The following is a 72,089-nucleotide window of genomic DNA, read 5'->3' as shown; positions in this document are numbered from 1 at the left end:
AGGCTCTGATAACTCTACAAAATAGAGTTATTTTACCACTTTTTATGTGCTAATTGTTGCTTAATTCTTGAGTTTTTATTTGATTTATTAAGTTTCAAAGTAATTTTGGATTTATTGGGTTTATTTTGATTTTATATGTTTTTGTGTATTTTTATAGTTATTTTGTTGTAAAATGATGTAGTTAATTATTTGAATTATTGTAGTTGAATTTGAGGTAAAAAAAATGTTGTATTATTGAATTTAAATGTTAAATATAAATTAAGTTATAAATAATGTTTTCAAAGAATTAAATTGATTTATTTTATAATTGAAAATATTTTATTATGATTTAGTTTATGTTTATTTTGTAGGGAAGTTGTTGAAATTTTGGGCTTTGAAAAGTAAGGAAAAGAAGGAAGAAAGGTGGCATTTTTGAGAAAAAAGAAATGAAAAGTTGGTATTTTTGAAGACCATTCAGCCAAGGCCCAAGTAGTAAGCCCAAGGCCCAATGCCAATCCTTCCTTCAGCATCCAGCCACTTTCCTCCCAGCCTGGCCTCCCAGCTTCTGCCCACGACAGCATCAATGAAGCTTCTCTCACCCAAGCAGTCGAATCCCCACCTGCCAGCATCAATGAAGCTTCTCTCACCCAACTGCTGCCAAAACAAGACAAAGCCCATTTTTCCCCTTCCCAATCCGTCCCTGCCACCCACGCCCAACACCCAACAGCCACCACAAAGCTGTCTTTTTTTCCTCTTTATTTTTTCTTGAGCCCATAAAATACCACAATGTACTTTTGTTCTCTATATTCAAAAATGTCACTATTTACCCCACTTCTACACATTTTACGACAAAACATCATTATTACACCCTATAATTTACCCATATTTGCCATATTATAATTAATTCAATTAATTTAATCAATTTAATTAATTTGAATTGATTATTTTAATACTATTTTTTTGGCTATAAATAAGGGAGTTTGGTGTCAAATTTTGGAGGAGGTTACCATACCAAAAATTCTACACATTTCAAAACCTCTCTATTCTCTTCATCGTCTTCTTCTTTTCTGTTATTTTCTATGTATTTTTAGAGGAAAATTTTGGGGGTTCATCCTCCAAATTTTCCTATTTATGTTTGTAATTTTTAGTGTGTATTTGCTATTCTAGTTATGAGTTTCTAATCTTTTTAAGATTATTAAGGTGATGATGAAACAATTTGTAACTAGATAGTATTTATTTTGTATGTTGATTTCCCATTTTGTGCAACAAAGTTTATGGAATTTTCTTCTTCAAATATCTTCTTTCATCTTAAATATCATGTATTTAGGATTGTTAGCACATATTTACACTTTGTTCTTCATTAGTGCAAAAACATAATATTCTTTGTGTAAGATGTGTCATTAAATTGTACACATCTATGCTTAGAACAAAAATATTATGTTTTGCCTTATAAATATTGTTCATTGATTTATTTTATTTCATTAGATTGATTTACACTAAATGCTTTGAAAATATAATTTTGAAAAGTGAAGGAAAATCTTATATTTTTATAAGTAAGTTGTGCTTAAAATTATAACTCTATTTGGAAAATGATAGTTTAATTTATTTTAACTATCACTAAAACTTGGGAATCAATTTACTTATAAATATTATTGAACTTATATTTTGTGGATTCTATTATCTTAATAATCATTCTTTTATCATATTGATTTCTATTATTAATTTAGTAATATATATTGTCTTTAATTTCTATATTATTGTCTTTTATTTTTATTTCCATTATTAAAAAATCTCTTCAATCTTTGGAGCTAGGTTATAATTTATTAATTTTGGTTTAAAATAGTTTTATTTTCGATTTTAGACAACTCATTTGGGTTCGATCTCGTGCTTACACGAAAACTATTCTATAAATACGATTCGTGCGCTTGCGAGTATAAATATTTAAAACATACCCGTTTTGGGTCCATCAAGTTTTTGGCGCCGTTGCCGGGGAGTTGCGAGAGAAAAGAAACGAAATTTATCTCAAGGTTAGTGAATTCTTCTACTAGTTATTTTAATTTTTTGCACTTAAAAAAAAACTAAAAAAATATATATCTATAAAAACTAAAAAAAATAAAGATAAAAAGAAAATTTGGAACAGTTTTACCACCCATAAAAAAAAACGTACTTATATAGTTATATTTATTGTTTTTCTTTTATATAGTTGACGACATTTGTGCCTCCTATCTATCCTTTTAATTTTTATAGTCGATGGCACTTGTGCCTCCTAATTTTGTTATAATTTTTTTGTAATTTATCTTGTTGTTATTTTATTTTATTTTATTTTTTGCAAGTTACTAGTTGATGGCAATTTTGCCTCCTAGTCTTTTATTTTATGTTTTAGTTGATGGCACTTGTGCCTCCTAATTTTTACCTTAATTTTGTTATGGTTGATGGCATGCTATGCCTCCCTACTCGTGCCTAATTTTTGATAATCTTATTTAATTTTACCTTATTCTTCGTTGTCGTCTATCATATTATTTGGAAAAAAAATACTTGAAAAAAAAAAAACTTAAATCTTGTCCTAGCTCTTGTTTTCATTTCTTAACATTGTTTTTATTCTCTTAATATTATTTTCTTGTTGTTTTTTCCTTAATTGTCATCTTAAAAAAAAAATTAGTTTGTCATCTAGTTTTTTCCATATGGATCATTTTAATTATAGTTGGAATTCTGAGTACAACTATTATGGGCACTCAAATTTAAATTATGGATAAAAGAATGATATGCATGATTATGGTGAATCCTTTGATATCCCATTTGCCCCCACCTATAATCCAAATTTTTCATTATGTCATACCCAGTTTCCAATAGGGCATGAATTCAACATCCATAATCAAAGTCATGCCCAATCAGACCTATCATATCCCATTCAACAACAAACGAGCTCATCTTTAGAGGATACCCTACAACAGTTCATGCAATCAACCTACCGAACCTTACTAGCCCAGTCTTATTCAATCTCAAAAATTGAAACAATAGTAGGACAACTTGCAACTGTATAGAGTCGGAAAAACAAGTTTACCCCAACAAACCCATTCCCAATCCAAATAGTCAAATTCAAAGTGAAAGTGAAAAAGAGAATGAAGTCGTTGAAGAACTTGTAATATGCATCCGACGCCCTATTGAAACAAAAGAGTTGGATGAAATAATTTTCGAGGCTCATAAAGAAAATGAAAAAGATATAATTACATTTCAAGAGCCCATAATTGAACAAATTTGTATATTTACTCAAAATGAAAATGAGTCTAATATAGATATGCAATTTTCTTATTTTATTGATATTCCATTAAAATTGCATATTTCTAATTTTCTTATAGGTGTGATGTTATCAATTATTATTTATGGCATTTGCATCAAAGTCATAACTCACCTTACTAATGAAATTTTACACCATCGATTTGGTGTAGGTTGAAAAAAAAAAATTATAGTCGAGCTAAAGACTATAAACTAAAGCGCTTTGTGGGAGGCAACCCATACTTTTTATGTTTCATTTTATATTTCACTTTTGTTGTTTGTTTTTGTTTTTCAAAAAGCTTGAAGGAAGCTTCTTGCCCAAAAAGAAAAGAAGATAATAAACCAAAGGAGCCAAATCAAGGAAGCATACCTCAAAGGGAATAGTTCTTAATGTTTTCTATTTTATTAAACATTGAGGACAATGTTTCATTTAAGTTTGGGGGTATTGTATATGTATTTTTCTTGGTGTTTATGTGTTTTTCTTTGTGTTTTTGCATGTTTTTCATTTGTTGTAAAATTAAAAAAAAATTATTTGTTTTTATGCGATTTTCATTTGTTATATAATGTTAAAAAAAAAAAATTCTTTGTTTTGTTTGAAAATTTTTTTTGTGATTTTCATTTTCTAATGATATTGAAATTGTTCTTAGTTCTTAGAAAAATATAAATAAATCTTAAACTTTGTTTTTAATTTTTGAGTTAGTTTTGTTTAATTATAGATATATTTTATTTATATGACACTTTTCTATTCTATTCGAATTTGTGATATTTGGATATAGTTTATTTAAACATAAAATTCTTTAAATCTCAAAAAAAAAATTTGAAAAATCCTAGAATTTGCTCGATTATCTCTTGAGATTTAATTTATTTTTGTTTGCATAAGCTTGTCTAATGTTCACATTATAATTTGATGTTTTTGTGTTAAATATCTATTTTGAAAACAATTTTAACTTTTTAATTAATTACAAAATCTTTACTTTTAATTGTGATTTTCTTTGAACTATTTCCATTATGTAATTTTTGACGAAAATGTTTGACATCACCAATTAAAAAAAAATTGTGTGTGTTTTTAATTTTTCTTTTGCTCGAGGAGTAGCAAAATATTAAGTTTGGGGGTGTGATAACTCTACAAAATAGAGTTATTTTACCACTTTTTATGTGCTAATTATTGCTTAATTCTTGAGTTTTTAATTGATTTATTAAGTTTCAAAGTAATTTTGAATTTATTGGGTTTATTTTGATTTTATATGTTTTTGGGTGTTTTTATTGTTATTTTGTTGTAAAATGATGTAATTAATTATTTGAATTATTGTAGTTGAATTTGAGGTAAAAAAATGTTGTATTATTGAATTTAAATGTTAAATATAAATTAAGTTATAAATAATGTTTTCAAAGAATTAAATTGATTTATTTTATAATTGAAAATATTTTATTATGATTTAGTTTATATTTATTTTGTAGGCAAGTTGTTGCAATTTTGGGCTTTGAAAAGTAAGGAAAAGAAGGAAGAAAGGTGCCATTTTTGAGAAAAAAGAAATGAAAAGTTGGTATTTTTGAAGGCCATTCAGCCAAGGCCCAAGTAGCAAGCCCAAGGACCATTGACAATCCTTCCTTCAGCATCCAGCCACTTTCCTCCCAGCCTGGCCTCCCAGCTTCAGCCCACGGCAGCATCAATGAAGCTTCTCTCACCCAGCTGCTGCCAAAACAAGACAAAGCCCATTTTTCCCCTTCCCAATCTGTCCCTGCCACCCACGCCCAACACCCAACAGCCACCACAAAGCTGTTTTTTTTTTTCCTCTTTATTTTTTCTTGAGCCCATAAAATACCACAATGTACTTTTGTTCTCTATATTCAAAAATGTCATTTTTTACCCCACTTTCTACACATTTTACCACAAAACATCATTATTACACCCTATAATTTACCCCTATTTGCCATATTATAATTAATTCAATTAATTTAATCAATTTAATTAATTTGAATTGATTATTTTAATACTATTTTTTTGGCTATAAATAACGGAGTTTGGTGTCAAATTTTGGGCGAGGTTACCATACCAAAAATTCTACACATTTCAAAACCTCTCTATTCTCTTCATCTTCTTCTTCTTTTTTGTTATTTTCTATGTATTTTTAGAGGAAAAATTTGGGGGTTCATCCTCCAAATTTTCCTATTTATGTTTGTAATTTTTAGTGTGTATTTGCTATTCTAGTTATGAGTTTCTAATCTTTTTAAGATTATTAAGGTGATGATGAAAAAATTTGTAACTAGATAGTATTTATTTTGTATGTTGATTTCCCATTTTGTGCAACAAAGTTTATGGAATTTTCTTCTTCAAATATCTTCTTTCATCTTAAATATCATGTATTTAGGATTGTTAGCACATATTTACACTTTGTTCTTCATTAGTGCAAAAACATAATATTCTTTGTGTAAGATGTGTCATTAAATTGTACACATCCATGCTTAGAACAAAAATATTATGTTTTACCTTATAAATAATGTTCATTGATTTATTTGTTATTTCATTAGATTGATTTACACTAAATGCTTTGAAAATATAATTTTGAAAAGTGAAGGAAAATCTTATATTTTTATAAGTAAGTTGTGCTTAAAATTATAAATCTATTTGGAAAATGATAGTTTAATTTATTTTAACTATCACTAAAACTTGGGAATCAATTTACTTATAAATATTATTGAACTTATATTTTGTGGATTCTATTATCTTAATAATCTTTCTTTTATCATATTGATTTCTATTATTAATTTAGTAATATATATTGTCTTTAATTTCTATATTATTGTCTTTTATTTTTATTTCCATTATTCAAAAATCTCTTCAATCTTTGGAGTTAGGTTATAATTTATTAATTTTGGTTTAAAATAGTTTTATTTTCGATTTTAGACAACTCATTTGGGTTCGATCTCGTGCTTACACGAAAACTATTCTATAAATACGATTCGTGCGCTTGCGAGTATAAATATCTAAAACATACCCATTTTGGGTCCATCAAGTTTTTGGCGCCGTTGCCAGGGAGTTGCGAGAGAAAAGAAACGAAATTTATCTCATGGTTAGTGAATTCTTCTACTAGTTATTTTAATTTTTTGCACTTAAAAAAAACTAAAAAAATATATATCTATTCAAACTAAAAAAAATAAAGATAAAAAGAAAATTTGGGACGGTTTTACCACCCATAAAAAAAAAACGTACTTATATAGTTATATTTATTGTTTTTCTTTTATATAGTTGACGACATTTGTGCCTCCTATCTATCCTTTTAATTTTTATAGTCGATGGCACTTGTGCCTCCTAATTTTGTTATAATTTTTTTGTAATTTATCTTGTTGTTATTTTATTTTATTTTATTTTTTGCAAGTTACTAGTTGATGGCAATTTTGCCTCCTAGTCTTTTATTTTATGTTTTAGTTGATGGCACTTGTGCCTCCTAATTTTTACCTTAATTTTGTTATGGTTGATGGCATGCTATGCCTCCCTACTCGTGCCTAATTTTTGATAATCTTATTTAATTTTACCTTATTCTTCGTTGTCGTTTATCATATTATTGTGAAAAAAAAATTACTTGAAAAAAAAAAAACTTAAATCTTGTCCTAACTCTTGTTTTCATTTCTTAACATTGTTTTTATTCTCTTAATTTTATTTTCTTGTTGTTGTTTCCATAATTGTCATCTTAAAAAAAAAAATTAGTTTGTCATCTAGTTTTTTCCATATGGATCATTTTAATTATAGTTGAAATTCTGAGTATAACTTGTTATCCCAAAAATCAGAAGTGAATGACATGGCGAACATTTTGTACACGTGGCTGACACTTGGCAGAATCTGTGCTCGACTATCGACCAGTAAGACATCTAGTGTCATGCGATCGGTTTTTTCATACCACCAGAGTGGTCATACGCACATGATACGCGGAGGAAATCTTAGGCAGTTATGATGGAATCCGAAATTATCTCCCATGATTTCCTGAGTATCCGATTATTTAGGAAAGAATATCTGTAACAAATCAATGTAAATCTTCCCTGAGCTTATAAATAGAGGAAGAGGGCTCAGGGAAGAGGGCCCTTCTTTTTTCTTGGAGGAAAACACAGATCTTTTGAGATTAGAGAGAGATTACACGAGAATAATTGTATTTTCTTCTTCAGAGGATAGTGAAACTCATTGAACCTTAGTTATTTGATTACCCCTTTGAATCTCATTTCAATAAAAATTCAAGTGGACGTAGGTTATTACCAGATCCTGGGGCCGAACCACTATAAAATCTTGTGTTCTTGTTATTTTCGACATCACATTCTTTTCAACGTATTCATCCACGTCAAGCATATTTTGACTCCGTGTCAATTGGCCAAAATCTGGGTCAACAAAACTATTATGAGCACTCAAATTTAAATTATAGAGAAAAGAATGATATGCATGATTATGGTGAATCCTTTGATATCCCATTTGCCCCCACCTATAATCCAAATTTTTCATTATGTCATACCCAATTTCCAATAGGGCAAGAATTCAACATCCATAATCAAAGTCATGTCCAATCCGACCTATCATATCCCATTCAACAAGAAACGAGCTCATCTTTAGAGGATACCCTACAACAGTTCATGCAATCAACCTACCAAATCTTACTAGCCCAGTCTCAGTCAATCTCAAAAATTGAAACAATAGTAGGACAACTTGCAACTGTTATAGAGTCGGAAAAACAAGTTTACCCCAAGCAACCCATTCCCAATCCAAATAGTCAAATTTAAAGTGAAAAAGAGAATGAAGTAGTTGAAGAACTTGTAATATGCATCCGACCCCCTATTGAAACAAAAGAGTTGGATGAAATAATTTTCGAGGCTCATAAGGAAAATGAAAAAGATATAATTACATTTCAAGAGCTCATAATTGAACAAATTTGTATATTTACTCAAAATGAAAAGGAGTCTAATATAGATATGCAATTTTCTTATTTTATTGATATTCCATTAAAATTACATATTTCTAATTTTCTTATAGGTGTGATGTTATCAATTATTATTTATGGCATTTGCATCAAAGTCATAACTCACCTTACTAATGAAATTTTACACCATCAATTGGGTGTAGGTTGAAAAAAAAAATTATAGTGGAGCTAAAGACTATAAACTAAAGCGCTTTGTGGGAGGCAACCCATACCTTTTATGTTTCATTTTATATTTCACTTTTGTTGTTTCTTTTTGTTTTTCAAAAAGCTTGAAGGAAACTTCTTGCCCAAAAAGAAAAGAAGATAATAAACCAAATGAGCCAAATCAAGGAAGCATACCTCAAAGGGAGTAGTTCTTAATCTTTTCTATTTTATTAAACATTGAGGATAATGTTTCATTTAAGTTTGGGGGTATTGTATATGTATTTTTCTTGATGTTTATGTGTTTTTCTTTGTGTTTTTGCATGTGTTTTCATTTGTTGTCAAATTTAAAAAAAAAATATTTGTTTTTATGCGATTTTCATTTGTTATATAATGTTAAAAAAATATATATATTTTCTTTGTTTTGTTTGAAAAAAAAAATTGGTGATTTTCATTTTCTAATGATATTGAAATTGTTCTTAGTTCTTAGAAAAATATAAATAAATCTTAAACTTTGTTTTTAATTTTTGAGTTAATTTTGTTTAATTATAGATATATTTTATTTATATGACACTTTTCTATTCTATTTGAATTTGTGATATTCGGATATAGTTTATTTAAACATAAAATTATTTAAATCTCAAAAAAAAAAAATTGAAAAATCCTAGAATTTGCTCGATTATCTCTTGAGATTTAATTTATTTTTGTTTGCATAAGCTTGTCTAATGTTCACATTATAATTTGATGTTTTTGTGTTAAATATCTATTTTGAAAACAATTTTAACTTTTTAATTAATTACATAATCTTTACTTTTAATTGTGATTTTCTTTGAACTATTTCCATTATGTAATTTTTGACGAAAATGTTTGACATCACCAATTAAAAAAAATGTGTGTGTGTTTTTAATTTTTCTTTTACTCGAGGACTAGCAAAATATTAAGTTTGGGGGTGTGATAACTCTACAAAATAGAGTTATTTTACCACTTTTTATGTGCTAATTGTTGCTTAATTCTTGAGTTTTTAATTGATTTATTAAGTTTCAAAGTAATTTTGAATTTATTGGGTTTATTTTAATGTTTTTGTGTGTTTTTATAGTTATTTTGTTGTAAAATGATGTAGTTAATTATTTGAATTATTGTAGTTGAATTTGATGTAAAAAAAAGTTGTATTATTGAATTTAAATGTTAAATATAAATTAAGTTATAATTAATGTTTTCAAAGAATTAAATTGATTTATTTTATAATTGAAAATATTTTATTATGATTTAGTTTATGTTTATTTTGTAGGGAAGTTGTTGCAATTTTGGGCTTTGAAAAGTAAGGAAAAGGAGGAAGAAAGGTGGCATTTTTGAGAAAAAAGAAATAAAAAGTTGGTATTTTTGAAGGTCATTCACCCAAGGCCCAAGTAGCAAGCCCAAGGCCCATTTCCAATCCTTCCTTCAGCATCCAGCCACTTTCCTCCCAGCTTCAGCCCACGGCAGCATCAATGAAGCTTCTCTCACCCAAGCAGTCGAATCCCCACCTGCCAGCATCAATGAAGCTTCTCTCACCCAGCTGCTGCCAAAAACAAGACAAAGCCCATTTTTCCCCTTCCCAATCCGTCCCTGCAACCCACGCCCAGCACCCAACAGCCACCACAAAGCTGTTTTTTTTTCCTCTTTATTTTTTCTTGAGCCCATAAAATACCACAATGTACTTTTGTTCTCTATATTCAAAAATGCCACTTTTTACCCTACTTTTTACACATTTTACCCCAAAACATCATTATTACAGCCTATAATTTACCCCTATTTGCCATATTATAATTAATTCAATTAATTTAATCAATTTAATTAATTTGAATTGATTATTTTAATACTATTTTTTTGGCTATAAATAAGGGAGTTTGGTGTCAAATTTTGGAGGAGGTTACTATACCAAAAATTCTACACATTTCAAAACCTCTCTATTCTCTTCATCTTCTTCTTCTTTTCTGTTATTTTCTATGTATTTTTAGAGGAAAAATTTGGGGGTTCATCCTCCAAATTTTCCTATTTTCATCCTCCAAATTTTCCTATTTATGTTTGTAATTTTTAGTGTGTATTTGCTATTCTAGATATGAGTTTCTAATCTTTTTAAGATTATTAAGGTGATGATGAAACAATTTGTAACTAGATAGTATTTATTTTGTATGTTGATTTCTTATTTTGTGCAACAAAGTTTATGGAATTTTCTTCTTCAAATATCTTCTTTCATCTTAAATGTCATGTATTTTGGATTGTTAGCACATATTTACACTTTGTTCTTCATTAGTGCAAAAACATAATATTCTTTGTGTAAGATGTGTCATTAAATTGTACACATCCATGCTTAGAACAAAAATATTATGTTTTGTCTTATAAATAATGTTCATTGATTTATTTGTTATTTCATTAGATTGATTTACACTAAATGCTTTGAAATTATAATTTTGAAAAGTGAAGGAAATTCTTATCTTTTTAGAAGTAATTTGTGCTTAAAATTATAAATCTATTTGGAAAATGATAGTTTAATTTATTTTATTTTAACTATCACTAAAACTTGGGAATCAATTTACTTATAAATATTATTGAACTTATATTTTGTGGTTTCTATTATCTTAATAATCTTTCTTTTACCATATTGATTTCTATTATTAATTTAGTAATATATATTGTCTTTAATTTCTATATTATTGTCTTTTATTTTTATTTCCATTATTCAAAAATCTCTTCAATCTTTGGAGCTACGTTAGAATTTATTAATTTTGGTTTAAAATAGTTTTATTTTCGATTTTAGACAACCCCTTTGGGTTCGATCTCGTGCTTACACGAATACTATTCTATAAATACGATTCGTGCGCTTGCGAGTATAAATATTTATAACATACTCGTTTTGGGTCCATCAGGCTCAAGGAGGGTTACATGGGCCAATGGGCCTTAACTATCCTTAATATCCGTGTATCAAGGCAATAAAGAGGAAATAATCAATGTAGTTATTACAAGATTACAATCTTTTAAGGAAATAAACCGAATCATGCAACCAGCCTGGTCGTATCTATTAGTCAGGCTTGACGAAGCAATGTGTAGGTGGTCGATAATCGAACAACACTGCCTTATTTTGACTCTGTCACGTGTCAACCACATGTGAGAAATCCTTGTGACATCATCAGCAGCCATTTTCGGGTAAACATTTTCCCCCCAAGTTTACTTTACCGCGACCAGCATAAAGTAAACTTAGGAGACTGACCCTTCGCTTACCCCACCAGATCTGTCAGAGCCGCCCATGCCTTCTAAAAAAAAGTAACCAATCATGTCCAATCAAGTTTTTTTGGTTTCCCAAAAAATTGTCTGTCGGCTATTACACTTCCCCATATTTTGAAAAAAGTAATTCATGATTACCTCTTTTATGGTGTCACGATCACTCTAAATAATACCCCAAAATCACATTTTCACTTTTTACTTTTCATCTATCTTCTCTTTTCTTCTTCAAGAACTCTGAAGAACCGAGCCAAACAACCCAGAAGATTTTGCTGCTGATCTAAGGAACTTTCGCTCAGACGCTCAAAACTTTCGTGTTCATACTCCACCTTTCATCCAAGTAAGTTTTTCAAACCTTTCAGTCGTTTGAGTTGCCATGCAAAATCATTTTTTATCTGTTTCGTATCTGAGCTCTTGAATGTTCTTGACCGAAACTGTCTTGGGGTAAACGGGCATATTGATCGATGTTTGATATAGTAGTGAAATAATGTTTCATAGGAGTTAGGAGTCGGTTTGGTAGTCGAGATTGTATATTTAGGGCACAAAATCGAAGTAAAAATTTGATTTTAAAGCTAGTTGAAAAACTGAGTTTTTCCTGCCCTCTCGGAGTCGAAAAAATTTTCTCAGAAAAACTTTTTACTCCCGCTTTTTAATCCATTTCTCAAACTGCTCGTAAGAAACTTAGTATTTTTGCTAGAATGTTGCTGGCCATATAAAAGCTTAACTTCTATACACGAGCAACGTTATTCCCACTTTCAACACAAGTTTTTAGGCTCCAAGTTCTCATCTCCCCTTTTCTATTCGCAGATTTTCATGCAAGAGGTGAGAAACCAATTGACGACGACCTACTCATTAAACTGCTCGTGGACGAAGAACAGCCGTCATTACTCATTCTAGACATCCCTTTTTCTCGAATTCCACCTAACAGACCTCACTCAAACCCTTCAGCCATGGGTAGAGTAAAATCAACTGACCAGAAAAAGAAACCATCAAAACCTTTTGAAAATCAGCCAACCCCTCATGCGGAAATTCCCTCGACCAGCGGTAGAGCTGAGAGTACTCCCGAGCCAGGAATCCAAGCTCAAGCCCAACTTAGAAACGTCATTCGACTAGATGTCGAATGGTACGTCGCCCCTCCTAGTCGAGTAACAATTAGGATGATTTCCAATTAAATCAAGAAGTACGGGCTTCCTGTGGTGACCCTAGTCCAACCCACCAGAGACCAACGGGCGAATCTACCTAGAGGCGCGTATAACGCCTGGTCGAGGTATCACATCGAGGCAGGAGTGATCCTGCCTCTCCATCCTTTCTTCCAAGGAGTGGCCAATTATTTTGGGGTCGCTCCTTTCCAAATAACCACAAATGGGTATAGAATGCTCTCTGCACTCTATATCCTTTATAGTCATAAGAAGTGGTCGGTCCCCACGCCACACGAGGTCAACTACCTGTTCGACATAAAATCCAACCCCAACCAAGAAAAAATGAGGTTCTTCCATTTCTGCCACCAGGAAACGACGCGCACTTTCCTGAGTGATACTACTTTCATATCCAACGTGGGAAGTACCATCTGGAATACTTTCTAACTACCAACATGGTCGCTAACAACCTGGCCTTCACACAAGGAGGTAATATCTTTGCACCCCTGGTCATTTATTATTTTCCTTTGATTCTTCCTGCATTTCCCTTAGAGATTTAGTGCATTTCAGGCCCGTGGCTGTGACCAGCTCCTACTCCTGTCATGGAAGTTCGATCAGCCCTCTTGGCCAGCATGGCTGACATAGAGAAAAGCATCAAACAGTTGGTCACAGAGGCCAATTTGAGGCTAGTCAACCTTCTGGCACCTCACCAAGATGTGAGGGAATCTACCGCGGGGAGTGCCACCGGCACTAAAGTCCCCGAGCAACAACAAGACGTGTCACAACTTCCACCGAGGAGGGCAACAAAGGTGACCATCAACGAACCAACCGGCACCCCGCGACCTGCTGCTGCACTGGCCCCTCCAGGGAAGGGCAAGAAGAAGGCCTCAGAGCCTATTCTTGAGTCGTCGGACAAGAACGGTACTGATTTTTCGCTTTTAGATAGTCTGCCTATTCCCTGTCACCTTTTCGATGGGGATGGAAACTTTAAATACACACCTACTTTAAATTCAGACTTCTTCAGGGCAAAGAATGAGTGTAGCACTAGTAAAGTAAATAGTGTAGCAACCAGTAATTATAGCTTGGGTATTATACTTTTAATTTCTCTGCCCTTGTTTCCTAAACTTAGCAAGCTCTTTTTCTTAGATTGCCTGATTGTTCACTTGTTTCTTCTTTGCATACATGCCTGCTGAACGAGCCTTTGACTTGTACGCTGAATTGGTGAACAAGAAAAAGTCCCACAAGCGCTAGCCTAGGGAGGGCTGCAGCAATCCCCCTGCGAAGAAATCTCGAACAGACGACCCTCCTGCGTCTACTCCCACAAAGGAGACAACTCCTCCACCAGCTCCTGCCAGAGATGCAACTCTGCCACCTCCAGTAAATCCAGATCCCCCGTCTCCGGTCGGACAGACTCCTCCTCCAGCTCCAGCCGACCTTACACCTCCAACGTCCACCGTCCAGCAGTCGGTTGGTCGCCGAGAAGAAGCCTCGGGAGACGACCTCATGAGTGTGGTGCTCAATTCTGCCAAAGATAGGCTGTCCAGAATAATAAAGCACCGCCGCAGCCAGGAGGCGATTTAGAAGACTGGCTCTATGGCAGTTGATCAAGTCTTCAATCGCGCACTAAATGAAGTGCTTGCTGTAAGTTGCTTTCTTTATTGTACTTTATGAATTTTCTCGCCAATTCGCCCCTACTAATAGCTTTATTTCTTTCTGATCACAGGGAGTTCTTACCATGACTTCTGGCTGGCGATGCTCGAGGACGCTGACCGCTCAATTCAAAAAGAGACTTATCGATCAGCTTAGTGCTGCTGAGGCTTGATACGCTGAGCAACTCAAGGCGACTGAAGCTGCTCATGCTGAGCAGCTGAAGGTAGTTGGGGTGAAGCATTCTGAGGCTCTTAAGGAAGCCGAGGCGAAGCACACCGAGGCCCTTAAGGAAGCTGAGGCGAAGCACCTCGAGGCGCTGCAAGTGACCGAGGCCAAACTCGCTTCTCTTGAAGAAGAGTTGAAAAAGAAGGAGGCGAGTATTGCCAAGATCACTGAATCTAAGGAGTTGTACAAGGAGACCTCGCTCATAAATTACCGGGAAGCCCATAAGCTGCAAGCTGAGCTGGAGGTAAGCCGCAAAGCGGTTACTACACTGGAGGAAGAGAATGCCCACAATCTTGAATACTACGAAGGGGCGGCGTTCGAGTGCTTTTACTTGTTGTGGAAAAAACAACCCTAATGCTAATTTCTCCTATCTTCTAGACCATATCAAGGAGGCGGAGCTAGCTAGGTGTGTTTCTTGTCTAGAAGAAGAAACAATTCCAAGATCTCTAGAGATTTCTTTAGCAACCGGTATCGAGGGCGCTCGAGAAGAGGCTGGAGATACAATCGATCAGCAGCAACAGAAATCGCCACAGGACCCCCCGGCTACTTCATAATTTTATCTTTTTATTTTTGAATTGTATGATCTATGGGTCATGATGTAAAAACAATTTTATGTGTAAAAGAATTAATTTTGATATTATAATATTTGCATTTTATCATAACATCTATTCGCATGACCGAACCTAGCATAGTACTTTGGTTTGATTTAACAAAATTTTAAAAAATACTCTAAGTACCCTAGCATGCTTTCACTTATTTTGCTCATGTGTTTACATACCTTTCGATATTCTTTGCTTACTAGATGCCTTATATGCCCCCAAGTGATTGAGGAGATTTAGGTCCTTAGTCACTTGCCTTGACCAAAACCTGTTCGAACATTACTGCTCGGAGCAAAGGAATTAAAACGATAATACAGCAAAACAACACACGTAATGAGCAAATACTTGTAATAAATACAATAATTGGCAAGAATGACTGGCTGCGCACAGTCCCTTATATTTCTCGTAATAAATGGACAAAATGTGTCTGTACGAGTGATCAATAAGATCTTAGGCTTATAAGCGATTAGTCAGATGAAATGACCAACCTTTTTTCACAACTTGTAAAAAGTAAAATTAATACAAGCCAATTCTTTAAGAAGAATTGTTCATTGATAGCACTTGCGCAGGTGTTCTCCATTCCAATAGCGAGGAATGAGATCTCCATTTAAGCGAGCAAGTTTATAGGTGCCTGGATGGAGGACTTCTTCAATCTAGTACGATCCTTCCCAGTTAGGTACTCTAGCAGCCTGTTCGTGGTGTTTAGGAAAACTCTTCGAAGTACTAGATCTCCGACATTGAATTTCCTTTCACGCACTTTAGAATTGAAATACCGAGTGACTTTTTGCTGGTAAGCAGCTACTCGGAGTTGGGCTTGCTCACACTTCTCATCGATTAAGTCCAGGGATTCCATTAATAGTTGGTTGTTAGAGCCTTAATCGTACATTATTCTGCGATGCGAAGGCGGATCTAACTCAACAGGCAACATAGCCTCATACCCATAAGGGGTTTGGCCTGTTGCTATTCGATGGGGAGTTCTGTACGACCAAAGGACTTTAGGGAATTGTTCTAGCCATGCCCCCTTAGCTTCTTCAAGTATTTTCTTCAGAGTATCCTTTAGCGTTTTATTGACTGCTTCGACTTGTCAATTTGCTTGGGGATGAGCGACTGAGGAAAAGCTCTTGATAATCCCATGTCATTCGCAAAAATCCGTGAACAAATCACTATCAAACTGCGTGCCGTTGTTTGAGACAATTTTCCTTGGCAACCCATAGCGACATACGATGTTTTTGACCACAAAATCCAACACTTTCTTGATCATTATGGTTGCGAGTGGCTCGACTTCGGCCCATTTAGTGAAGTAATCGATGGCAACCACAACATACTTGACGCCACCCTTTCTTGTGGGCAGAGATCCGATTAAATCTATACCCCAGACTGCAAACAGCCACAGACTTTGCATCTATTTCAGCTCATTAGGGGCTGCTCATGGGATTTTGGAGAACCTCTGGCACTTGTTGCACCTCCGTACAAAATCCATTGAGTCTTCATTCATTATTGGCTAGAAAATACCCTTGCCTCAGGATCTTTTTTTATAATCTTTGCCCCCCAGCGTGGTCCCCACAAAAGCCTTCGTGTACCTCTTTTATCAATTCCTTAGCTTTCTCTTTCGAAATACATTTGAGGAGTGGCATTGAGTATCCCCTTTGGTACAAGATTCCATCGACCAGGATATACCTAGCGGCCTGCCACTAAAGGGTCATGGCTTTGTTTCTATTCGTTGGAGTATGGTGCCATCCATGTATCTGCCATTTGGATCACCAAAGTAGTCACCTTTGCTTAGATGCTTGGCACAGACATCCGTTCAATTGGCACTATGTTCAGAGTATCAGCATCCTTCGCACTTGCTAACTTGGCCAAAGCATCAGCGTTTGAATTCTGGTAGCGAGGTACTTGCTGAAGGGTGTACTTGTCAAACTGCGCTAATAGATCCTTTGTTTTGTTTAAGTAAGCAACCATCTTTAAACCTCGAGCCTAGTATTCTCCCATGACTTGATTTACCACCAGGTGATAGTCACTATAGATGTCAAGTGCCTTTATGTTCATGTCTCTGGCCAATCGCAACCCAGCGAGCAATGCTTCATATTTGGCTTCGTTGTTAGAAGTAGTAAAGTCAAACCTGATTACGCAGTGAAATCGATGCCCTTCAGGCGTTATCAAAATCACTCCTGCTCCTGCGTGGCACTCGTTAGAAGAACCATCTGTAAATAACTTCCATGAGGGAGCTCGGTTTTGAGGCTCAGGCTCTTCAAGTTCTTCAGGTGTTTCTGACTACTCGTTATCTGGGGGCCCAGTGAACTCAGCAATGAAGTCAGCTAGGGCTTGCCCTTTTATTGCTGCTCGTGGCAAGTAAGAGATATCGAGCTACCCAAGTTCGACTGCCCATTTCAATAATCTTCTTGCGGCTTCAGGCTTTTGAAGAACTTGCCGTAGAGGCTGATCGGTCAGAACCATGATTGGGTGAGCTTGAAAGTAAGGCCACAGCTTCCTAGAGGTTAAAATTAAGCAATAGGCTAACTTTTCAATAGGTGGATACCGCAGCTTCGCTCCAATTAGCCTTTTTCTTACATAATAAACAACCTTCTGCACGCCTTCTTCTTCTCTTACTAAGACAACACTAGCAGCGTATTCTGTGATCGCCAAGTAGACAAACAAAGTTTCCTTATCGACCGGCTTCGACAGAATGGGTGGTTGCACCATCTGAGTCTTCAATGCTTGGAAAGCCTGCTCGCACACCTCCATCCATTCGAAGTTCTTGTTGCCTCTAAGTAGATTAAAAAATGGGACGCATTTGTCCATTGATTTGGAAATAAATATACTCAGAGTAGCAATTCTTCCGGTTAAGCTTTGAACATCCTTGATCATTGCTGGCGATTTCATATCGACCAGGGCTTTGATCTTCTCGGGATTGGCCTCAATTCCTCTCGAGTTTACTATAAATCCCAAGAACTTCCCTAATCCTACCCCGAAGGAGCACTTGAGGGGATTCGGCTTCATCTGATATTTGTTCATGACGCTGAAACACTTTTGCAAATCCTCTATATGCCCTTCTGCCTTCTTCGACTTAACATGCATGTCGTCGACATAGACCTCCATGTTTGTGCCAATCAACCCCCTAAACATGTGGTTGACTAGTCGCTGGTAAGTTGCACCAGCGTTTTTCAAACCGAAGGGCATTTCTTTGTAACAGTAGAGCCCTATATCAGTCTGAAAGCTAGTGTGATCCTCATCAGGAGGATGCATACTAAGCTGATTATACCCGTAGTATGCATCCATAAAATAGAGAATCTCGTGCCCTGCAGTGGCATCTTGAATTTGCTGGGGGTTTTAGCCACAACAATCATTTGCACAAACGGAGTGCCCCTCCTTTGATCGTATTCTATGTGGGACGTTCGACCCCCGACCAGCTGTTGTACTGCCTGGTTCAGAGAATCAATTTGATCTTGAACCGCTTCTGGGACCGCTGGGGCGACCAATGCCGGGGGAGCGTACTCATCGTGCCTCTCATGAAGGTCATTGAGTGCGTCCCTTAAATCATCATCCCTGCATCTCTACTCGCTAACTCTTAGTCAATCAAAGACATTCTGCTGCCTGGGTTGCCCCCCAGCGTTATGGCTAGTTGACCTATTTTCTCTGGGTGGAGGGCCTCTGCCTCCACGCCTTTCCTCATTTCTCCAACCAGCATTCCCTCTACCAGAGTCAGCTTCATTATAATCATAGCTGTCTCTAAACTGGGGCCGACTACAGCGTGACCGACTGTTCACGCTATTTCCTCCTCGGGGTGGAATTTCCCAAGCGTCAGGGGAGGCCTGCGCTGGTCGTTAGGTCCCCATGTATTATTATGCCATGGGGGGGCCCTGACCGCAGAGCCTGACTCGTTGTTCCTTATATTGGCAGAAGGACGTTTTCCCCTGCTTGGTGGATTTGGCTCTTCATCCCCCGGGCGTCTAGGGCTGCGGGGCGGCTGCTCGACCCTATTCTGCCTCTGGCGCTGGGGATTGCCTCGACCAGCTTGAGATGGAGGTTGCTGCTCAGGATCCCGAATTAGGACATCATCCTGAGCCACAGGTGGCTGCTCCGGCCTTTGGGGGCTTTCTGGCTGGAGCAGAGGACTTGGATTGGGAGCCCGCTGCGGCGACGCGCTCGGTGGATGATCTGGCTGAGAGGCCAGCACAGCCTGTCCTCGAGCCAATTGAATGGCTTCTTCGAGAGTGGCCATGGGATCCCTCTGCCGACAGTCCATGTCTGCCTGTCGCTCACTCAGCTCCTGGCGCTGACGTTCAATTTCTCTCTGCTGCAGCGCCATTGTCTCCGCTATGTTCTCCTGATTGGCCCTCAGATTGGCTAACTCATCCTGCAACACCCCTAGTGTTGCCTCAGTGTTTCTGTATCCAACTCCTCCGCTTCAAACTCTAAAAGTGGTTCATTTTCCGCCACATTTGGAGGAGGTTGAGATGATGCAGCGCCAGCGGCCGGTCCAGCTTTCTTAGATGTCTTTGCCATTAGATTTGCTTACAGCTTCTTGAGTTCAACTCTTAATCAAAGCACCAGAATGTTGACCCTCGATTTGGCCAACAATACGGAGTCAAGAATACTACAAGAAATGAGATAATAACCAAGAGTTTAATCTAATGGTAAAGAAGAAACATAGACGATTTATAGTGGTTCGGCCCCAATGAATGGTAATGACCTACGTCCACTTAGTGCTATTATTAATATTGAATTCCAATGTCGTGATCAAAGAACTAGGGTTCTTGAGTTTCACAAACCTTGGGAGAATTACAACAAGACGATGGATAATCGCACTATATGCTCTCTCTCTCAGTATTCAGGAAAAATATTGAAAGGTCAAAAGTCCCCCCCTTGAGCTATTTCATGCATATTTATAGGCTCAAGGCAGGTTACATGGGCCAATGGGCCTTAACTATCCTTAATATCCGTGTATCAAGGCAATAAAGAGGAAATAATCAACATAGTTATTACAAGATTACAATCTTTTAAGGAAATAAACTGAATCATGCGACCAGCCTGGTCATATCTATTATTCAGGCTTGACGAAGCAATGTGTAGCTGGTCGATAATCGAACAACACTGCCTTATTTTGACTCTGCCACGTGTCAACCACGTGTGAGAAATCCTTGCCACGTCATCAGCAGCTGTTTTTGGATAAGCAAAGGTGCATGCCAATTCCTCCTCCAATACAAGATATACATCCCCACATGAACCCGATACGTATTGGGGGATAGTTGGAATGAGGCTGTCCCCACGAACTTCAAAAAGTCCACAAAGTATTGGCGAAGGGGCAAGGTGGCTCCAACCATTAAATGTTCTTGGCTCCAGGCGCCAAGACCATTGACACTACGATGTGCCCTCTCGAAATCTAGATGGAGGCTCACTAACAACTCTCTGCCAATCCTGTAGTGCCTCATGACGTGCTTCAAGGCCTCAGGGTATCGGAGAAAAGTGCGATATTGATCCACCTCAAATCCGTCAGCCTCGTACTGCTGACTGAGGTGGGGAATGAGGGCCCTGTTTACTTCCTCCATGGTCATCCCCCTCTCGACTGGTAGCACTGGACTTTCTGCTATTAGGCCATCCGTGAGAACTACCAGCTCCCTAGTTGGTTCTCGGGCCCTCACTCTTGCGCCTCCTTACTGCTTTCTCTATTCTTGGGCCATCTCGAGTATTTCTTGATCGAAGTCGTAAAACCCTTGCTCGTGAAGGTTATGTAGTTCCTCGGACATCTGAGACACAAAAACCAAGCAGTTAGCATTTTGACTAAAGAAATGAAGGCCAAAACATAGAATACCCTAAGACAACTGCTTGGGAGAAGAAATGAAGAGAATCTCTAAGGAAAAGGGGGCGTTCTCGGGGGCCGACGACAGTTCTAGCAAAGTGTCCCCGGAGTTTGCGAAACTCACCAGATTCTAGAAATTTCCCATAATTCGATGGGACTTTAGAAAGCGACTTTTTTGCAATAAAAGGCCCAGAGAGGCAAGAACAACCTAAAGGCCTGCATGGCTGATGGGAATGTTGGTCCTCGGCCAAGTAAAAAAACCAAAATATGCCTTTATGACTAAATCATACCTGTGTCAAGTGTTGTGCCCAAACTCAAATATTCGCATAAGCGAAAACAGAAAAAGAAGAAGAGACTTACCTGAAATGTAGCTCCATTAAGTGTTGTGTCTTGTGCGAATGCGGAGATACTTTGTGTCATTTGCCTAGAAGTACTATGCTTCTCTCCAACCATCCAGGACAACGAACCCATGAAGGGAAGAGTCATAGAGAGGAATTCTGGGAAGAAAGGTGTTTGGGCACAAGGAAGCTTGGGCTCTGAGTGTTCCAATGAATGCAAATGATTGTGAGGAGTCAGAAATTCAAATTTTATACTCACAGAATTTGTAAGGGAAGTAGTCAATCCCTCGCCATTGAGTAATCCTACGATCATAATTTGTCGAGTCGTTGATCACGGTCAAGAAGGTAGGAGAAAAGGCGCTTCAGGTACAATGTGAAAGGATGCTTCAGGTACATTTTTGATGGATGTGCTAGGTACGGAATAGACGTCTTGGCTGTGGTCGAGACTCTTCATTAATTCGCCCTAATATACAGGCCTAGCAATGGGGAATTGACGTGTGGTGTTGCTTTATTGGTAAAGAGGGAAAGGTCTAGCCCAAGCATTTCACCCCGAGCACTCCCCTGAGACACTCATCTGGTTAAGTCTCCACAGTCCGACGACGAGTATAGACTTTGGGGCCAAATGTTATCCGTGTTTTTTGTCAATTCAACATGTAGCACTCGTTGAGTGTTCATTATACTCAAGAGGTTATTTATCATGTCCTAGCTCTGGAGAAGGCTTCCATAGATCCTGCTAGGTATTCTTTAGCCGCTTAGTTGAAGAATTATAGGATGATGGTTCTCCGGCGCCAGAGAATGATGCCAATTGTCAAGCCAACCATCTGGGGACAACCAACAACTTCCTGACATGCGACACGCCCCGCATGTAGTTGTGTCGTTTCCTTACTCGAGACAAATAGGCACGGGAAGATGTACAGCCACTCTCTACCACTGTTAATGGCGTGCCCTCCCAAAAAATGGTGGGCTGATACCTCGTAAATGGGCCCCGTGAGATCTGTACAGGCCTTCATGTTTATTACCACAAGAATTGTAATAATTGGGGGTAAGATCCCATCATTATGAGGGATAATAATTATTAAAGTCCCTCTTAATTGTTCCCAGTCACTATAAATAAGGCGGGGATACCCTATTGTAAGGGGTTCGACAATTGTGTAATTTGAGCAGCGTATACACTGCCAAAAACCTCCATTGAAGTTTGACCCTCAAGCTTCAAGCATCTCAATATAATAGGCTCGTGGACTAGGGGTATTTTATAACCTGAACCACGTAAGACTTGGTATCATTTTCATTTTTCTTTCGAGTTCTCTTTATTTAAAGTTGATAGTGAAAAAGGCAGTCAACACCAGCTATTCATGATATTAAATCTCCAAACACAAAAGTCATTAGCCTCATTATACTATGAAACCTTAACGAGTGAATCAAAATATCCAATAAACACAACACATGAGTTCATGAATACTCATAATGTAGATTGATCTATTACGATAAGAACTATGATAAGGTTTGTGAATTCGGTAAAGAATTGTGTTTTTGGGCCTGGTTTGGGTTTATTTTGTTTCTATAATGAGTTTGCATGACGAAAAAGAAAAATGGATAGTTATTATATTTTAAATAATATAGTATGAAATATTTTTTTTATTCTTGTACAGAATAAAACCTAAAGACTCAACAAGAAGCAAACAATGAAGCTCGGCGTGAACATGCTCAGATAATTATCAAAAGAAGATTTGAGAGTTCTTACTGATGTTGAGATGGGAATGAGGAATGTATGTAATATGTGCATTTTTAAAAAAAAAATCTCTTTTCACCTTTCATTTGAAATATTACTTTTCAATTGGTTTTTCTTTTTATTTGTGTTACTGATGCTCCTTGTCATTATTTTATTTCAGCATTAAATAATACCTTCTGAGCTCATCCCCCGCATAGCTGCCCTCAAGTATACCTTTCTCATTCTACCATTCTTTGTTTTTTATTTGATCACTAAAATGTGTGCCCTTTTATACTTTTATTTGTTATGTATACATTTTTATGAATTTAAACTATAGGCATGGAGGTACTTATAAAGTTCTGAAGAACTTGCCCAAGCATAATTTGTTGCACCATGATTCTTCAAAATGCCAGTGCTCCTTCCATTATGCACTTGCCAAGTTCTTACTATTAATTATATCTTTTGTTATCTTTTTTATTTATCTTGTGCATATCCAGATGATGGATTTCTCCTCACTTACCTTGGTTATGATTTTCTCGCAATTAAAACATTGGTTTATCGCAGGGTTTTTGTTGTTGTTGGCCGTCAAATTTGAGTCGGAAAAGAGTCTGGTAAATATTTTGGACAAGAATTTTATTATCTTAGATATTTTCAACTGTATTTGTTTAATTTTTAAAATATTAGATTTTCTCTGTCTTCTTTAAGATATATTTGAAGTCTCCATGGAGGATGGTACAGTGCTGGCAATGAAGTTGCATCGACTTGGGAGAGTTTCTTTTAGGGCTGTGAAATCTAAGCGTGGTTATTTGAAACATCGTAGCAATTTTAATTGGCTTTATTTGTCCCAACTTAATGCACTCAAAGAATTTTCTTTTATGAAGGTTGTAAGATGCTATCCTTGTGAAATTATACTGGACAGTTTATAATGTAAGTACCACCTGACACTTGTACTCTGCTTGAATAGGCCTTGGGACAACATGGTTTTGCTATTCCAAATGTTGTGGACTGCAACAGGCATTGCGTGATTATGTCTGTTGTCCAATGTTACCCACTGTAAGTGTTCCTCTTTTCATACAATGAGTAAAGTATTTTATTTATTCTATCAATATAGAGAAAATAATAGAGTAGAGTAAATTGCAAAATACTAGCACTCTACAATATCCACACACTACGTGAGAACTTTGATAGCTAAAACAATAAATAATTTGCTGAATTCTGGTTTAGATATCTGTATTTGAAAATCAGAGACAATCTATAATTGATTCGAAGCAATTAAGAGGCTTGGAACTCTCCCCAAAAAGTAGTTTTACTGTCCCACAATGACAAAATTTTCCCGATATTCAAAATGAAATTCCATCTGGTATTTATGACCACAGGCCCTCTTCCATCTGGTATTTTCCCGGTATTTAGGATTCTTTGATCACAGTAACAAATTCTTATTGTCAAGAATTATAACAAAACACACCCACCAGTAGAGAACTTTAGACATACTAAATTGAAATCAAACTGAGATAGACTTTAATGATATGTAGAGAAAAACAATTACACGGTATATTGTCTATGAAAGACTGTTATTTTCAGAATGAGGATTAGCTCTTTTTTATATTACGAAGAAGTATATGCTAGAGCCTTTCAAATTAGTACACATGTCTTAGCTGAATTACTGACCATAACTAACAATTCTCCACCTTGGTTGGTAATTCTGTAAGATGTGTTCCATGAATAATCTCAAGCTACTAATCAGACCTCTATAATACTAAGTAGCTTAAGACAGTGTTTCAATTTTGATATTGGAAGAGGCTTGGTTAGCATATCTGAGGCATTTTCTTCAGTTGAGACATTTTCCAGCTTTACCTTCCCCTTTGCTATTATGAAGTGTAACCTGACATCAATATGTTTGGTGCGCTCGTGATAAATCTGATTCTTGCTGAGGTGTAGAGCACTTTGGCTGTCAATATAAATAGTGATATGCTTTTGTGTTAATCACTATTCTCTTGTGATACCCTTGAGCCACAGTGCCTCCTTCACTGCTTCAGTATAGGCAATATACTCTGCCTTTGTGGTGGACAGTGCCACAATAGACTGAAGGTTGGCCTTCCAGCTAACAGTGCATTCACCCATTTTGAAAATCCATCAAGATTGTGATCTCCTTGTGTCAATATCACCAGCAAAATCAGAGTCCACATACCCCATCACCTCTGCTTCTTGTGAACTAGGCTTGTATTCTAGTCCTAAATTTGATGTCCCTTGCAAATACCTCATCACCCATTTAACAGCCTTCCAATGTTCAATGCATGGGTTCCCCATGTACCGGTTGACTACACTGATAGCCTGGCATAAATCTAGTCGTGTACATACCATAATGTACATGATGCTGCCAACCAAATTAATGTAAGGTATCTTCCTCATGTAGTTTATATCTTCATTTGTAGTTGGGATTTGCAAGTGAGTCAACTTGAAGTGTTGTGCAATTGGTGTCATTATTGGCTTTACTTCTGAAAAACCAAACTGCTTCAACACCTTTGAGTTATAGCCTTTTTGGGATAACTTCAGACTCCTTGTTTCACTATTCCTCTGAATCTCAATTCCTAGAATTTTCTTGGCACTTCCCAGGTCCATCTCAAACTCACTACTTAGCAACTTCTTTACATGATTAATCTCACCGTTCTACTTGCTAGCTATGAGCATGTCATCGACATATAGGAGTAGATACACAACTATCATAAGCACTCCTCTTGAATCCACACTTTGTGACAAACTCATCTAATCTTTTATGCCACTGCCATGGTGATTGTTTAAGGCCATACAATTACTTTCTTAGCAAGCATACATGATTTTCCATTCCCTTGACTTCAAACCCTTCACGTTGCCTCATTAGAATCTTTTCATCCAGCTCACCATGCAAAAAGGTTGTTTTCACATCCATTTGTTCAAGTTTAAGATCATGTATTGTTTTCAAAGCTAGTAGCATCCTAATCGAGGTGTGCTTCACCATTGGAGAGAAGATCTCTTTGTAGTCAACCCCCTCTCTTTGTGTATAACCTCTAGCCACCAATCTTGCCTTTTCAACCCCTAGGATTTCCTCCTTGAACTTAAAGATCCATTTGCAACTTATTACTTTCTTCCTAGTTTTTTTTTCTGAGTTCCAAGGTATGATTCTTGTTGGGTGACTTGATTTCTTCCTTCATGGTAGACTCCCATTTCACCTTGTCAACTGAATTTTTTGCTTCTTTGTAAGTCCTAGGCTCATTATTACATTGCTCTATATTCAGAGCATAATGAATGATGTCTACAAACCCGAACCTTTCAAGAGCTTTGGTAGTCCTTATTTCTCGATCTCTGGTCAGTTGATACTCATGTATATCTGCCATTTTCTCTCCTTCTTCATCAATTATGTCTTGTTGTTCATCCAAAATTTCTTCTTCTGCTTCCGATAGTACTTCAGTATGTTCCATGGTGTTTTTGTTGGTCTCCAACTTGATAGACTTTTCTTAGTAGAGAACAATCTATCAGTAGTTAAACCCAGAATGAATGAATAAACCTCTGAAATCTTTATTGAATGATGAAAATTACACAGAACTTGCTAGCATTCGAGAGGCTAGACTCTCCAAGGTACAACCAGTTCGAGAGGGATGTTCTCTCCTTAGTTCCTCACAGACAACTTTCTAATCTCCCCCTTACCAAGAGACAAACCCCCTCTATATATACAAGTTAAGTGATAATGCCACCTAGGACAAAAATAAAATATAAACTAAACTAAACTAAACTAAACAGCCACTAAACCCAGAAAAACAACAAAATGAAAATACATCAAATTAAATACATAACCATACTAACTAAGTGTATTGTGGTCTCCTCTTGTATACAAACTGGACTGGGGGTTTATCACAACTCAAGTTGTTCCTTGGTTGTACTGTCCTCCTTTAGCTGTGATCCTTCAGTATCTTTATAGACTTTATCTTCTTCAAACACTACATCCCTACTGACAAAGTACTTTTGGTGGTTTCCTGAATCGATACTCCACAATTTGTAGCCTTTGACCCCCTCAGGATAGCCTATAAAGATGCATTTTCTAGCCCTTGCTTCTAGTTCATCCTGCCTTATGTGAGCATAAGCTACACATGTGAATGTCCTTAATACTTCATAATTGGCTGGCCTTCCTGTCCATTTTTCAATAGGTGTCTTAAATTCAATAGATGAAGATGTACACATATTAATAAGGTGGCAGGAAGTCAAACCACCTTCTGCCCAAAAATTCTTAGGTAGCCTAGAAAAAAACAACATACATCTTACTCTTTCCATGATCGTCCTATTCATACGTTCTGCCAGCCCATTTTGTTGAGGAGTTCTAGGCACTGTGAGATGCCTAGCAATTTCATTCTTTTGGAAAACCACCCAAATTCATATGAGCAGTACTCCAATCCATTATTTGTCCTCGGCTTTTTCAATTTTTTGCCAATTTGAGTTTCCAGCAATGATCTCCATTCCTTGAACCGTTCAAACACCTCATTTTTATGCTTTAATATGTATACCCAGACATATCTTGTTTGGTCGTTCCATAATGGTCAGAAAGTACCTAGCTCCACCTTGAGATACAGTCCTTGATGGCCCCCATAAGTCTGAATGTACATAGTCAAGAATGCCTTTTGCATTGTGTGTCCCAGCACAAAACTTTATTCTAGTTGACTTCCCTAACACACACTGCTCACAAAAATTCAAGTCCTGGATCACTTCTTTACCCAACAGTCCCTTCTTGTTCAGAATCTCAATGCATTTCAAACATGCATGGCCTAATCTTCTGTGCCATAAAGTTAACGAGTTTTCCATAGCCTTTGAAGCCACTGTCACGAAATTCTTTGGTGTGTTGCCTTGCAATACATATACTCCATTAATCATTGAACCTTTTATTATCACCATGGAACCCTTTACCACTTTGAGAACTCCACCTTCAACCTTGACTGTACACCCCTCCTTATCCAACATTGCACTGAAATTAGATTCCTTTTTATCCCAGGCACATGCCTCATATGGTGCAATTCTCTCATTGCTCCTCCAACTAGTTGGAGCTTGATTGATCCAATCCCTACAATATTACATACCCTATTGTCTCCTAGTCTCACTGTTCCTTCATTAACCTCCTTATATTCATTAAATTGACTTCTGTCACGACACACATGAAAGGAACATCCTGAATCAATCACCCAATCTAGTCCAGAGTATTCTTTTGTCACCACCATTATTTCTGTACTCTCATAGCCATCACTATCATTTTCTGAGTAGTTAGCTACCATATCTGCATTCCCATTTCTCATGCTATCCACATTTCTTTTCAATTCAGGGCTCTCCCTTTTCAGGTGTGTTGTCTTATGGCATATGTAGCACTTTCTTTTAATTCTTGGATTAGACCTTTCTCTTTTTTGATTAACATATCCTTTGTTTTCTTTCTTATACGATTTTCCTCTCACCAGCAATCCTTCTCCAAAGCTCTCTTCCTTCTACTCCAATTTCCTCTTCAATTCCTTAGACGTCAATGCACTTTGCACTTCTTCCTGAGTTAAAGAATCCTTCCCATACATCATTGTATCAACGAAGTGTTCATACGTATCAGATGGAAGGGAGTTAAGGAAAATAATCGCCTAGTCTTCATCTCCAATCTTGATGTTGATATTCTCAAGATCAAGAACGATCTTGTTGAAGTCGTCGAGATGATCTTCAACACTCTTGCTTGGTGCCATTTTGAATGAATACAACTTCTACTTCAAGAACAACCTATTCGCCAGTGACTTTTTCATATAAAGAGTTTCCAGTTTCTTCCATATCCTAATAGATGTCGTCTCCTTCGATACTTCTCTCGAGACCTTATCCCAGAGACACAAGATGAATGCACTATGTGCCTTCTCGATCATCTCTGTCTTTTATTTATTAGTCTTGTCCTTGATATTACTTTCCTCAAGTAAAGCATCTTGGATTCCCTGTTGTACAAGAACTGCCTTCATCTTCATTTTCCAAAGTCCAAAGTTGTTCTTCCTTGTAAACTTCTCCAAATCAAACATAGCATTCCCCATCTCCTAGAATGTTCTTCACGCTGTAAAACGTTGCTTTCGTTGAACCAAAGCTCAAGAAACCAATCTGGATCTCTGATACCACAATGTTAGGATTCTTCGATCATAGTAACTAATTCTTGTCGTCAAGAATTATAAACAAACACACCCACTAGTACAGAACTTTAGACATACCAAATTGAAATCAAACTGAGATGGACTTTATTGATATGTAGAGAAAAACAATTACAGAGTATATTGTCTATGAAAGAATGTTATTTTCAGAATGAGCATTAGCTCTTATTTATATTACAAAGAAGTATAGGCTAGAGCCTATCAAAATAGTACATGTGTCATAGTTGAATTGTTGACCATGACTAACAAATACTATGCTACTCCAATGAGCTCGAAATGATTTAATCATTGGTCATTGTTGTCTGATGAAGTGTCCAGGTGAAGCAATTACAAAATCCAAAGCCAATTTTTGAGACAATCATTGGCCTTATTGTTCGATTGGCTGAACATGGTCTCATCCATTATGATTTCAATGAATTCAACTTAATATGGTACATGGCTCCTGGTATTTTGTGGTGCATTACTTTTGATGTTGTATTTGTTGGAAAATGTTGTTATCTTGTAGTTGCTTCTATTTTTCTTACTCAGTAGCATTTTCTCATGTAGATTTAAGCCCATTCTTTAGTGAATATGAATTTTTTCATTATTAGATTATACATGATGGTCTCCTTATTTAATCTTACTGGTATTCTTTTTGGTACCTTTTCTTTCTAGATTGACGACGATGAGAAAATGGTGTCTGTATCTCATCGTAATGTCCAGATGTAAGGAACTCTTTTGATATATACGAATGTGATTGGGAGTTAGTTAATTATAGTACGTGATAGTTATTTCATATTTCATTCTCATAAATCCTCATTTTCAGGTATTTTTACCGTGATGTTGAATGTGTGTTCAGGGGTTCTGGCTAAACATTTAATAATAATATAAAAAATATAATAAACTATTGATGATCATATGCTTAGAACAAATAAATAAAATAAAACGACACAAATTTACGTGGTTCAACAATATATGTACGACTATTGCCTACATCCACGGTTGTAAGAATTGTCTTTTTTCTTATTAATAGAAGATTACAAAAAAGGAAGCATAGCCCATCATCTTTATCGCATAAAGAGCTTAGAGAGATTTGTGGTATAAATTGCTTTTTGTATCTTAGGATGTTTATTATTGCTGAATATATAGTAATTTTGTAGCAAGCTAGATTATGCAAGGTTGGAAACAAATATGAATTTGTAGCAAGCTAGATTATGCAAGGATGGAAATATATTTGTATATAATTTTGTGGTAGCTAGATTATGCAAGGTTGGAAATATATATGATTTTGTAGTAAGTTAGATTGTGCAAGGTTGGAAATATATCTATATGTAATTTTGTGGTAGCTAGATTATGCACCATTAGAAATGTATCGATTATAGAGTTTGTAGCCAGGCTCATGCAAGGTTTGAAATATATCTATATATGTTAGGGTGAGAATGTGTGATGTAGGTTATGATGATCAACCTAGTTTATTTGAGAAAAGTTGGCTTAGGATAAGAGGAGCTAGTTTACGAAGAGGCACACTAATGATAATTGTAGATCTTATCTTCCTTCTTTTTCTGTCCTCCCTTGCTTCCGTTGGCCCTCCTTTGATAGGCAGGGGCTACTTGCTAGAGAAGCTAAAATGAAACACGTAACTTGCAAGAAAAGGATAGAATGCAACACGTAGCTTGCAGGAGAAGGCTAAATGCCACATGTGTTATCTGCTTGAGCTTGTTCATTTTTTGTAAGTTTCCTTCAAGGAATTTTTGTAATAAAAGCTATGTATCATGGGCATTCTCATTGTTGCACAATTCCCTTTAACCTTATCTATTATTTTACGCTTTAACATTAGCCCCCTTGCTTGTGTAAAAATGCCCGTAGAATTTTTTACACATGCAAAGACTCTTCTTGATAGCTCTTGTTACTGAGTGTCTCACCACATTATACCTTGCTAGATGTCCTTATAAAAAATATTATCTATAAATAGGACCTTGTATTAGTCTTGAATAGTTCGGTCTTCATTTGCATCTTTCAAGCATTTCCCAACTCTTGTTGTGGTCATGTGTTTGGGAAGTAGTCCTTCTCAACCTTCAAACCTTGAATGCATTCATGACTTAAAGGATCTTCCTTCTAATGCCTTGTCTTATATCAATGATTTGCGTAGGCGAGTCCATTCCTTAGTACGTTCCCTAGAAAATACCAATGATGCTAATCGTGCTAGGGAGTCTGAATGTCGTAACTATTGTCACCAGCTTGATGATTTCAATGATCGCTTCGAAGAAATGTCCTTTCGAACAGTTTCTCTGAAAACTGAGCTTCTCCAAGCTTATGCTACACTCTATAGGAAAGATTCTGAACTAAGATGCATCCACGCAGAACGTGATACGGAGATAGAGCTTCTTCGCTCTCAATTCGATAAGGATGTAGAATTTTTGAACAATGAGATTCAAGTATGGTTCCGTCATTACCTTGATGTGAAGCATCTTGTCTCACTCGTGACTCCTAGTCCTGTTCAGTATTCTCCTATTAACAACATGTTTGAAGTCCCCATGTCGGGAGTAGATTTTCCTTTATCTTCTCAGGGTCCTGGCCCTCCTCGCCCTTGGAGGTTTTGTTATGCTTGGAGGCACATATGGCTACGTAGCTTATAACCCATGCATGAGTACTATGTTTATGAGGAGCATCTGACGAGCTTTTAGCAAGCTCCTTTGTAATGAGCATATGCTCTTTTAATAGTTATGAATAAAAATAATGATGTGTGCCTCCTAGATTTCGTTCACATATATATATATATATTTTAGAAAAACAAACTAGTACTCCAAGCATGCTCCACCTATTTTCTTAGGTTGTTCACCTCTGTTATAGATTTGTAATCATAACTTAGCAGCCATGCACACTCTTACCACACTTTAAATATCTATGTATAGTAGTGTGCTAAGAATAGTACCCTTGTATTTTGTTTGTTCCCACAACAGTGCTCTTCATTTTCATTCCCTTTTTCCTCTTTTTTTTTTTTTGTTACGTCTTATTCTTCCTCTCCAGAGAAAAATCAACCAACTAATGAGGCCATTATTCTCATTCCTCCAAAGAAAAGACGTACATACCATGATCCTAATATGAAATCTCAGAATGAGATGCAAGCTGAACTTTTGAAGACCAAGGAGCTGGCTATTTTTAAAGGTCACGTGGAGTACTTGTGTTCCTTGGTTACCATCTATCAGAGTGATCTTGCTAACTGGTACAACAGATTTGTAGATGTAGAGAACTGGAGAAGCACTCGTATTTCTGAAGACCTCCAAGATATTCTCTCCAAGCATGCTGGAGAGAGTTATAGAACCTAGCTTTTTTCTTAGCTCTGTTTGTTTTCCTATTTCCCCTTTTTTTTTTTTGAAGATCGATCAAACCCACTCCTACTTACTACCATATTTTGAAGCAGACTGGGTATATTTGGTTTTAAAGAATGGAATTTGTGTTTTGGCAAAATGATGGTGTTTAGTTACTTGTAACAAGGACTGTAGTTCCTTTTTTCTTCTTCAAATAATATAACTATGTTGTTATGATTTTCATTAGTTCACTTTTTCAATTAACAATAATTTAAAATACTATAGTAATCGATACTATCAATATGCATAGACAAGCATACAACCAATACATTTGGCTGGCTATGTTGTTTTATTTTTAACGTGAATATATAAGCAACGTACTTCCCATTTAGGAATGTATTTAGTAGGTTGCCTTTTATTTATTTTTGAGAGATATACGATATATATATAATATGTAAGCAAGGTGCCCTTTTTTTTCATACATTGGTTGGGTGAGTATATGCATGTATGTAAGCATGTTATATGTATATATATATATATGTTTATTAGTATACACTTATATACATTACGTGGACCATATAAATATGAATTATCTTCAAAATATTAGTATTTGAATACTTTTTAAATTTAAACATATGATGTAGAATAATCTTCAAAATGTGAGTATTTGAATACTTTTTAAATTCATATATATGATACTAACATAGAAATATTTTCCAAATATGACTTTTATTATATATATATATATATTAAATAAATAAAAAGAAGTTACGTAGCTAAAAAAAATCTATGCAAGCTATATATAAATAATATATATGTATATATGTTTTTTTTTTAAAAGAACGCAACCCTTTTTTATCTTATATAAGTAATATGTATATACTTGTTGTATGTGTGTACATGCGTGTATGTGGAAATTTTTGTAATGTTTTTTTCTTTTTATGATCGCCTAATAGTTATATTATATCAGGTGCACACATATTTATTTTATGCAACATATGTCATAGGGATATATGTTCTTCAATGATAAGGTTTTATATATATATATAGTCAAATGTGTAATAAAATGATATATATATATATATATTTAATAAAAAATAATCAATGCCTAAATGATGAGATTTTTCATAGTTAAGATGATGAGTATGGGCAAATCTAACTTATATATATAGATGTGCATATGTAAATGTTAGGAAATAGAATTATACAGTGTGTACATAATCATTGTATTTAATGCATTGATATACAATCTGACAGCCTATCATTAGTTTGTTAAAGAATCCCTAATTTCCTGGAACAGATTTATTTTGTGTGCTGTCATTCTCTAGAATGTTCTGCATATTGTATTTTGGCTCTATAAATATCAATATACATAGCAGCCACAGTGACTGTGCTGCAGTTACTAAAAAATACTGTGTTATATCATTTTTTAAGTTGGTATCAAGAACCAGGCCAGACGTTAGTCGTGTCGACTGGCGAAACTACACCACCCAGCAGCGGTTCTGCAGCTACTGGAACAACCCCACAACCACAGTCTTCAAACACTACCCAAACTCAGACCCCAAACACAGCCATACCTCATTTCGGAAGTGCCCTGAATCAACCCTTTGCACTCAAACTTGATCAAAACAATTTTTCACTTTGGAAGACAATGGTATCTGCCATTGTTCGAGGACACAGACTTGACGGCTACCTCAAAGGAACCAAAACCAGACCAATGGAGTTTATCAAGAAGTCTACAGACGACAACAATGGAGAAAACTCAAACGTACTGGAGGTGAATCCAGAGTTCGAAACCTGGATAGTAAATGACCAATTGCTACTAGGGTGGCTCTATGGCTCAATGACAGAAGGAATCGCAATAGAAGTGATGGGATGCGATTCATCCGCTACTCTTTGGCGTGCCCTTGAAGCCCTTTATGGCACGCACTCGAAGTCAAAAATGGAGGAGTACAGAACGAAGATTCAGACGTCAAGGAAGGGAGCACTCTAAATGGCTGATTACCTAAGGCAGAAACGACAATGGGCTGATGTACTCGCCCTTGCAGGTGACCCATACCCTGACTCACAGCTTGTAGCAAATGTAATCACTGGTTTAGATGTCGAATACTTGCCTATTATTGTTCTAATTGAAGCTAGGCAGTTCACCACTCGGCAAGAACTTCAGGATATACTTTTGAGTTATGATAGTAAAATGGAAAGAATCAATGCTCTCTCTGGATCAAAGACTCTCAGTGGCCTTGCTAATCCCACTGCCAACTATGCCAACAAACCAAATAATCTAGGAGCAGGTCGAGGATACTCTCAAAATGACAACGGATCTAGCAACAGAGGAGGCAGCAGCAGTAACAGAGGTGGTGGCAGATCCAGAGGTCGTGGGTGTGGTCCTAAACCAACCTGCCAAATCTGTGGCAAGTACGGTCACTCGGCAGCTCACTGCTACAATCGGTTTGATGAGAGCTTCATGGGTTCAAGTCCATTTGCTGGAAAAACTCAGGACAAAGGAGGACAGAATGCTTCAGCCTTCGTGGCTACACCTGAGATGCTAGATCATGAAGCTTGGTATGCTGATAGTGGGGCTAGTAACCACATTACTGCTGAAGGAAGCAAGATGCAATCCAATGTCGAGTACAATGGTAAGGAGTCTCTAAGTGTGGCTGATGGTAATAAGCTAACTATCTCACACGTTGGAAATGGAGTATTGCCAACACAGCATCCTAAATCTCTTTTATTGAATGATGTTTTGCTTGTACCTATAGTCACCAAAAATCTCATTAGCATCTCCAAGTTGACCTCAGATGATAGTGTGATTGTAGAATTTACTTCTCATTTCTGTTTTGTGAAGGACAAGGCAACAAGGAGGGTGATGCTCAAAGGAGTGCTTAAGGATAGACTCTATCAACTTCTTCCACCTATCAATAAGTCAGCTACATCAGCCAAACACCAGTCTCAGTCGTGTCTTTCCTGTTCTTCTAGTTCTTCAAGTCCAGTTAGTTATCATGTAACTCGACCCATGGCTGAGAAGTCTTCTTCTGTTTCAATCAAGAATAAATGGCATCAAAGATTGGGTCATCAATCCAATAGAGTTTTAGAACTAGTCTTGAGTCAATTGAATGTAAAAATTTCAGCAATAAAAATGAGTTTTTCTGTGATGCTTGTCAACTTGGTAAATCACATGCCCTTCCATTCAAAACTAATCATTCTCGAGTCATTTTTCCTCTTGATCTCATCCATACTGATGTGTGGGAACCGTCACCAATCATGTCGAATACAAATTTTCGTTTCTATATTCACTTTGTTGACGACTACAGTTGTTTTACTTGGATTTACCCCTTACGAGCCAAATCTGAAGCCTTAAATGCCTTTATTCAATTCAAGACTCTTGTTGAGAATCAATTTGATAGGCGTATCAAGAAACTTCGTACAGACTGGGGTGGTGAATACCAATCCTTTACTCGCTTTGTTCATGGAAATGGCATAAGCTTTCAACACTCATGTCCACACACCTCTGCTCAAAATGGTAGAGCAGAACGCAAGCACAGACACATCGTAGAAATGGGTCTCACTTTGCTTGCTCAAGCCGGTGTTCCCCAAAAATATTGGTGGGATGCTTTTTCAAACATCTGTCTATTTAATAATAGACTTCCTACACCAGTCCTACTCAAAAAATCCCCTTTTGAGCACCTTTTCTCTAAACAACCAGATTAGAAATTTCTCAAGGTCTTCGGTGCTGCGTGTTATCCTTGTCTTCGTCCCTATCAAGCTCACAAGTTTCAATATCACTCCACCAAGTTTGTTAATCTCGGCTACAGTGACAGCCACAAAGGATATAAATGTCTAAGTAGTACAGGTTGACTTTATATTTCTAGAAATGTGGTATTCAATGAAAATGAGTTCCCTTTTAAAGTTGGTTTTCTAAACACTCACCAACCTGAACAATCCATTTCTGTCCATATCCCTTCCTGGTTCATGTTTCCTACTCCAGTTTCCTCCTCTCCACACACTCCATCTTCTTCAGGTGGTCACGTTGATGGTACTTATCCGGGGCATACCAACAGTGCATCATTCGAATTGGAACCTCATACTCCACTAAACAGTCAGGTAAATTCCAATGAACACTCTGCTCCTGGTTCAGATTTTTCCCATGCATCTAGTAGCTCTTCTACTGCCTCAGATACGTCTCACAGCCCACCAGGTGCCACTACATTTGACACAACTACTGACCATGAGCAGCCAGTGATCCAACCTAATGAAGGGACCTCAACACATCCCATGGTGACACGATCAAAAGATGGGATTTATAAACCAAAAGTGTACCTTGGGCAATCACAGTGGCAGTGTATTAGTGAAGAACCGCATTCAGTAGAAGAAGCTCTGTCTCATGAAGGATGGAAACAAGCTATGATGGAAGAACATAAGGCACTAATGGATAATGGGACTTGGCCTTTAGTTCCAAAAATAGCTCATATGAACATTATAGGCAATAAATGTATTCAAAGTAAAAAGAAACTCGGATGGATCGTTTCAAAGGTACAAGGCACGACTTGTAGCTAAAGGGTTTAACCAAAGACTCGGAATTGACTTTGGTGAAACTTATAGCCTCGTGATTAAAGCTTCAACAGTTCGATTATCTTAACTATAGCTGTTGCAAAAGGATGGGATGTAAGATAATTGGACATTAATAATGCCTTCTTGAATGGACATCTTGAAGAGGACGTGTTCATGAATCAACCTCAAGGATTTGAAGATAAAAACAAAGATGGTTTTGTGTGCAAGCTGTCCAAATCTTTATATGGCCTACGACAGGCCCCTTGGGCTTGGTTTAATAGACTAAAAGCTACACTCATCAGCTGGGATTTTAAGAATTCTAAGGCTGATCCATCACTCTTTTTCTTCAAGTCTTCAACACTGATTATTCTTGTGCTGATATAGTTGGAGGACATCATTGTAACTGGTAACAACACTGCCAAACTCAAGCAATTTACTGAGAAACTAAATCAGCACTTTGCCTTGAAAGATCTCGGTCCTCTTCACTATTTCTTGGGAGTAGAAATTAAACGAGATGAAACAAGGATGTACCTAACTCAAGCAAAATATGTAGAGGAATTGCTACAGAAAACAGGAATGCTACACCTTAAGTCATGTCCCACACCTATGACAGTTGGTAAAGTTTTGTTAATCACTGATGGAGAGCCTCTTCCTAACCCGATAGACTATAGGAGTATCATTGGGGGCCTACAATATCTAACACACACCAGACCTGATACATGTTATGCAGTAAACAAGTTAAGTCAATTTCTCAAGGCACCAACCACGACACACTGTAGTGCAGCAAAACGAGTACTGAGATATCTCAAAGGGACACAACTTCATGAACTGCATATCAAATACAATGAGAGGCTTGGCTTGACCGGATTCTCAGATGCAGACTGGGCGTGTTGCCCAGATGATAGACGTTCCATAGCTGGGTATTGTGTGTATCTCGGTGATACTTTGATCTTGTGGTCATCCAAAAAAAACCAGTTGTCACGCTCAAGTACAGAATCTGAGTACCGAGCCTTAGCACAAGTGGCAGCAGAGATGTCTTGGGTTCATGCTCTACTCAAAGAACTTGGTTTTCCTCTGCAATCAATCCCAGTAACTTGGTGTGATAATATGGGTGCCAGTGCTCTAGCTTCAAATCCAGTTTACCATGCACGAACAGAGCACATAGAACTAGATGTTCATTTCATTCGAGACAGAGTTCTAGACAAGTCCTTGGATATCAGATACATTCCTTCTTCAGATCAGATTGCCGATTGCCTGACCAAGAGCTTGTCGCATTCTCAATTCAATTTCCTTATCAGCAAACATGGAGTGGTTCAAATCCCACTCAGTTTGAGAGGGGATGTTAGGAAATAGAATTATACAGTGTGTACATAATCATTGTATTTAATGCACTGATATACAATCTGACAGCCTATCATTAGTTTGTTAGAGAATCCCTAATTTCTTGGAACAGATTTCTTTTGTGTGCTGTCATTCTCTAGAATGTTCTGCATATTGTATTTTGGCTCTATAAATATCAATATACATAGCAGCCACAGTGACTGTGCTGCAGTTACTCAAAAATAATGTGTTATATCATTTTTTAAGTAACAAAGTACATCATGCACTTCGTATGTGTATGTGTTATGCAAGATTTAAATATTGCATCTGCATATTATTATTACTTGGGTATGTATCTGAGCTTGAAAATGTCTTATGTACTCCATCATTTTTTGTCGCTTTGCACTTTGTGCTCATTACTGTTGTGGGACAATTTGTGGATTGTTTCAACTTGTGTAATTTATGCATGTCGCTCTTTTGATATTTTCATCTTGTTGCTAAGAAGTTCTCTATTTGTCTTCTCTTGTGTGTGTGTTTGTCAGCTTCATAGATTGTAAAAAGAAAGCTTCCTCTTATTATAATAGCTAGGAAAATAGGTTACTTTTAGAACCCTCAAGCGAATCTCTTCGGAATAAAATGTTTCCTCATATTTGTGAAGGAGATGGAGTTTACCTTTATCCAAATTCAACAAATGATCGTATAATTCCTAATAATGATACTCTATTACATCGTTGTTACTTGGGGGATGAATTAGACATTGAATATCGAGCCCGTCCTGGATTATTTGTTAAGTGGAATGCTTCTATTTCCACACGCTTTTATGCCATTTTGAAATGAGTTAAGATTTTATCTTCCATGTGGTTATCTTCTGGCCTCAAAGTGTATCATGATATTCCTAGCCTAAATCAATTGGTATCACGCTGGAACTACAATGAAGGGTTGAAGTAACGCAGGCTATAGTCGACATACCTTTATCGCTGGTTCCTGCAAATAAAATGTTTCCTCAAATACTTTTTTAACAAACTGGGGGAGTTTTCTATAACGTTGGAAGACGTTTACAAACTTAATTTCTTGCCCATTTGTGGTACTGCTTCTACAATTTCCCCATTATTAGATGAAGAGAAATCTTTGATGTCATCCTTGAAGGCGTTTGTGGAATGTCTAAAAAATAATAAGAAGTAGTTTGACCTTCCTGATTGGGTAAGACACTTTCACAAAGAAGATGGTAAGGATCTTGTAGAGTTGGCAGCAGGCATCGTTTTGTGGCTAAGGCTAAGTAGGTATGTTTTTCATCTGAAAAATCCTAGGACAGTTCAAAGTGATGTATTCCTTTTAGCAGCATGTGGGCACCAAATCCCTTTAGGGGATCTCTACCTGGGAACATAATACCATAACTTAGACTCTCTAGTTCTTGAAGTATATTCAAAGGGTACAAATATTGTTAGTACAATTGATGCGTGCTTTCTTCAAATGTTCATTTGGGAGTGTTTCACAAAGCTTTCCCCACCGCGTAAATGTTTGAATAGTGATAACCCTGACCCTTGGTCATGGGCTCATTCTTGCCCGAAGAAGTCAGTAAAATTGTTTGACATTATTGATAATGTTTCAGAATTTACCTTTTGTCTGTACCTTACTAACACAGATATTTATTTCACTTTGGAATTGTACCATGGAGGCGTAGTACCATTGACGGAAGATGTTCGCTTATCTTTAGATATTTTCCCCAGAGGTATAGGCTTCTGGTTTGCTATGTCTACCTCATCACATATTATATCTCCTCAATAATTCTAATATGCATCTTGGTCAATTACTGCATATCGTCCTGATTGTGTGGCTAGAAAATTTGGTTTTACCAACATGTCCCTCATCATCGAAAGGTGGGGGACTTAGAAAAAGCTAATAATTCATGCTTGTTAAACTACCTTCAGTCTTCGAAACGCTCTCGTACTTTATTCTGCCTTCCTTGTAAAATGAGGCAAGGCAGGGTATCTTCAAAATTTGTTGATTTATGGCTGAATGAACTCGAGAATCGCTCGTCAAATCATATCTCAACTCACGCTAATTTCCATACCCAATCTGTAGGGCTCACTGCTGGCAATACTATTCTATCGTTCATTGTCCCTCAAGAAGTAGTACCTTCAACGTCCATTGATCTTGGTATATTGGTTGAACAACACAACATTATTGATTTAATCAATGTTTCATGCATTGGCTCACGTGCTCATAATATTTCAGGTCGTGACAACCTGGGGGAGGCAACTGGTGAAGATGAGATTAATCGATCGGATACTTTTTTCCCTTGTGACGTTAGGCCTTCCGAAGTTCAAAGAACTACAAGATCTAGTACATGTTCATTAACATGATGTCATTGATATATGTATATGTTATCTGAGGTGAAAAGAATTGTATTCACTTACTTTTCATTGAAAAATGATACATATTTATATATAAACTAGTATAGCTATCTTAGGAAACTATGTCAATTAGGATCTCTACAATTAATCTAATTGATAACTAATTGACAACTATATACATGCTGTAACACTCCCCCTCAAGCTGGAGCATAAATATTAATCATGCCCAGCTTGTTACAAAGATAATTAACCCGAACCCCATTCAACGCTTTTGTGAAGAGATCCCCTAATTGTTCTCCTGTCTTCACATACCCAGTAGAAACCAAACCTTGCTGAATTTTCTCACGGACAAAATGACAATCAATTTCAATATGCTTAGTTCGCTCGTGGAATACAGAATTGGATGCAATATGAAGGGCAGCTTGATTATCACATCATAATTTTGCGGGTACTGAAGTTTTAAGACCTACTTCAGTCAAGAGCTGATAAATCCATATTATCTCGCACACAGATTGGGCCATAGCCATATATTCTGATTCTGCATTGGATCTTAACACAACATTCTGCTTCTTACTCTTCCAAGAAACCAAATTTCCGCCAACGAAAACACAATAACCTGAAGTGGATCTTCTATCCATTTTGGAACCTGCCCAATCTGCATCTGAAAAACATTCAATATGAGAGTGATCATGATTTGCATATAAGATACCTCGTCCTGGTGCTCCCTTCAAATAACATAAAATTTTCTCTAACGCTGCCCAATGATAAATTGTTGGGGATTTCATAAACTGACTGACAACACTGACTAAATATGCAATATATGGACGAGTCATAGTAAGGTAATTCAGCTTTCCAACCAACCTTCTATATCTCTCTGAATCCTCAAATAGTTCTCCATCTTTTGTAAGGTGCATGTTCAGCGTCATTGGAGCACTACAAGGCTTTGCTCCTAATTTTCCTGTCTCAGTAAACAAGTCAAGAACATACTTTCTCTAGATAGAAAAATACCTTTCTTACTCCTTGTGACTTCAACACCCAAGAAATACTTTAGCATCCCCAAGTCCTTTGTATGAAACTGAGTATGAAGCACTACAACAAATACCCCATTCCATAACACATAAATATAAGTTTATTAAAAAAGTGTTATACTATCTAATGTAATAATAAAAGCGGTAAATAATAAATAGTTACAAAAAAAGGCGGGTTAGGAAATTGTTATACTTTCCTTTTCCCTCTTCCCGTTCAATTCTCTAGACCTAAACCCAAAGCTCTCGTTTTTTTTCCTCTAATCTAAAAACCCTGTCTCTAAGCCGGTCTCCTCACTCACTCTTCCCTAATCCCTCTCCTTCTCTCTCTCTCTCCTGCTCCCTCAACTACGATGGCGAGGGGATATACGAGGCTTTAACCACGGTGGAGGTCGACGGGGCTGACAGAGGCTCAACGGGACTGCCGGAGGCTCAACGACGTGGACTCGGAGACTCGTTGGTGCAGGTAAAGATCTCTCTCTCTCTCGTTCTGTTGGTGGGTGAAAGATTAATATTAATATATAATAATAATATTACACGATTCAACAATGGCGGAGATCACATGCGAGTGCGACAATGTCCCACCTTCTAAATACCAGTGCCAAGCTCTACTTTGCCCCCAGAACCCATCTCTTTACCTCTTCTTCTAGCTTTGCTCGTAACCCTTTTCTCTGAATCCCGTCTTCCATTCCAAAGCCCCTTTCTCCTCTCATTGCTAGGGTCTCTCTTTCTTCTAAAGCTTCCAATCCCACCATGGGAGACTCTGCCGACGCTGGAATGGACGCTGTCCAGAGACGCCTTATGTTTGAGGACGAGTGCATTTCTGATTACCCTTTTTCCAATTTCTTCTTCTTTATTGTTTGTCTTCTGGTGTGCTTTGTTTGGTTGCTTGGATTTTGAATAGGAAAAATTGTATTATTGATTTTTTGGGTTATATACTTCGTGGGTTTATTAATTTATTGTTCTTCATTGTTTTATTTCAATTATTGTACTTTGTTTGTTTGGTGTTCTTCTTCATCTTCTTTTTTTCACTGTTGAGGTAACGAAGTATATATATCATGGGGCTTAATTTTCTTCCTTAATCTTTCTTCATTACCATGATTTGTTTTATGTTGTGTTTGCTTAATTTCTTTTGGTGCTACAACATTGCTATTATCAGTATCCCCTTTAAAATTTTAGCCAACCGAACTGAACAATTGTTGTGGTTAGAAAGCATCAAGATATTGATTTTAAATCTTATATTTACAGATATGTATTGTGTTTGTTTGTTTTTGGACAGAAAAATGAATTATTGGATTTTTTTTTCATTGCTTTGATCTCTTATTGTTCTTGATATTATAATATTCCTTTTCTTGCTCTCTTTGGCTGTTCAAAGTATGAGAAAATGAAAACTTGGGTTTCATTTCTTTGTTGTTTGTTTTTGGTAAGAAATGAAAATTCAGTGACTGAGGTGATACTTTAATTGAGTATTAACTATAATCAAATGACTTGAGGTCTATTTTGAGCCAAATATTCATATGGTTTTGAGATTGGAGAACATTCAAAATCTGAATGCAAATTTTGCGTTTAGATCTACATATCTTTCTTTGTGTTGTACTGGAGCTGATTATGTTTCTTCATGTGAACTTTCTATAGATGCATTCTAGTGGATGAGAACGATCGGGTTGTTGGTCATGATACAAAATATAATTGTAAGTAAAATTTGATATGCACAATTCTTTTTGGGTATTATGTCATGTCTTTATGGTACTTTTCATTTTGCATACTCCAAGGCTTTCTATCCTTCCTAAATCTTATACCCTCTTTTAATTTTGGATACCTTCACGTTTTGGAAATGAACTGTTTATTCATGTTTTGGGCATTCTACTACATTTTCAAATCATATACTTTGTATATAGATCATGTTCATTCTGTTGGATCAACTGGACCTCTGTGGTTTGCTAATGCTTTTGTACCCTGTAGGTCACTTGATGGAAAAGATTGAAAAGGAAAATTTGCTGCACAGGGCTTTCAGTGTGTTTTTGTTCAACTCGAAATACGAGTTGCTTCTTCAGGTATTGCTTACAATATTTGAGGGACATCAACCTATATGATTTGCCAATTAGGTACTCTAACCTTAGATCTTGTGGGAGCAAACAACAGACCTGACTATTTGAACTGCCCTCCTAGGTGCTTACATTTATAGTAATAAGTGTCATGTGAAGAACCAAGTCAAGATCTATATCTATTAGGAGGGCATAAATTGAATAATTGTGTCATATTATATTTCCCATTTTAGTTTTCTATATTCCTGAAATTTCATGCACTCATGACCATGTCTACATATCTTTTCTTTGTGGGAAATGTTTCTTGTACTTCTTTATCTAATCTGCATGTTTGGTTTGATAGTGAGTGTGGAGCAAAAGTTATGCCTCCAAAGAGGATAATAAAGATGTTGCTTGAGCTATTTGACCATCAAGATCAAAATGTTCGTGCATCTTCTAAAGGACTTACTCTTGAGCTTTGTCGATGGATTGGAAAGGACCCTGTAAAATCAATATTATTTGAGAAAATGAGGGATACTATGGTATGATAACTTCTTACATGTAAGGCTTTGCGTATGGAATTTTTTGTTGCTTCCTGATCCTTGGAAGTAATGACTTATTTTTTATTTTTTGAAGAAAAAATAATTGGAAGCCGAGCTGGTGAATGTAACAGGGGCAGCTAGGCCATGTCGCAAAACAAGGTGAAAATTCATTTTTTTCATTAGCTGTTTGATCTGCTTGTTGTTTTTATTTTTCTTAACCTAGTTGGTATTGATGTCTTCAGGTCTGAGCAAGACAAGGAGCCAGAAAAGGAGGTTGTATCTGAAGTAGTGGGTGCTGGCTCATCTGAGGAATCTACATCTGATGGTGTGTAATACACATAGTCTATTAGATTATTCTTTTTCTTGGTTGATATTAAATGACGACAAGTAGGTGTTCTATCAGCGGGTAACAAGTGATTACCATTGTAGGAGTTTGACACTTTAGTGTTATATTTTATTAGTTTTTTTACTGCAAAGATGTTGGTTATTTAGCTCTCCTGTTTATGCATAGTTTAACATATTTTAATTGTCAGCTCCTCAGAAAGTAGATGAGTATGAGCTCGTTGATCCTGTTGATAAATTGGCTCCTTTGGAGAAGTCTGGATTTTGGGATGGAGTGGTCAGTCTTCTTTCTTCTCTCCGTCAAACTAGTTCAGTTTTTTTTTTTGGTTGTAGTGATTTAATTTAGGAATATTTGGTTTTGATGTTCCTGTACTGCTATTAACATCTTGCGCCTTATGTCACAGAAAGCAACCAAGTGGTCAGAACGGAAAGAGGTTGTTGCAGAGCTAACCAAGCTTGCTTCAACAAAAAGAATAGCACCTGGTGATTTCTCATAAATCTGTCGGACACTAAAAAAGGTACATTGTCTTTTTATGTTTGGGTATTTCGTTTGCATCATTTATACCTCTATCTATTGCCAAGGATCTTTTTAATATTGCATAGTTAAGTGTTCAATCTGCTCCATTAAGTTTTAACTTCATGTTTTATATTCTTACTTCTGTTATAAGTTTATACTTGCTTTTTGAGTTGATGAATAAAAATCATTTAATTCTTTTTCTGTACAGCTCATAACAGATGTTAATATCGTTGTAGCAGTCGAGGCAATTCAAGCTATTGGCAATCTTGCTCGGGGTTTAAGAACTAATTTCTCTGCAAGTTCACGCTTCTTATTGCCAGTTTTGCTGATATGTTCATTTTTTTGCTAGCTAAAAAAATAATATTATATCAACTTAAAATGCAAACAAACTGTTTGAATGTAACCAAGCTGTTCAAGTGTTCATTTACTTTTTGCCAGTTACTTACAACTGAGCATGGTGGTATTTTTTTTTGGATTTTGACTTGTACATTCATTTTTCTTATTAATAAAAGTGCACTTAGTCATACGAGTAGATTCTCTTTTAGAAGTTCAAATGATGTTGATCGTAGCTTTGATTTGTATATAAAGTGATTTTTTTATTCAATTTTACTTTTAATAGATATTTTGATCTGGTTTATCTCAGATTTTTCTTAGAAATAATTTAATAAAGATTGAAGAAGGGATATTGGTTTATTGCATTTATCTAACTCCTTTGATTTATCTCTCTCTCTCTCTTATTTTTTTTTATAAAGGAAAAATTGAAAGAGGAAAAACCTGCCTCTACTGAGGCACTAAATCAAAGTCTTCAGGCAATGCATACAGCTGGATGCTTAAGTCTAGCTGACATTGTGGAAGGAAACTATATCTTTATCCTATGTTGTAGTTCTTTAATTCATAATATAGTATTGTCATAGGATTCCTTACTATGTTTTTGGTTTAAGTTTTTTTTTTAATTAGAGATTAGATGACATAAATTCTTTGCATTTGAGTGTTTGCAATCGCTTTGATAGGTGGTAATTTTGATTTTGCCCAAACTGTAATGGATGTTGTCTATTGCAGATATTAAGACAAAGGGATGAGTTTAGAAGACAGTTTCAGTACTGGTTTTGATGAGTTTAGAGCACTAATTCATGGTTTGGTGCTCTTACTTTCTAATTTGTAATCTAGAAGACAAAGGGAAATAAAAAAATAATGGTGCAACCCATTTTTGACCATGGATTATCCTGTTCATGGTGTTCATGGACTCTCTTATCTATATTATCGTTTCTTACTTTTTCACAGTGCCTCAATGATGGGACTCCAGATGTGAGGGATAAAGCCTTTTCAGCTTTGGCAGCGATAGCTAAGGTATCGTTTTATTTATTTATCAATTTTGTGCTTTTGATGCTTAATTCTGAATTTTGATTATTGATGGTATGGATTTATTTCTTCTTTGCCTATTTTATTTAGTTGGTTGGTATGAGACCCTTGGAGCGGTCACTTGAGAAACTTGATGATGTTAGAAGAAAGAAGCTTTCTGAAATGCTGAAGGTGGCACATCCAGAAGGCAGTGCATCTGGAGATGTTGCTACATCAGTTAAAAGGTAGGCTCTTATTTGTTATTTTTGTTTACCTATTTATGTAGTTTCTGCTTTAATAGTTGGTGTAATTTGTTTTTGTCTTTTCTGTATATATACTCTTTTGTATCATTACTTCTTTAATGAGAATTGATTCTATTAATTCAGTCACTAAGTTTGTCACTAAGTTTGATTCTATCTGCTTTTCTGAATTCCATTGAGCAAGGAAGTTGTCTCGTTTTGCTTACCTTTATGTACATGTTTCTCTTGAAACTTTACACAAAAGTATTGTTTTCAAATTGTTTTTTTCAGCTGGTCTGTGTTTTTTGCATAATAAAAGAAAGGGAAGACATAAAGCATAGTAAGAAGAATAGCATTAGGAAAGGTGATAATTCCTCTTTGATTTTTTATTTGTAAGCTGTAAAGTTGATTTTACTGTATTTTCCTTTTTAATGTTAGTGGGTTTTACAAATGGTAGTATCCTTTGCCCTGTGATGGAAAAACTCAATGTTGGAAACAATGCCTTGGCCTGATGATTACTTTCCTTTTTTTTCCACGGTTCTTTAGTTTGTTTCTAGATTACTTTGTGCCTGATGATGAAAACTTTTATTTTTGTATTGATATGTGCATTGATTTCATTTTGAGCCTCCATCTTTTCCGCTCTCACCATCTTTGGTACTCACCATGATCCATTATTTTATTTTATTTATTTATTTATTACTATTTTCTCATGTTGGCTGTGGTGATGATGATCTGTGTTTGCTGTTGGTGGTGGTGAATGCCAAAGGTGACGGTTGAAGTGGTGGTGTTTAAACCTTGAAGATGTGATTGGTTCTTAATGAATTTTCAATGTTCATGAAATTTCTAGCATTAATCTCTGAGGCATTTATATATTAAAATGGTCTCTTTTTACAGCTACAAAATATATATTTTATTGCCTTATGTAATAATATGAAGATATTGTCTTTTTTTTTTGTTAGTTTTTTCTTTGCATGCTTATTTGCCCTGTGATGGAAAATCTAATTTTCAGAAGCAGTTTCATGGTTTTGCATTATAAGCCTTCTCTCTCTCTCTCTCTATACATACATACATACATATATATTGCTCTCTCTCTTTCTCTCTCTCTACTTTTTCACCAGAAAAAGTCTATTTTACAGAATCTATTGTGAGTGCTCTTAAGGCTTATAATGAAAATTCTCATGTACACTGTTAATGACCATATTAACTTATGAGATCTGAGGGCTTTTGAATATCTAAGTTTGTTATTCTCTATTTTATAATGCTTTATTTGCTTTATCACCTGTTAATAGATTAGAGGAAGAATTATTTAAAGATTACCTTTATTATTAATCTGTTTTATAATGCATGTTTTTGAACACTACTTGACAATGCCTTTGATGCTTTTGTATCAAGTAACTTGAACCTATTTGCAGTGCATTCTTGTTTACATTGGATTTGATTTTGTCGATATCTATTTTGGCCCATCTTTGCTTCTTAGATTATGAACTTTTTTTTTTGGCCTGATGATGATATTTGTCCTCTGTTTTTGCTAGTCTACTTAGTTTTGTTTCCTCAACTGAAATATATGAGTACTTCCCTATTTTTGTTTCTCATACAAGTAAAAAAGCCTTGGATCCAGTTGCTCCAGTTTATAAGTACTGCCTTGTATCAGTATCTAACATATTAACTTCAACATGCCAAAATGAGGTTAGCTGTCTCCATTTTCAGCGTTCAAGTCTAGCGCTAATCCATATTGCATTTTTCTTTCTACTTTGGGTATAAACTTATATATTAAGCTCTTTGAGGGCTCATTTTAACTAAAATCTTAACTGGAACTTCTTCACTTTCTTTCAGTTTTTCATAAATTTTAGGTAGCATAATATCTCTGTTTTTTTTAATTCCATTTACAGCTTAAAAGTCATCCTGCTTTCTCTGAATTGTTAGCCCAATATTCACAGAGCGGTTATAGGTATTAAATTCATTTTTGTTGTAAATCAAAGCATATTGATTCCTGATACCATTATTGAACTTCTGAAAAAGCTTTGGAGCTTATTTGTTTAATGGTCATTAACTACATGAGGTGTTCCTCTTATTTAGTATTTTAATTTATATTAGACTGAGCATAAACTTCTTAGTTGCATGAGTGATCTTTTTGAAAGTTTTTTTAAGTTATGATAGGTTTCTTACATTTTGTGGTGTATCTCTCTATTTAGAGATAGAGTTCATCTCTTAAATTAACAAAATTTTCCTTTAGATTAGATTGTATTAGTGTTGATAATCCAAAAGTCTGTTAGTAAAAGCTTTGTCTTAATTTGTTATTGCTTTGTTTGTCTTTATTTTGTTATTTTATTTTATCTTGTTTATAATTCTCTGGTTGTGTAGTTCCCTCAAGCCTTGTTCACTTATATGACCCATCCTTTGGTGCCATAGTTGCATCTCATTTTCTTGAACTTTAATAGCATCAGCTTCATCAATAGATACAGTTTACCCATCTAACACATACAATCCATTTACTTTATTCAATTTCATAACTAGTAGTGAGCCTTTAGTAATCTTTATGATGCCAGGTTGTACTGTTATGGTTCATCTCCATGGCTGCCAGATTATTGTTTAGCCGTATCCATACATAGATATATATATATACATAATTTTAGACCTTATGTTATAAGCTACTGCATTCATACATATATATTTGGATATAATTGTAGATTTTCTATCTGTTATAAGCTACTGAATTCATACTTATATAGGTATGTCTCTGTGGTTTGCTTTAGAGGACTTGTAAAATGTTTTTTGATTTCTTATGGAGGACATGTCGATTTTTTTTTAAAGTGCTTTCTTTCTGTATAAATTGGCTGCGTTTTATTTTCCTGTTACTAGCACAAGTTCTCTGTTTTGTATGCCTGATTCTATGAGCACATTCTAGAATTTCCTATATGTATTGAATCTAATTCAAAGTATTGTATTGTAATGTTTATTGGTTTGAAAGTTTGTTTGTTTATTTGTTCCATGGCTTAAACACAAACCTTTTCTCAAGCAGAATTTGATAGCTTTACATGATGGGGCGCGATGATATCGCTGTTAGAGTTGGCGGCGAAGGTGGAATACTAAAAGATGGTACCATTCTTCCTAATGTTGGTGGATATCTTCCCATAATAGAACAGGCATGAGCTCACTGATTGCCTTCTACATGTTTGATTTTTTTTTTCCTCATAAAAAACCTTAGTACATTGCAATAACATGTATATCATACAATCTCAGTTAAAAGCCACTCTAATTTGTGTTTAGTTTATGTATGTCAGGGTGTTACAACCACTGGGGGATGTAGATATAAACAAGCTATCCCAGTAGGTATTGGAGGTCGTCTGGATGTTGATACAAATTTTGGCATTAGAAAAGCTTTTCTTCCTCAGGTATATATAAACTTTTATTTCCACTGATCTGTTATGCTTATTCTATGTATGATAAAAGAGATGTTTGCTTGAGTTGAGTTGAGTTGCTTATTTAAACTTTATATGCTTACAGGTGGAAACTAGCTTAAGTCTTATGTTCTTAATAATAAAAGGACTATTTTCTTACAATGTGCAGGTATATTGAGATGATTTCTTTGGAGCAATTCTTGACAACATTTGTAGTTGAGGCCTTTAGAATGGAAGAATGTATTTCACTAATTTTTGTATACATTTCTTATTTTGTATTTAGTGATAAAGGAATCTGAATTGGGCATAAATTATGTTGTAATATGATTTCTTAAGCCTAGACTAGTAGACTAAATATTGTAATTACATTTGAGTAATTAATAAAAGTTTATTTATGTTACTTTATTTGGCTTCAACTTTCATATTTGTTTTCCTAGTTTTGTGTAAGTAAAAAAAGATTATGTTTCTCTAAGCTAATATAACACATGTGTTATACTAAAGTGTAGTATAACACAAAAAATGTGTTTTACTAAAGTGTAGTATAACACAAAAAAAGTGTTATCCTAAAGTATAGCATAACACAAAAAATGTGTTATACTAAAGTGTAGTATAACACAAAAAAAGTGTTATACTAAAGTGTAGTATGACACAAAAAAAGTGTTATATAATTGACTATAAATAACATAATTAAACACTTATCTATATATTAAAATAACACATAAATTGTGTTATCGTTGACAGTACAATAACACATCTGTATAACACTGATAAAGTGTTATGTAAAGTACCCTGACCTACGATAACATAGTCGGTCTTAACACATCAGAAAGTGTTATCGTATGTTTTGATAACACATTTTCGGTGTTATTAAAAGCATTCTTTCTTGTAGTGAAGAAAAGACTTGAGAGATAAGATTCCCACAGCATAACTTCCAGTAATCACAATATCATCCACATACACAACTAATAAAATGATACCAAATTTTGATTGTTTGTGGAACATAGAATGATCTAACTTACTTTTCATCATGCCAAAACTTTCAACAACCTGACTAAATTTACCAAACCAAGCCCGGGGACTGTGTTTCAAACCATACAAAGACTTTCAAAGATGACAAACTCGACCATACTCCCCCTGAGCAACAAAACCAGGGGGTTGCTCCATATACACCTCCTTCTGAAGATCACCATGAAGAAACGCATTCTTTATATCAAGTTGATGCAAAGGCCGGTGATGAGTTGCTACCATTGAAATGAACAATCGAACAGATATCTATTTTGCAACCGGGGAAAAAGTCTCAGAATAATCCACTCCATAAGTTTGAGCATAGCCCTTAGCGACGAGACGAGCTTTCAATCGAGCAACTAACCCATCCGAATTAACCTTAACGGCAAATACCCATTTCCATCCAATAGTCCGTTTCCCTGAAGGTAAATTGACCAAATCCCAAGTACCATTGTCATCTAAAGCATTCATCTCCTTTATCATTGCATTATGCCAACCAAGATGAGATATGGCTTCACGAACCGTTTTAGGAGTAGGGACAGAATCAAGGGAAGCAATAAAAGAACAAGATAAAGATGACAAGTGATTATAAGAAACAAAAGAAGAAATAGGGTAAGTGCACTGACGTTTACCTTTGCGCAAGGCAATAGAAAGATCATCATCTTAGACCGAATCTGATGACGAAGGAGCAGGTGTAGGACATGAATCAAGAGGTGGATGCCTGGAGTAGACTTGCGTAATAGGAGGCCTGATTGGAGCTATGTTTGTGGCTGAGACAGGATCAGAGATGTGATAAAGTATACCAACAAATCATCACCCTCCCCCTGACTAGTAGAAAAAGGTGTAGATGGAAAGTAAGGTGTGTCTTCCATGAAGGTAACATCAATTGAGACGAGATATTTGTTAAGATTGGGACAATAACACCTATACCCTTTCTGAAGATGAGAATAACCAAGGAATACACATTTTAATGACTTTGGATCTAATTTAGTGACTTGCGGACGAACATCTCGAACGAACAAGTACTACCATATATCTTAAGATTAACTGGAAACAATGACTTATTGGGAAAAAGGACCTTATTAGGAATCTCACCATTAAGAACAGAAGATGGCATGCGATTAATGAGAAAACATGCTGTAGAAACGGCATCGACCCAAAAAAGTTTAGGAACATTCATTTGAAATAAGAGGGCTCGTGCAGTTTCAAGAAGATGTCTATTTTTACGTTCTGCGACGCCATTTTGAGATGCAGTATAAACACAAGAACTTTCATGAAGCATACCATTCTGAACCATAAATGAGTGAAATAAATGTGATGTATATTCTTTGGCATTATCACTTCGCAAAGTACGAATAGAAACATTGAATTGAGTTTTGATCTCAGCACAAAATGCACAAAATATAGAAAATAACTCGGAACGATTTTTCATTAAGAATAACCAAGTTACACGAGAATAATCATCCACAAAAGTAACAAAATATCTGAATCCAGGTTTAGACAAAATAGGTGAAGGACCCCAAACATCATAATGAACTAATTCAAATGGGACACTAGCACGTTTATTAATTCTAGGACTCGAACTAAGACGATGGTGTTTGGCAAATTGGCATGACTCACAATCTAACGAAGACACCTTACTATACTGAGGACAAAGCTTCTTGAGCAAAGGAAGAGATGGGTGACCTAATCAACAATGAGCCTCGAAAGCGGAAGTGACACTAAAGCAAGCAATAGAGCAAGCAATCGAGAACATAGAGGCCTCCAGACTCATTTCCTTTACTAATAATCTTCTTCGTCATAAGATCCTGAAATAAACAATAATCGGGAAAAAATGAGATGCAACAGTTAAGATTACGAGTGAGTTGACTGACAGAAAGAAAATTTAAGGATAAATTAGGTAAATGTAAGACAGATGACAAAGAAAGCAAAAGGGTAGGATTGATAGTACTAGATCCACGAACACAAGATGACGACCCATCAGCTAAAGTAACGGTATGAGTGGAAGCATGTGATTGAAAAGTAGAAAAGAGATTAGAATTACTTGTCATATGATCTATGGCACTAGAATCAATGATCCATTTGGAGTTTAAGAAAAGAAGACACGCATTGGATTTACCTGAATCAGCAATAGCAGTGACAGAAGAAGATGAAGGCTTGAGTGATTCCCGATATTGTGAGAACATGGCAAATTCATCGGTAGAAATAAGGATTGATTTTTCAGAGGTATCATCAGTAGAGGAAACGTTGGCCAAGTGTTTTTGCTGATTCTTGTACTGAAGCTTTCGACACTCAAACTTTGTTGGCCTGGCTTTTCACAGTAGTTGCACATAATGGTTCCAGAGTCCGACATTCGAGTTTCAAATCCGTGCGAGCCACCTCCCTTGTTGCCAGTATGATTATTTGATCTCCCAGGAGCATAAGTATTATTCCGACTGACTAAAGCACCACTAACTGGAACATGTGGAGGCCTTTCTGTGCGTAAAAGGCGACTAAAGACATCTTGGAGAGAGGAGATCTCAGAACCGGAGAGGATTTGTGACTTAGCATGCTCAAAATTAGACGAAAGGCCAGCCAAAAAACTCATAATAGCCATCTTCTCCTGTTGGCTTTGTTGAAACTTCACATCAGGACTAAAATGCAGCAACATATTAAGCTCCTCATACGTCTTCTTGAACGTTGTGAAATAGTTTATGAGGGACTGGTCTTGTTTGTCCACACGGTAAAAGGCTTTGCAAACTTCATACATGCGGGAGAGATTCCCTTTTCCAGAATACAAAAATTCTAAATAATCCATTAGTTCTTTAACAAACTCACAATGATTGATCAAGCCAATTACTTCACCATCAATGGAATTTCGAATCCGAAGGAATAAGCGAACATCCTCCCTGAGCCATGCCTGTCTCGAATCACCTTTGTCTTTAGGAGGATCATTAGTCAAATGGTCATCTTTGTTGATACTTAGTAAATAAAGCCAAATAGTCTTACTGCAGTCCAAATAATTCGAGCCATTCAGATTATGGTCCGTAATTTTAGACATCACAGGAACCACATCAGATACCACAGATTTTGTCTCAGCCATAACCTCAAAAGCAAATATGGAGAAAATAAGTAAACAAAGCCAAGAAAATGAACTTTCTAAACACAAGATTTGAACAAAAGCATATATGAAAATGACCGGAGAAGAACACAAATTGGGCAGAAAAATGCCGAGAAGGACGTGGGGACCAACAGGAGTTGAAAGCACGGCAGCTGAACGGTGCACGCGCCGGCATGTGGGGGACTGGGCAGTCCTTCTGTGCTGGTGGTGAGAACAAAAGAACACTCTAAATAGGGTTTCCGAAATAGGAACCCTAAAAATGAAAGAAAATTAAACCCTAATTGCAAACCCCAATTTGTGATGAACTCTAATTTCGAATTTCGAATCTCAAACCTAGAACCTGGCTCTGATACCATGTTATCTGAGGTGAAAAGAATTGTATTCACTTACTTTTCATTGAAAAATGATACATATTTATATACAAACTAGTATAGCTATCTTTGGAAACTATGTCAATTAGGATCTCTACAATTAATCTAATTGATAACTAATCGACAACTATATACATGATGTAACAGTATACATATATATATATATATATTTGCTCTACTTTCCATACATAAATTTGTTTTGTTTGACGAATCTTCTAGATGAGGGAGATACTATGGGCGCAACAGATGTACATGTCCTTATTCAGGAAGCATTGTCTTCAGGACTTGACGCTCGTTATTATCACGTCTCTTCTGGCTTTGACAATGGGTCTATACGGACTAATGCATTAAGAGCCTTGGCAGAGAATTCCTATTTAAATGACACATTTTGGGGTGATCACTGAAGTACTAAGAGAAGTACTAGAGTTCAATTGAATCTTGATGAGCCACATGTCTCACTTCCCCCATACATTAGTGGTGACAATGATAACATCACGACCCAGGTGCATACTCTTGATCCATCAGTTTTTGAGTCATGACATATATATATTTATCTATCCTCCATTTTTCTTGCAGGGCACTATAGCCTGCGCTACTTCAACCCTTCATTGTAGTTCCAGCGAGGACATCAACGTAGTTGAGACTGTTATGGCGCCTGGTATATAGACTTTTCCTTCTTGAAAATGAGAAAAGTATTCACGTTATCTCTTTGAAGTTTGTTAATAGTTTACCATTTCTTTTCTTTCAGCCTCTTTTCATACTTCATCGATGGTACAGATTTTTTTATACCCATGCTGCATATATTTATATACAAAATGCATATAAATTTCCTACTTTGTTCTCCTTCGCAGTAGACGGAGTTCCCAAATTTCACTAGAGCTTTTGATCATTGATCTCAACTTCAGACCATTGCTTTAAGTAAGATAGCACCAAGGACTGATGCTGGCGAAAATATTCAAGAGACACATTCATCAGTTTCTTTCACTAACCTCCTCACTACAGTCCTTGGTGAAGAATTGGGGCGAAATCTTATTTTAATGGAACTGATGGGCACAGGTGTGCTTTGCTTATGCCATCTTGAACCTCAAGCATCACAATTTTGTTCACTTTATTTAGCTTTGGACAAAGATTTCGCGCATCATTTCAAAGACATTTCTTCCTTCAAAAAATTGCACTTTATTTCCTTAGCCTTGATCACACCGTTGTTACTTCAAAGGAAACATGAAATTTCTAAAGACTATTGTTTTCGAATGTTAGAGCAATAGGAGGTAGCGTGCTTATCTCTTCCTTTTGAACCACTTATATTTAGCAAGCTAGTGGAGTCCTATAGTGAAGCTGTCCATTCTTCCATCGACCATTGCAATACAATTAAAGAACTTGCTAGCGCGCAAGAAGCATGCGATGCCAAAATCAAGAAGATTGAGTAGTTGACTAAAGAAGTAGAAGAACTAGATGGGAAAATGTCAATTTTATCGCAACAATACCATGAACATGGATCCTCTTCAAGCATTTGGTCATATGCTGCTACCTGATATCACGCTAGTTTTTTTTTTAATATATACGTATATTTTTATTTGTTTACTTATTTATTTTAAGCACTTTATGCAAACTTGCAGCATCTTCCTCCATATTTTCCCAGTAGTATCCCGCTCTTTGCAACCTTCTTGATAATTTAGGGCATTCTATCCCACAAATAATATCATGAATTTCCTTCATTCGTGCAAAAGTTTCTTGCCTTAGACATCTTGCCAATACTCCGTCTGAGGATCGGTGATAAAGTGCATTTTTAATCATAAAGAAATGTCGTCTTTCTTTGAAACTAGTCGTTTTTTGGTTCAGTAAGTTTATTTATTATTTGTTGCTGCCATTCCTCGAGTTCGAATTCTCTTTTGTATCCCAAAATAACTGAACACTTTTGATTGATAATTTTGCATACCAAATTTTGAGTTTCAGACCTTAGAATCCATGGTAGCTAAAGAATCTACATACCTATTTTGTGTTCGAGGCATATGTTCAAACTCTTTGCTAATTCTTGGACCATGGCTCGATATGTCGCCAGTGATGGTTCTTTCATAGAAAATTCTCCTTTGACTTGTTGGATGACGAGCTTATAGTCTCCCTTAATTACAACCATTTTTACTTCCATGTTTAGTGTTGCCGTCATACCCAAAATAAGTGCCTCATATTCAGCCTCATTTTAGTACAATCAAAGGACAACTTATATGCCTGAGTATGATTCTTACCTTCTGGGTTGGTCAATACTATTCTTGCACCTCCCCCATTGGAGGTTGACGATCCATCAAATGTTATAATCCATTTCTTTTGTATTTCATCATCACAAACCATAGCTTTAGGTAACCCTCCTGGGATTTCTTTCGGGGTCCAATCTTTGTCATTATTGAATGAATATATTAGCTAATCATACAAGGCTTGACTTTTTTGTGCTCTTGGATACATGACGCTGATATCGAACTTGCTAAGCATTAGTATCCAGTGAGCTATTCTACAAGAAGGTATGGGTTTATTTATCATGAATTTTATGGGGTCTTCTTTAGTCATTATCATTACTTTATGTGCTACCAGGTAGTGTCGTAATCGTTGGGTTGTGTACATCAAGGCTAGGCACTGCTTTTCAACATACAGATAATTTATCTCGGCCCCTTTCATTCGCCTGCTAAGGTAATACACGGGTTTTTCTTTCCCATCAACCTCCTATGCTAATAGCGTCCCAATAGATGTTTCGGTAACAACCAAATATAATAGCAGTTGAACGTCTGGTAGTGGTGTTATCATAACCTGAGGGGACGACAATACAATTTTATCTTGTCAAATGAGTTTTGCTGTTTTTCTCTCCAACCAAAGGGCACTCCCTTTTGCATTAATGCTTGGAGCGGGCTTGTGAGTTCAGATAAAGCTGATATGAAACGTCGTAGGTATGATACTTTTCCAAGAAAACTTTTCAATTCTTTGGCTTATTGTGGTACCCTTATGGCTAATATAGCTTTGGTCTTGTCTTCATCAATGCTTATACCATTATTATGTACGCCAAAGGCACATTTGAGGGGATTCATCATGAGCTTGTACCTTCTACATCTTTGGAATTCTCTCTCAAGGTCATGAATATGGTCGAACTTGCTCTGTGATTTGACGACGACGTCATCAACATATACCTCAATATTTTCATGTATCATATCATGGAATATTGCTATCATTTCTCTTTGATATGTGGCACCAGCATTTTTCAAACAAAATGGCATAACAATGTTGTAAAAGTTTCTGAATGGAGTTCGAAAGGCTGTTTTTTCTGCATCTTCTTGAACCATTTGAATTTGATTATACCCACTAAATCCATCCATAAAAGAGAACATCTCACAATTTTCTGTAGCATCAATTAGAATGTCAAGGTTCGGCAAAGGAATGTCATCCTTTAGACGAGCTCTGTTAAGATCTAGATAGTCGATACAAATCCTTATTTTCCCATTCTTCTTATTTACTGGCACAATGTTAGCCAACCATATTGGATGCTTGCATGTATGAATGAATCCTGCCCTTAGCAATTTTTCAATTTCTATCTTGATCTGAAGCTGAATTTCTAGTCTGTAATTCATTGGGGTTTGCTTTATAGGCCTGGTCTCTGGTAAGGTACTTAAATTATGTGTAACCAATTTAGGATCTAGTCCAGGCATATCCTTAAAAGTCCATGCAAAAACATCTCGATATCTATATAATAACTATATTAACTCACCTCGTATTATTACACAGGTAAATCAGCCAAAATGAATACAGGTTTCTTTTCTTTGGGGTTTTCTGCCAAGTTAATCTCTTCCGATTTATTGATCTTAGATTTTGGCTCTATGTGAGATTGGCTCGTCTTCCACCTTTATGCCATTTTTTAGATGTAATGGGGCCAAGCGACCCTCAATTTTGTCTACAACAGTAATAGTGGGGTCAGGTATTGATGCTGACCCCACACATCGTCAAAATCGATATGCCTTTTTTCCATTGGGTAACATGACTTTTTCGACCATTCTTTCCTTCTTGGGTTTAATAGTTGGAGGCTCATTTATCATATTGTATTCTTCCCATTTTGGTAAGCACACCCCTTGTGGTCTTGTTACCATTTCCATGTTATTTTCTGAGAGTTCATCAAAGAACATTGCTTCGGCCATGTAAGCTTCCTACCTAGTGAATGGTGGTTTGGTAGTTGTGATATGAATGTCTTTTCCATGAACATGTGCCTTGATACACTGGTGCAACATTGATGGCACACAATTATGTGTCTGAATCCATTGCCTCCCGAGTAAGACATGATATGACGTATTTGCTTCTATCACATGAAACCGAGCATGACTTCTTATCGGTCCCACTTCTAGCTCAATAGTAACATATCCCATTGTTTTTACTGGCTTTGATGCAAAGCCAGTTAGTGTGATTGTTTGCGGAGAAAGCCCTCCTTTCACTATTTTCATGGCAGAGTAGATCTCTCTTTGCATAAGATTCACTGAATCCCCATTATCTACCAAGGCGCGTTTGAGTTTTAGTCTGTTAACCTTGGCCTCAACATATAGTGGACGATTGTGAAGAAATGGAGATGTTTGTATGTCAGCACTAGTAAAAATGATTGCTCCTTCAGACTTTTTACCAATATTTTGTATCGGGTGTCCTACTACATAACACGAACGACCATGACGTTGAGCGATTAGAACCAATGCTTCTGTGGCCTCCTTTTTTGCATCTTGTCCGAACTCTAAGAAATCAAATAAATTTCGAAATAACTTAGTTCGCAATAATCGTTCAACCATGTTTTTGTACTCACGTGTGTTAAGAGGCTCTTCTTTGATTTCTTCGATAAGTATGTCTTGAGATATTCCTATGAGGATGAGAGGAGATTCCTCTGTGCATGTCATAATAGTTCCTCCATTTTGGTGTTGAGGAATTGGTCTTTGTTCTACTGTACTTGGATCTATGATGATTTCCCCTTTTTCTAGTCGCTCATGGAAGATCTTTCTAAGAGTATAGCATCTCATTGTTGGATGATTAATTTTTCGATGATAATGACAATATAAGTCATGTTGTTTTTCTTCTGGAGTAGGAAAATTTGCTTAGAATGGCAAGGTTACTTTCCCAGCTCGAATCCATAATTCTAACAAATTGCAAACTCTTTCTTTGTTGCAAGGAAATTCTGGTGGTTTATTATTTTGTCTGGTTCTTTTGTGTGCCTCAAAATCTTATCTTCCTTGAGCTAGCGCTATGTCAACACCGCATTTTTCCCCCTTCCATGAACGATGTGCTTGATCGTTGGTGTTTGTTGGTTTGGCAAGGCGAGATACTTCAATATTTCTTGACTTGGCAATTAGTTCTCCAAAATTATAGATAGCATGATTCTCAATATGCAAACGGTATTCATCAAGCATTCCTTTGATGCACATCTTAACCAGATCTTTTTCGAGCATAGTTTCAGCACAATCAAGGGCCTTTTCTCGAAATTTTTGCACATAGTCAATAATTATTTCTCCTATGTTTTGTCTTTCTCTTGAGAGATCATCTATACTCCATTTATCTTCAATAATTAAGAATTTGGCACAAAATTGGGAGACTAAATCATCCCAACTTCGTATACTTCCTGGCAGTAGGCTCGCATACCAAGAATAAGCCCGATCAGTGAGACTTTGAAAATTCTCGGATCCTTAGTTCAAAATCATGTGCATAGACCCCTAGATCATCAATGAATTGAATAACATATTCTTTGGCATTGCCAAATTTTCCATTATATTTTCGAAATGTTGGGCTCATGTAGCCTCGCGGATATGGTTTCACCGCAACTTCCATAGGGTACGGTGGATGAAAATCAATGGAATTTACTATCGATGATGCTTTACCTCTTTCAGCCTTAAGAAGGCTGATTAGCTCATCCTTTGTAACGAATTCAGAGATGGATCATGTCTCTTCACCAATTCTTTCAGGAATTTCAGATGTCCTATTGCCTATAGTATTGTTGGGTGTTGCCTAGATACATTGTTCAATAACGTTTATATGCCTCATTGGAGACCCATTTGTCCCGCGCTCATTTGGTAGGCCAATTCTGTCGGCAATAGCTTCTTGGTGTGTTTGTGGTAAAAGGGTACTTAGTAGTTGCATTATACCATCTTGAGCCCTCTGAAGTTTTTCGAGTCTTGCCAGCAGAGCGTTGTCTGCATTTGTTGCATTAGTATTGTTGTTGTTGTTGTTGTCATTTCATAAGTTCTCTAATTGATTCTGAGTTTCCTGCTCAGGGATGTCCATAGAGAAAGACATTTGAATTCAAATAAGAGAACAAACTTGAGTACCCTGCCTTAATTTAGATATAAATAAATTAATAACGTCCCCAGCAAATTCGTCAAAATGTTCAGGGGTTCTAGCTGAACATTTAATAATAATATATACAATATAATAAACTATTGATGATCATATGCTTAGGACAAATAAATAAAATAAAACGACACACAAATATACGTGGTTCAGCAATATATGTACGATTATTGCCTACATCTACAGTAGCAAGAATTGTCTTCTTATTATTAATAGAAGATTACAACAAAGGAAACATAGCCCATCATCTTTATTTCGTAAAGAGCTTAGAGAAATTTGTGGTATAAATTACTTTTTGTATCTTAGGATGTTTATTATTCCTGAATGTATAGTAATTTTGTAGCAAGCTAGATTATGCAAGATTGGAAACATATATGAATTTGTAGCAAGCTAGATTATGCATGGTTGGAAATATATTTGTATATAATTTTGTGGTTGCTAGATTATGCAAGGTTGGAAATATATACGCTTTTGTAGTAAGCTAGATTATGCAAGATTGGAAATATATCTATGTGTAATTTTGTGGTAGCTAAATTATGCACCATTAGAAATATATCGATAATAGAGTTTGTAATTAGGCTCATGCAAGGTTGGAAATATATCTATATATGTTAGGGTGAAAAAGCGTGATGTAGGTTATGATGATCAACGTAGTTTGTTTGAGAAAAGTTGGTTTAGGCTAAGAGGAGCTAGTTTATGGAGAAGCATGCTAATGATAATTGTAGATCTTATCTTCTTTCTTTTTCTGTCCTCCCTTGCTTCTGTTGGCCCTCCTTTTACAGGCCAGAACTTCTTGGTAGAGAAGCTAAAATGAAACAAGTAACTTGCAAGAAGATGCTAGAATGCAACACATAGCTTGCAGGAGAAGGCTAAAATGCCACAGGTGTTATCTGCTAGAGCTTGTTCGTTTCTCTAAGTTTCCTTCATGGTATTCTTGTAACAAAAGCTATGTATCATGGGCATTTTCATTGTTGCATAATTCTCTTTTTAACCCTTTCTATTATTTTACACTTCAACAATGTGTATTCAAGTTGTTTAGAAAAAGGTCGGTGATAGTTTTTCTTCTGGTTTTGAAACTTTTTCATCTGCGTTGTTGACTGAGCTCGCTTATTTCCATCTAGTGAGTGTTATTATTTGAGATTTTCACTCTTAAAAGAGCTTTCACGTATCATCTACTAATAAAGTACAGAATTTGGATAGAATGTTGATGATTTGACAATGTTAGTCTACATTGAAAATTTAAATGATAATTTTTTTTTTCCTGAATTTAGCAGTAGTTTTGGTTTGTGTGTTTCTATACCATGTTGATGGCTTGGCTATATTGGTATAATTCTTGACTGTGAATTCTCCTTGGTAGTCAAAGTCATTTCAATATTTTCATTTGTGGTCAATAAATCAGTTAAAGTGGTTTATGTCTTTATGCTGCTACTGTTGTATTTTAATTCCACTGGCTCTTCCAGTGTTTGCTGGGGCTTAAGTGTGATGCAGTTGCTTTTATAACTCACTACCATTAACAAACCAGCAGCCTTCTACTTCTTTCATGTCCTATGTTGCATGTTCATCTCTGGTGACTCCTAGTCCTAGCACAAAAGATCCATAGATAAATAACGTACGGAAATATAAGTTTAAACATTGATGTATGATATAATTGCAAAGAAGTGGTAGTTTAACTCAAAATTCCTCAAACAAATCAAAAGAATTGCACAATATATTGAATTGATTGAGGGTTACAGTTCTCAAGGCTAACTGTTTCCCTGCTGGAAATTTTTGCATAAATTGTGCGTCAAGATCAGAGGGGATATTATATTACCTTACCCTTACCCTTTCTCTTTATTTCTGTTTTTTCTTCTCTTGGAGTTTTCTTTCTCTTTCTCATCTATTCTTTTTGAAACTGTTCGGAGCTGAGTTCTATTCTCGGTCTCAAGTATGTGTTAAAGTTATTTCAATACTATTTTTGGCTTAAGTGCTTGATGTAGATGAATATGGATATAATATTATCCTAGAAATTACTGTTATCTTTAGTTAGTATCTGATTTTATTTGAAGTTCTCAAGTAAGTTTTGTTTTTAGTAATAATTGCCTGTCTATAAATTAATTTATCTTAAAGAATCTCTCTATGTCATTGAACTACCGATTATTGAATTTCCTTCTGTTGGCTATTTTTCTCTATCTCAATCTATACATACCTTGTTGGTCGTATCTCGTATATAAAGCCTTATGTTTTGGTACTTGCTAATATGTTTTGGTAAATATTACAGTTGATGATGGTCAACATAATGAACGTGTTTTATCACCAAGGACTAGTGAACTTTCTTTGTAGTAATGCATGCGAACTCGGGTACCTAATATATATATATATACTAGTTTTGTTGTTTCGTGCCCGGCACGAAACCGTGAAATAAAAATTATTTATAAAAATTAAAATATTTATCACATAAATTTAAATCAAATTATTTATATTTAAAAATAATAATATTTTTTAAAAACATCATTAATTGTAAAATAAAATAAGATTACATTTTAATAAAATAATAAAGAACTTACATATTATGTACAACAATAATAAAAAAAAATATTTGAATAAAAAATACATATTAGCAAAATAATAAAATTTCACTTTCACCCAGTCTCATATAATAGTATATTTTTTTTATAAACAAATTACTACTATTTATTACAAATTACAAAAATAGCTTCAATAGTGGTGAAAACAAATACCAAAAATAATATATATATATATATATATATTAGGATCGATTATAACACATCCTTTTTTTGCAACATCGATGCATCTTTTTTCTATTTCGGCACCTGAATAGTTATAATCCCAAATTTTTTTATATGGTGGTGTACATTACAGCTATCTAGAATATCCTACAAATTTTCAAGAAATTCTGAATAAATTATGGTACCGAAACATGGTCTAAACTGTCTGTTGCATGCATGTCTTTTTTTTGTGTACGCGTGTAAAATTTGACAGTTTGAACTCTGTTTTCGGCTTCGTAAACTATTCAGAATTTCTTGAAAAATGGCAAGATATTCTAAATATCTACAATGTACACCGTCATATAAAAAAAATTGAGATTATAACTATCCAGGTGCCGAAATAGAACAAGAATGCACCGGTGTTGCAAAAAAAAGAGATGTGTTGTAGTCGTGCCTTACATATATATATATATATATATATATTTGTATTTTATTTTTCATTATTCTAGACATCTATATAGATAATAGAATTAATGAGAAAAGAGATGATTGAGGATGGATGAAAAGAAAAAATTAAATAAGAGTAAGTAGAAAAATTAATCAACAATAACATAAAATAAAATATGAAATACAATTAATAAAATACCACCCATTCTTAAAAAATAAAGAAAACCACCCATAATAAGTTATTTTTATGGATTGTCATATTTATTATATTGAATTATTATTAATATAGCAGTTCAAGAATAAAAAGGTGGATTAATGAAAAACAAGTTTCTGAATATATATTTTTAAATTAAAAAATATATAATAATTTAAATTAACGAAAAGTATTTTATAATTTGAAAAAGAATTTTTTGAATGAGAAATAAATTAATAACTTAATTGTAAGAATATATATGAGACACCACATCTGGTTACTTGATATTACTAAGGAAAGTTGTTTAAAAAAAAACAAATAATTTATACACGCAGTATGTTATAATTATCAAAACAAAAATTGGAAGTTATGTTATCTTATTTAAAAAAATTAACCAAAATTTTACAAATATAATAATAAGACTGTTGACGCGGTTCTTCGACAAGAGATAATTATAAGAATAAGGAGAGTGATTAGTGTTAAATAATGAACCGTAATAGATGAATGATCTCAAAGTAAAAATGATAACGCGAATACTTTTTTAGGTGGTTCAAAGGTTAAAATCATTCTAGTCCACCAGCTAATATTATTGATATATCTCTGATATTCCTTACAGGGTATTTCTTTACAAATTAGAATCCAACCCCTTGCAACTCCCAGGGTCTCCATATTTATAGGGAGAGGGCACCTGGGTGTTGGCAAGGGAGGTCATCCCGTGACCTTCTTACCCATCATGTCACTTCTGTTACATTCATGATTAATTCCTAAAACCTGACAATGAAGTGTGGTCTAATCAATAGGTAAGGGGGATAATGGGTCGCACAGCCCAACCCAGTCGTGGGTACCTGAACACGCACTGTTATCCAAAAAACAGGCATGGATGATGTAACAAGTGATTCCCGAACACGTGGCTGACACTTGGAGGAACTCTGCTAGGATATCGACCAGAAGACAAATTATAAGCAGTAGGCAGCCGAAACTTACCTGCGACCAATATGGTCGCGGGTTCCGCATGGTTCATGATGCTTCTATAAAGATCTTTGTAAATCCCGAAATTGACTCCCACAATCTCCTGAGTATCCAATTATTTAGGAAAGAATATCTGTAACAAATTCATGTAATCCCCCTTGAGCCTATAAATAGAGAAAGATAGCTCAAGGAAGGGACTTTTGGCTTTCGAATTATTTGAGACTAGAGGGATTCTATTTGAGTTATTGTCTTGTTCTTCAGAGGTTGGTGAAACTCATCGAACCCTAGTTCTTTGATCACTCCTTTTGATCTTATATCAATAACAATCTAAGTGGACGTAGGTTATTACCAGATCCTGGGGCCGAACCACTCTAAAATCTGGTGTTCTTATTATTTTCGTCATTGCATTTGTTTCAACGTATCCTTCCACGTCAAGCGTATATTGACTCCGTGTCAGTTGGCCAAAATCTGGGTCAACATTCTGGTGCTTTCATTTAGAGCTTGATATATCACCGTTGAGAAAACCAATGGCGAAAACTACCAGGAAAACTGGACAGGCGGCCGGCGCTGTACCATCTAACCCGCCTCCTCCTCCCCCTCCCAACGTGGCTGAGGATGAGCCACATTTGGAATTTGAGGAGAAAGAAATGGATGACGTGACGCTAAAAAGTACTCTGGGGGCATTGCATGAAGAGCTGGCCAATCTGAGGGCCAGCCAGGAAAGTGCTGCCGAAATCATGGCGCGGCAGCAGCAAGAAATTGAACGGCAGCGTGTGGAGTTAAGCGAGAGGTAGGCGGAGATGGACCGTCACCAGAGCGAAGCCATGGCAGCCCTCGAGGTAGCCTTGCAATTAGCTAGGAATCAGGCTGCATCTGCCCCGCGGCCTGATCAACCTACGAATGGACTAACACAAAGGGGTCCTAATCCTAGCCCACCTATCCAACCCTCGAGTCCGCAAAGGCCCGAACAGCCTCAGGTGCCCCATGACGATGTCCCACTGGACCCTGAGGCACAGCCTCCATCCCAAGCTGATCGCGGCAATCCCCCGCATCAGAGGCAGAATAGGACCGGGCATCAGCCTCGCAGTCCTGGACGCCATAAGGGCGACGAGCCGAACCTTCCGAACAGAGGACAGCATCCTCCTGGTAACAGGAGGAACTCAGAGTTAGGCTCTGCGGTCCGAGGTCCCCCACGGCATGATAATGCACGGGGACCTAACGATCAACGCAGGCCACCCTCTAACGCTCGGGACGTTTCAGCCCGGGAAGGAAATTGAGGGAACAGTCGATCCCGTCAGAGCCAATCACAATTCAGAGATGGCAATGGTTATGATGAAGCCAATTCCGGCAGAGGAAATGCCGGTCGGAGGAATGACGAAAGAGGTGGAAAAAGGAGCCAGCCACCTCAAGATGACCAACCCAGCAGACGGGACGCTGGGGGGCAACCCAGGCAAAATAACGTCTTCAACCGGCTCGGAGCTAGCGAGCAGCGGAGAAGAGACGAGGATTTGAGAGATGTGCTCAATGATCGCCGTGAGCGACATGGCGAGAACATCCCCCCAGCAACAGAGGCCACAGCGATTCCTATCATTGTACAGGCCCAGATAGATGCCCTCAACCAGGCGGTGCAACAGCTGGTCGGGGGAAGAACATCTTACATCGACCACGACAGGAGGAAAGGCACTCCTTTCGTCCAGAGGATAGCTATGGCAGATACTCCTAGCAAGTTTAAAATGCCTACGCTTCCGAACTTTGATGGGTACGGTGACCCAGTATCTCACGTCAATAAGTTTGAGATACAAATGGACATTCAGAAAGTGTCCGAAGATGCTCGGTGCAGAATCTTCCCTGCAACACTTTCTGATGCCGCGCAGGAGTGGTTTTTCAAGTTCCCTCCTGCAAGCATAGTTTCCTGGGAGATGTTCGTAAAGGAGTTTTACGGACAGTTCTACGCAGGTCGAGTGCATCCGACCGAGGCAAACCAGCTGGTTGAAATACGCCAGCAGGATGGAGAACCACTGAAGGACTACATCCAACGCTTTATGCGAGCAGCAGCTGGAGCAAAAACGGTTGGGGACGAAGGAAAAATGATGGCCATAACCGCAGGGGTTAGGCGTCGCACCCCTCTCTGGAAAAGCCTCCGAAAAGATGGGGTTAGAGCAACCCAGGAATTCTTGGACCGGGCTGATCGTTACATCAAGCTCGATGATGCCATTGCCGACGATGGAAAGCCTCCAGGCAAGGATAAGAAGGCTGCCGAGCCCACCAAAGCCGCCAATGGGTCTAAGCCTAACGGCAACGGCAAGGGCAATGGGAACGGCAATGGCAATGGCAAGAATGGTGGAAAACGGCCACACAATGAGCCTTTCACCTCTGACAATAAACGAGCTAAGGGTAACCGTTATGAACCTCGGCTCACTAACTATACTGCCCTAGTTGAGTCTCGGGGAGAGGTTTATCAAGCCACGAGTTCTAGTGTGCCTTATAAGAAGCCTGCCCCCATTCGGAAGGATATTTCGAAAAGAGACACTACCAAGTTCTGTCGTTATCATAATGACTACGGACATGACACAAATGAGTGCAACCAGTTGAAGGATGAGATCGAGTTCCTTATCAAACAAGGACACTTGAGAAGATATGTACGGGCTTCGGGGAATTCCCAACGAGAAGCTTCAGGTGGCAACGAGCATGCGCCCACACGCCAACGCTCGCCACCTTTACAGCCTGCCCCCGTGATTGGCACATTGTTAACCATCTGTGGAGGCCCGCACCTCGCGGGAAACAGCAGAAAGGCCAGGGAACGATACGCTCGGGCTCTGCACCATGACCAGGACATCGAGATGATGACTGTGGAGGACCGCGCGCCAAAAAAGGCTCGATCAGAAGAGGGCGAGATATCCTTCTCTGATAGCGATGCCAAGCATGTCCGGTTCCCACATTCTGATTCGCTGGTCGTGGATATCCAAATGGCCAACATGATGGTGAAGAGAGTGCTGATCGATACAGGAAGTTCGGTGAATATCCTGTATAAGTCTTCGCTGGAATGCATGAAGTTGTCCGTTAAGGACCTGGAACCCTGCAACCAAACAATATACGGCTTCTCTGGTGAGGGACTCGTCCCTACAGGGTCAATCAGACTACCGGTGATAGCAGGTACAACGCCTGCTACCAGGACATTACTCGCTACTTTTATAGTAGTCGATTGTCCTTCGGCGTACAATGCCGTCAATGGAAGGCCTATACTGGTTGATCTACGGGCCGTCACCTCTATGTGGCACTTAGCCATGAAATTCCTGATAGACGCAGGGGTAAAGGGTGTGTTAGGAAACCAGAGGGAAGCCAGAGAGTGCTACAACGCCTCAGTCACGAAGGCGAAAAAGGGAACGTCAAAGAGCACTCCCCCAGATAGGTTGTAGATGGCAATTGATACACAAGCCCAATCCGGTGATGAAGTCACCAAATAGGGTGTTTCCCAAAGTGAGGATAGAGATTTAGATCCTCACTTTGGGGATTTTGAAGAAAACGTAGGACCCGTCGAGGACCTGGAAGAGGTCCAACTTGATGAAAAAGACCCGACCAGAGTCGTGAAGGTCGGGAAAAACCTGGAACAAACCACGAAGCATGCACTGGTGGAATTTCTAAAGAAGAACCAGGAAGTCTTTTAAGAGAGGATCATGAATGACATCGATCCATTCCTGGTGCTCCTGGAGCTTATTGATGATGGAATCAATGGGGATTTCATTTTCCTGGTCGCACAAAGACATGACTGGGATAGACCCTGCAGTTATCAGCCATGTCCTGAACATAGACAAGACTTATCCGCCCGTGCAACAAAAAAGAAGGCTGCTCGATAAAGATCGATCGAGAGCCTTAAAAGAAGAAGTTGAGAGGTTAAAGGAGAATGGGTTCATCAGGGTGGCATTTTATCCATCGTGGGTCTCCAATCTAGTGCTGGTCCCCAAGCCTAACGGCAAATGGCGAACCTGTGTGGATTTTATAGACCTCAATAAAGCCTGCCCAAAGGACTACTTCCAACTCCCAAGAATTGACCAGTTGGTCGATGCTACTGCAGGACATGAGATCGTCTCCTTCATGGATGCATATTCAGGCTACAATCAGATTAGCATGCATCCCCCTGACGAAAATCACACCAGCTTTCGGACCGATACGGGCTTGTACTGTTATAAAGTAATGCCCTTCGGACTGAAAAACGCAGGTGCGACTTACCAGTGGTTAGTTAACCACATGTTTAAAGAATTGATCGGGATAAACATGGAGGTATACGTGGACGACATGCTGGTAAAGTCTAAGAAGGAAGAAGGACATGTAAGGGATTTACAAGAATGTTTTGATGTATTGAACAAGTACCAGATGAAACTAAATCCTCTCAAATGTTCCTTCGGAGTTGGATCAGGGAAGTTTTTGGGGTTCATTGTAAATTCAAGAGGAATCGAGGCCAACCCTGACAAGATAAAAGCCTTGATTGACATGAAATCGCCAGAAAAGATCAAAGATGTACAAAGTTTAACCAGGAGGATTGCAGCCCTAAGTAGATTTATTTCAAAATCAACAGACAAATGCGTCCCTTTCTTCATTCTACTTAGGGGCAATAAGAAATTTGAGTGGACAGGAGACTGCGAGCAAGATTTTCAGGCCTTGAAGGCCCATATGGTACAGCCTCCCATTTTATCAAAGCCGATCGAAGGAGAAACTTTGTTCATTTACCTGGCAATCACTGAAGTTGCTGCTAGTGCGGTACTAGTACGAGAGGAAGAGGGCGTACAAAAAGCGGTTTACTATGTAAGCAAGAGGCCAATCGGAGCAAAATTGAGGTATCCTCCCATCGAGAGGTTAGCATACTGTTTAATCTTGGCCTCAAGGAAGCTATGTCCTTACTTTCAAGCCCACTCTATCACGGTTTTAACTGACCAGCCCCTTCGGCAAGTCCTCCAAAAACCAGAAGCGGCTGGGCGCCTATTAAAATGGGCAGTCGAACTAGGGCAGTTCGATATCACGTATTCACTGCGAGCAGCAGTAAAGGGACAAGTCTTGGCTGATCTTGTTGTAGATTTCACCGAACTCCCAGACAAGGAGCAGTGCGAATAGCCTAGTGCGCCTGAGCCTCAAGATGAAGCTCCTTTGTGGAAGTTATTCACGGATGGGTCGTCCAAGAAATCTCACGCAGGAGCGGGTGTGATATTGATAACGCCAGAAGGGCATCGATTTCACTCCGCCATTAGGTTCGACTTCACCACGTCAAATAATGAAGCTGAATACGAAGCACTCCTCGCTGGGTTGAGAATGGCGAAAGACATGAGCATAAAGACGCTTGATATTTACAGTGATTTGCAGCTGGTAGTGAATCAAGTTCTTGGGGAATATCAGGCACGAGGCCTAAAGATGGTGGCCTACTTGAATAAAATCAAAGACCTGCTAGCCCAGTTCATGAAGTATACCCTCCAGCAAATACCGCGGGATCAGAATTCGAATGCAGATGCCTTAGCCAAACTCACGAGCGCGAAAGATGCTGACACTTTGAACATTGTGCTAGTAGAAAGATTGAGTGAGCCAAGCATACAAGCAATTGGAGCTAGTATGGAAATCCGGGTAGAAGACACATGGATGGCACCTTACTTGGAGTATCTGACAAATGGTACACTACCAACAGATAGAAACAAGGCCAGAACCCTACAAAGGCAGGCTGCTAGGTACATACTGGTCGATGGTGTTATGTTCCGAAGAGGATACTCCATGCCACTACTTAGGTGCATTACACCAGAAAAAGCTAAGGAGCTAATGAAAGAGGTACATAAAGGCTTCTGCGGGGATCACGCTGGGGGGCAAAGTTTGGAAAAAAATATTCTAACGCAAGGTTATTTCTGGCCGACCATGAACGAAGATTCAATGGAGTTTGTGCGAAAATGTGGTAAATGTCAAAGGTTTTCAAAAGTTCCACGAGCGGCTCCAAACGAGTTGAAACAGATGCAGAGTCTGTGGCCTTTTGCAGTATGGGGGATAGATTTGATTGGATCCCTGCCAACCGGAAAGGGTGGAGTGAAGTACGCAGTTGTGGCGGTCGATTACTTCACCAAATGGGCCGAAGCTGAACCGCTCGCTACCATAACGACCAAGAAAGTTCTTGACTTTTTCATCAAGAACATTGTTTGCCGCTATGGTTTGCCGCGAAATATTATTTTAGACAACGGAACCCAATTTGACAGTGACTTATTCACCGACTTCTGCGGAAGGCATGGGATTATCAAAAGCTTTTCTTCAATTGCGCATCCACAAGCAAACGGGCAGGTCGAGGCAGTGAATAAAACGCTTAAGGACACCCTGAAGAAAAGGCTTGAAGACGCTAAGGGAGCATGGCTAGAACAACTGCCTGAAGTCCTCTTGTCATATAGAACTTCTCACCGAACAGCGACATGTCATACCCCATTCTCCTTAGCCTACGGATATGAGGCCATGTTACCTGTCGAATTAGATCCCCCCTCACATCGACGCATAACATACGACCAGGACCAGAACAGCCAATTGATGATGGAGTCCCTAGACTCAATTGACGAAATACGAGAAAAATCCCAACTCCGAGTCGCTGCTTACCAGCAAAAGGTCGCCCGGTACTTTAACTCGAAAGTAAAAGAAAGGAAATTCAACGTCGGTGACTTGGTCCTACGACGAGTTTTATTGAACACCCGCGACCCCACTGCTGGAGTACTCGGACCCAATTGGGAAGGACCTTACCAAATTGAAGAAGTCCTTCACCCGGGCACCTA

At 37.0% G+C, this 72,089-nt stretch overlaps 2 protein-coding genes and 1 pseudogene across 2 annotated transcripts; 2 read left to right on the top strand and 1 right to left on the bottom strand.

The window, feature by feature from the left end:
- Positions 1-23,036: 23,036 nt before the first annotated feature.
- Positions 23,037-30,089, top strand: LOC133820701 (uncharacterized; annotated as a pseudogene).
- An 11,092-nt stretch (positions 30,090-41,181) lies between these two features.
- LOC133820685 (uncharacterized mitochondrial protein AtMg00810-like) lies at positions 41,182-42,527 on the bottom strand. Its single transcript, XM_062253451.1, has 4 exons — positions 42,411-42,527; positions 41,756-41,822; positions 41,541-41,705; positions 41,182-41,408 (listed from the first exon to the last, which is right to left on the bottom strand). The coding sequence occupies exons 1-4, from the start codon at positions 42,525-42,527 to the stop codon at positions 41,182-41,184; spliced, it is 576 nt and encodes a 191-aa protein (XP_062109435.1).
- Positions 42,189-43,865, top strand: LOC133820669 (isopentenyl-diphosphate Delta-isomerase I, chloroplastic-like). Its single transcript, XM_062253450.1, has 3 exons — positions 42,189-42,587; positions 43,408-43,463; positions 43,735-43,865. Exons 1-3 carry the CDS (start codon positions 42,526-42,528, stop codon positions 43,863-43,865), a joined length of 249 nt encoding a protein of 82 aa, XP_062109434.1. The 5' UTR covers positions 42,189-42,525.
- The last annotated feature ends 28,224 nt before the right edge of the window (positions 43,866-72,089 follow it).

This window comes from Humulus lupulus, chromosome 1 (assembly GCF_963169125.1).
Source record: "Humulus lupulus chromosome 1, drHumLupu1.1, whole genome shotgun sequence".
NCBI classification, from domain to species: Eukaryota; Viridiplantae; Streptophyta; class Magnoliopsida; order Rosales; family Cannabaceae; genus Humulus; species Humulus lupulus.
Note: the sequence above shows the minus strand (reverse complement) of the source record. Positions and strands in the feature narration are given on the sequence as shown.

Coding starts and splice junctions, on each gene's coding strand:
- LOC133820669 (XM_062253450.1), top strand. CDS start 42,526: ATGGGAGACTCTGCCGACGCTGGAATGGACGCTGTCCAGAGACGCCTT. Junction 42,588..43,407: donor CGCCTTATGTTTGAGGACGA/GTGCATTTCTGA, acceptor AACTTTCTATAG/ATGCATTCTAGTGGATGAGA. Junction 43,464..43,734: donor TCATGATACAAAATATAATT/GTAAGTAAAATT, acceptor TGTACCCTGTAG/GTCACTTGATGGAAAAGATT.
- LOC133820685 (XM_062253451.1), bottom strand. CDS start 42,527: ATGGTGGGATTGGAAGCTTTAGAAGAAAGAGAGACCCTAGCAATGAGA. Junction 41,823..42,410: donor GAGCAAAGCTAGAAGAAGAG/GTAAAGAGATGG, acceptor CTTCATACTCAG/TTTCATACAAAGGACTTGGG. Junction 41,706..41,755: donor AGTCACAAGGAGTAAGAAAG/GTATTTTTCTAT, acceptor TTACTGAGACAG/GAAAATTAGGAGCAAAGCCT.